The 68294-nt window shown below is 57.0% G+C and overlaps 3 protein-coding genes across 6 annotated transcripts; 2 read left to right on the top strand and 1 right to left on the bottom strand.

Moving 5' to 3' along the window:
• The first annotated feature begins 16181 nt into the window (after positions 1-16181).
• On the top strand, positions 16182-22132 carry ASB6 (ankyrin repeat and SOCS box containing 6). 2 transcript variants are annotated; one of them, XM_012772196.3, is made up of 6 exons: positions 16190-16688; positions 18317-18498; positions 19522-19628; positions 19739-19847; positions 20347-20433; positions 20575-22132. In XM_012772196.3, the coding sequence occupies exons 1-6, from the start codon at positions 16576-16578 to the stop codon at positions 21240-21242; spliced, it is 1266 nt and encodes a 421-aa protein (XP_012627650.1). In that variant the 5' UTR covers positions 16190-16575; the 3' UTR covers positions 21243-22132. The 2 variants fall into 2 exon arrangements, with proteins under 2 accessions (XP_012627651.1, XP_012627650.1); XM_012772197.3 differs by lacking the exon at positions 19739-19847 and having other exon boundaries at positions 16182-16688; positions 20575-20821.
• A 683-nt stretch (positions 22133-22815) lies between these two features.
• On the bottom strand, positions 22816-65616 carry NTMT1 (N-terminal Xaa-Pro-Lys N-methyltransferase 1). 3 transcript variants are annotated; one of them, XM_012772198.3, is made up of 5 exons: positions 32269-32432; positions 31721-32102; positions 25130-25345; positions 24056-24308; positions 22816-23206 (listed from the first exon to the last, which is right to left on the bottom strand). In XM_012772198.3, the coding sequence occupies exons 3-5, from the start codon at positions 25289-25291 to the stop codon at positions 22950-22952; spliced, it is 672 nt and encodes a 223-aa protein (XP_012627652.1). In that variant the 5' UTR covers positions 25292-25345; positions 31721-32102; positions 32269-32432; the 3' UTR covers positions 22816-22949. The 3 variants fall into 3 exon arrangements, with proteins under 3 accessions (XP_012627652.1, XP_075865231.1, XP_012627657.1); XM_076009116.1 differs by lacking the exons at positions 31721-32102; positions 32269-32432 and adding an exon at positions 65593-65616; XM_012772203.3 differs by lacking the exons at positions 31721-32102; positions 32269-32432 and adding an exon at positions 35095-35229.
• C12H9orf50 (chromosome 12 C9orf50 homolog) lies at positions 26853-43233 on the top strand. Its single transcript, XM_076008438.1, has 11 exons — positions 26853-26939; positions 31553-31623; positions 31730-31910; positions 32374-32442; positions 35389-35441; positions 36766-36824; positions 37080-37170; positions 40656-40819; positions 42150-42309; positions 42483-42657; positions 43022-43233. The coding sequence occupies exons 1-11, from the start codon at positions 26853-26855 to the stop codon at positions 43109-43111; spliced, it is 1200 nt and encodes a 399-aa protein (XP_075864553.1). The 3' UTR covers positions 43112-43233.
• Positions 65617-68294: the final 2678 nt, after the last annotated feature.

Raw genomic sequence — 68294 nt, 5'->3', positions numbered from 1 at the left:
TTAAGGAAGGTACAGAAAAGATGTGTGGGGCGTGCGCCCCGGGGCTTTGCCCAGGATAACTGTTTACTGGCTTGTCCCTCTGTCCCCTCCCATCACCGCAGAGGCATAAAGTCATGTCAGCAAAAATATGCCCACAGAGGAGGGCCTTCACTATGTCCTTTCTGGGCTCCCTGGCGGAAAACCCACCCCCCACACACCCCTGAAAACAGCCCAGCAGCCTCAGGTTACGCCTGTGTCATTGGGGTTTCTTTCCCCCTAGAAAGGAATCACCCCTAAAATGAGGCTGAGTGTTCCGCGAGTGACATTAGCCCCAGCAACCCACTGAGGCACATGTGTGGGTGGGTGGAGGGTTTGTGCTTCCTTGGAAATCTGCCCCAAGGAGTGTCCGGCGAGCAAGGCTGGCAAAGCTGTGGCAGCCTCCCTCCTCCCGGGGACCCCAGCCCGCCCGCAGCGTGTGTGGCTGAGTAACTTCCCGAGGGACTCGGCAGGGTGGGGCACCGCTTGGCTCTGGAAGTATCTGGGAGGGCCCTGCCCCTGCTGGAGCACCCAGCAAGCCCACGGGTGGGTCTCAGCCCAGAACAGCCCAGCCCACCGCGCGGGGCTTCTCCCCAGGGTTCGGGACTGCCTTGTGTCAGAGACCAGGCTCCAGGCCCAGCTGTGCCATATACTGCCATGTGGCCTCAAGCGTGGCAACTCGCCACTCTGAGCCCCAACTCCTCCTCTGCAGAAGAGCCCTAATGAAGTACCCGAACTCAGGCACTGTGGGGACTCTGTGGCAGGTGCAGCCCTGGGCCCGTGGTGGGTGCTGTCTGTATCGGCCTGTGGAGCTGGAAAGGGCCTAAGAGATCATCTGGGTCCTACTCCCTTGGATGACAGATGGGGAAACTGAGGTGACAAAGGCAAAAAAGCTCCTGCAGAGCTGGAGAACCACTGGGATTGTTTGGTACGAGCCCTTTTGTGTTACAGATCAAGGATGTGAGGCCCAGAGCTGGGCCATGCCATATTAAGGTCTCTCGGTGTGGGACTGGCAGTCACAGTGGCTTCTTCCATCCACTCAAACACTCATGCACCCTGCACGTTGAGATGTGACACTCTGCAGGACGGTGGCTCTCTGGCCAGCCTCCTGGGTTCAGATCAAACCTCGCTGTGGGCCTTGAGCAGTCTACTAGCCTCTTTCTCTTGGGTCCCTCAACAGTGACAGGAGCTGCTCGGGGGATTCAATAAGCTGACGTATGAATAAGGGACACCTGGCACCTAGTGAACACCCGGGGGCAGGACAGCGAAGGCAAACTCGGATTCAGGCTGGGGGTGAAGGGGTCGAGTGTGTTCACTGCCATTCACTAGCTGTGTGGCCTCGAGTAGTTGCTCCTCGCTGAGTCTGTCCCATCAGCTGTGAAACAGGGATAACCAGGAGCCAATCCAAAAGGGTGCTTGGGAATTTAGCTTTACTGTTGTCACTGTGACTGAGTTGTCACTGCCCTTGCCAGTCCTGGGGGGAGGGGTGGGGTGGCACGAGGATGGCAGAGTGGCCCAAAGGGCATGGACTGCTGCACCAAAGCTCAGCCTTGAGCAAGAGCTTCAGCCCCAAGCCAGCCTGAAAATGTACCCGAGGATAATCCCGTTAACCCAGGAAGGACAGAACTCAGGGACTTGTTACCCCAAAGGGATATGGCTAAAAATAAGCAATTTCCATGATGATTTAGATAAATTCGAGATGCTAACCCAGAGTGGGGGATGAAAGGCAAATATTAATAGGATCCTGGTTTGGAACCTCTCAGTTCAACTGGTGGTTATTGAACTTGGCAGTGCTCTAAGCAGTGGGGTTGGGGAAGAAGAGAGGGGAAGCTGAGAATGTCCCGGCTCTCCAGAGAGGAATTCTGCAGAGAAGGAGCCCAGTGTTAATTGGTGGCTCTGTGGGAGGCTGGGCCTTGAGTCTGACCTTCCGTGAAAATGCATATTTGCCCCAGTCTTAAAAGCTCACATGTCTTTTTAAAAAAAGTTAACTTTTCTTATTACAGAAGTAATTTGCTTATTGTTGAGATTTTAGAAGGCCTAAGTAGAATTGAGAGAATGAAAATCACCTATATCCCAATCCTAAAGGGCCCTACCACACCGTACACATTCAATACATCAAAAAAAAAAAAAAAAGAAAGAAAGAAAGAAAGTTTAATGAAAGAGGTTGGAGATAATCATCCTATTTATTCAATAGTGAATGGAAGGCCTTGAAAAAGTAATAAGACAAGAAAAAGGAAGGAGCTAAAATAATTGTAGAGTCTATCTTTCTAGCTTATTTGTCCATATCTAGATAGATGGAGACAGGTGTTTGTATTATAAAAGTGGAAGCACCTTGTACCTACTATTTTCTAACCTGCTTTCTGTCATTAGATAGTCTGTCTACCACTATTTTTAATGAAAGCCTAGCAATACATTACTCCTTATTGCTATACACCCATATTTATTTTCTTAAGAATAACTACCTAGGAAATAGGATGTCTGGGTGTGTGGGCAAGGACAGTAATGGCCTCCCCAGGATGGTCACGTCACAATCCCTGGAACCTGTGAATGTGTCGAAGCGGAGTTAGATGGAATCAAGGTTGTTCATCAGCTGATTTTATTTCTTTCTTCTTTTATTTTTTTAGAAACCAGGGCTGCTGCTACAACAGCTGACTTTAAGATGGGGAGATTGTTCCGGATATCTGGCCGAGCCCGGTGTGGTAGTCACAGGGTCCTAACCGTGGACGACAGAGGCAGGAGGGCCAGGGCCAGAGCGACGGGGCGCGAGAGAGACCCCACTGGCCACGGCTGGCCTCGAAGGCGGAGGAGGCAGCGGAAAAGGCTGGAAACAGGACTCTCCCCTGGAGCCTCGGGAAAGAAAGGCAGCCCTGCGGGCACCTTGGTCTTGGTCCAGGACTTCTGACCTCCAGAACTGTAAGGTAACAAACTTGTGTTGTTTGAAAACATAGTTTTATGATAAGTTGTTACAGCGACAAATAGAAAACTAACACACTGTGTCAAAGATTCTGCAGGCATTTTAGACTTTTGATAATATGGCCGTACTGTCTTCAGAATGGCGGCGTCAACGTCCGCTCCCGGCCGCCTCTCTGTCTCCTTGCTAGCGTGAGCTACTGTGACAACTCACTTCACGTTTCAGAAGGCATCTTCTTGTTTGAATCTGTGTATCTTGCATTTTTGCCAAAGATAAATATCTTTGGGTTTCAATGGCCACTTGCGTTTCTTCTTTGCAAAATGTCTGTTTATTTTCAGTGCCCATTTTCCCACTGGAACAGTTTTTTTTTTTATTTCTTATTGAGTTATACGAGCATCATTTTTCAGGCTTCACAACCTCTGCAAGACACTTGACCGTTGTCAATCACCCAGGGACTAGGCCCATTTCACAGATGGGGAAACAGAGATCAAGGACGAGTTGGGATCCCGCAGCCCCTCTGGTTCACCTCACCAGCCCCTGCCGCCACACGCGCGGGAGCCTGTCCCGAAGTCAGCTGAGCAGGGATGGCAGGCCGAGCCGTGCTCGCTGCTGCACGTCTGGGGGAATCATACACACGCAGGCTGAGGTGACCCAGACGTGACCAGGCGTGACCGTGACAGATCACAGCATTCTGCAAATATTGCGTCAGGCCGTGATATTGCATCACAAACCTATTCGTCCTGCTCATCCCAGAGCCTGGTCCCCTCTGCGGGTAGGGGGCTGAGCCCAGGGGGCAGGACGCCTGGGTCTCTCCCTCAGCTGCCCGGAGCTTTGCTAGCCTCAGTTTCCTTCCTGAGGACCCCCTGGCTGGTATACCTGCCCACTGGCTGGCTCTTAGTTCTGGGCGAGGCTTGAAATATTATGCCCCTTTGAAAAATGTTTCTGACCTACCTGCACATCCGAAGGCAAAGACGTGCTCTATGGCAGCAGGGGCTCCCGTCTCATGAGCCTCCTTGCCTGGTAAGCCAGGCAATGTACCAAACCGCATTATCTCGAAGCCTCCTCACAACCCTTACTCAAGGAGGGGAAACTGAGGCTCAGAGAGAGTAAGCTCTGTGTACCAGTGAATTTGTCAGGCTCCTAACCATTGTGCCAAGAATTAAGGGCTAGGAAGTTACTTTTTCTCTTGAAGAATTATAGTCTTTCTTTTCTCTCTTTCTTTTTTTTAAGAGACAGAGTCTTGCTCTGTTGCCCAGGCTGGAGTACAGTGGTGCAATCATAGCTCACTGCAACCTTGGCCTCCTGGGCTCAAGTGATCCTCCTGCCTCAGCCTCCTGAGTAGCTGGGACTACAGGTGCATACTACCACAGCTGGCTCATTTTACTATTTTATTTTGTAGAGATGAGGTCTTGCTATATTGCCCAGGCTGGTCTCAAACTCCGGGCTCAAGTGATCTTCTCATCTTGGCCTTCTAGTGCTGGAATTACATGCATAAGCCAAGGTGCCCAGCCTATAGTCTCTCATTTTAAAAATAAGAGAACCAAATAATGAGACCTGGGCAACCTGTTGCATTTCCCTTTTTGCCTTGGCTACCAGGAAACCCTGAGCTAATGTTAAGACATAATCACAGTAACTCTATCTGTCCTGGTGGCAAGTCAGTGTACTAGCTTCCCTTTTCTCCTTCCACATGGTTCTTTGTTTTCCTGTTTTTGTTCTAAATCTTTTGTATGTACTGGGCATGCACTCAGCGTGACCCAGCTGCCTGACATTGATTGGGTCACCTAGCCTCTCTGGGTTTCAGTTTTCTCTTCTGCAGGGAGTAGGTAACAATGGCCCCTACCTCACAGGGTTATTGTGAAAATCAAGTTAAATGATCCATGTAAATAAAAAGCCTAGCACGAGCCCAGTATGTGGAAAATATACAGTACTCATCACCTACGGATGTGAAAAAGGCTTTGAGAAAGCCAACGTAGAGAGGGGCCCTGCCCGAAGAGGGAAGACCTGGCTGGGTTCAAGGCCGGCTGCACTGTGGACCTGCTGTGTGACCTCGGGCCATGTGCTTCCCTCTCTGAGCCTCGACTTCCCGTCTGTAAGCTGCGTACTGTGCCCTCTCGACACTGTAGGGGTGAGCCCAGGGCCTTTGTCTCTCCTTTATGCCACTGTGTCCCCAGAGCCTTATGCATGATGAGCTGTCACAGGAGAAAGGAGAACAAGCACATAGTAGGGCTGCACACACGGTCATCCCAACAGTGACTGTGTGGTCAGATGGCTGGTGGCCGAAATCTCCATTGCCCACCTGGCAGGAAACGTCTGGCCAGTGTGGACTGTGCCCAGCCAGCGCCAGGGTGGCGTTAAGGTGGGTCCCTGGGACAGGCCCGGATGTGGGTGGGGTCCAAGCGACAGCTGCTGTGGAGTGAGCACTCCCTGGTCAGGGCTCCGGGCGGCGGCGCTGCGGGCTTCACAGGCCAATGCAACGATCCCGGATCACTCAACCACGGCGATTTACTGAGCACCTACTGCAGACTGAGCGCCCAGCTGAGCGCCGGCCAGGACCCTGGCGGGACTCGCAAGGACGCGCCGTGGTCCGGCTGTGGTCCGGCCGTGGTGGTCTGAGTGCTGCAGACGGAACTCGGGTGGGCTCGGCCACTCTGTTCCAACGAAGACACCTTCCAGGCGGTGGGCTCTGGGCTCCCGGGACAGACTCAGCTCCCAGGACGACCCTTGTTGGAGAACTCCCTCCTGTTACAGGGGGGAAACTGAGGCTCAGAGGAGAAAGGACCAACCGCAAACCTGGGACCCACCCCGCACTGCAGCTCTCCACAGTCGCTCCTGGCAAACTGCCCCCACGCCCCGGCCTTCCCTTCCCCGGAGTCGGGGGAGGACGCCCGAGGCGGGGGGCACAGGCCGGGGCCTAGCGGAGCCCGGGCCTCCGCCGGCCTTCCAGGGCCTCGGGCCTGCCCGCGCCCTCCCGGCCTGCCCGCGCCCTCCCGGCCTGCCCGCGCCCTCCCGGCCTGCCCGCGCCCTCCCGGCCTGCAACATCTTGCTGTGATTACTGTGCGGCGAGGCGCAGCCATGCGGCTCTGCCCTGCACACGGCATGGGGGCACGTGCGGTGACGGCCGCGCCAGGGCTGAGGGCGGGCGGGGCCTGGGACAAGGCTCTCAGCTCACGGGCTTAATTGGGGATATAATCGTTATTATTATTTATAACTTACTCTTGAACCCCCGCCAGGAGGGTGTGTTCGCAGCCTGCGCGATCCAGGCAGGCGTTAAATAATTAAACCAAGGGCCTAATCGGCGGCGAAACTCCCCGCGGGCTGCCACTTCCTTAGCTCGCTGATTGCTGATATTTTGGGGGTGAAATATGACCATTTTTACGATCAAAGAGATCAGAGTTCCAAAGGAAAGAAACGGAAAAAAGGAGGGGGGTGGGCCCTTCCAGTTTTCTTTTCCTGCGACTTAGTGGTCTGGTAAAGTTTCTTTAGACACGCAAAGATTTACACACCTTTCTGCAGGGAGCCTTAAATCACCCGCCCGCGCGGCCCGCAGGAACAGTAAGTCATTGAGGAATGAGCAGGCCTCCCTGTAATCGCCCGGCGGCCTTTGGGAAGGAGAATGTCTAATGACTTTTTTTGAAGTTGAGGTCAAGGTTTTTTAAATAAAACGATCTGTATTAATGCAATTTCCTTTTGAGCTGTATCATTGAATTTTTTTTTTTCCTTTTCTTTTTTTTGGAAGCGGGAGGCAGGCTGGGGAGGGACACCATTTTTCTCCCACCAGACAACGCGTCCCTAATGAGATACATTTATTTAAAAATCTGTATATCATCACCCTGTCAGGCCTCCAAGCGGGCCTCGCGTCTCCCTGTTCGTTTGTTTCGGATTAGCGGGCGCGTGGACCGCCCTGCAGCCCGGCTGGCCCGCCCTGCCACAGGCGTTCCCTCTCCTTTCCTGGGGGCCTGGGGGCAGCATTTGCACCCCTGCCGCTCCCGCCCCATCTGATCACCCAGATCTTGCTGCCACTCCTTTGGCCTCGGGTCCTCACCCGCCACCTGCCTCCCGCCGCTCAGCCCTGGAGCCTCAGACCAGGAGGACACACTGTGGGGGCCGTGCCAGCGACTCTGCCCTGCGCAGCTCTGAGTGCCTGTCCCAGCTCTGCCTCTCGCCAGACTGTGGCCAGCTACCGAGCTGCCCCCAACTTCACCTCGTGATTGTAAGGGCAGGGTCACTGTGAGGCTGCACGAGGCCTGCCGTGCCTTCCTGCCATCCGCCTGCTCTGCAGCCACTAAACGACACGCACCCACGACACAGCGGCGGCCACCGTAGCCACCATTAGTGCCCCCCGGACCTGGGGCAGAGCTTGAGGGCAGGACCCGGCCTGCTTCTGCCTCTAAGCTCCCAAGCAGACTGCACCCAAGCTCAGGGCGTGGTGAGTTTCTCAACACGTTTTAATTGAGCTGAACCTTCGCAGAGTGGGGACCGGGCCGGGGCGCAGAGGACAGAGCAGCGCCCTGACGGCCCAGACCTGCAGAGGAGGCGCCGAGCCCATGTTGGCAGAGAATGAAGCAGGGCGAGGAGGCCGAGGGAGCCGGGGCAGAGGGAGGCCCTCCCGGGAGAGGCGCTCAGCCCAGCCTGGGTGCGCTCAGCAGGTGAAAGGGGCCGGTCCCGGGGTGGCCAGGCGGCAGTCCCAGCACGTGCAAAGCCCCCCAGGCACCTGCCTTGCCTGTTCCCAGGGGCTGGGGGCCTGCCACGGGACTTTTTCTTTTATTATGTTTTATTTTTGTCTCTCTGTGCCTCACTTTCCCTCCCATGCCAAAGAGCTCGAATTCCATTTCTAGACTGCTCTGCATGTGCCACAGTCACAGGACATCCATTCCACCCACACCTACCAAGCGCCCTCCTCTACCCGCCCCGGCTGGGCCTGCGGCCATGGTGGGGACCAGGTGGAGCAGCCCCTGCCCTCAGGGCCACAGCCGAGAGGGGCAGAGCGAAGATGGCCCGTCCACCGCAAGTGGCAGGGCCGAAGCAGGGCAGGACTTCTGTCGCCCTGGCGGGGTGGGGCCGGGGACGGACCCCCCTCCCCCCCCAGCTGTCCTGGGTTAAGCACTCATCCGGAGGAAGTCTCTGCAGGGGCTGCGGCCAGCTTGGCAGCAGGTAGTAGGAGGTTGGAGCTGGGACATAGGAGCTAGTGTTGGAACTCAGGGACTTAGGGGGAAAGAGAATTGCCCCAGAGCCTGCCTGACCAGGCCAGAGACCACGTTCTCCCCCCACCGCTCTGGCTTGATGGGAGCTTGGGAGCCGCGGGCTCGGGGCTCTGGGACCTGAGATGGACACGTGAAGCTTGGAGACCAGGGGCACGATGGCTCTTGTGCTAGAAACTGGCCAACAGAAGGGACTGGGTCAGTGGCAGATGGCTCAGCCTTGGGAGTCAAGGCCGGAAAGCTTCCAGCCATCCCCAGGCCCGTGGACACCTGAGGGCTGGAGCCAGGGCCTGGGGCCTAGCAGGTCCCTGCTCCACAGGAGCAGAGAGAGCCGCCATGCTCTGCCCCCACCCTCCCTCTCAACTCCTGCCTGGGCAAGGGCGCACTGCAAGCCCTGCCGACTGCCCAGGTCAGCTCGTCCCCACTCGCGCCCGCACCCGGCACTCAGCACACCCCGGACTCGCCGAAAGCCTCTGGCTCGACGTCTACACGGCTGCCTCCCTAGAGCCTAGCCCAGTGCCTGGCACCACCAAGCACGAAATAAACAGCTGCCAAATGAAGTCACTGTAATCCAAGTGACCCCCACAGCAAGTCTAGACAGTATCCAGACAGGCCCAGGGCCAGACCCACGCTGCCACTCCTGCATCCCCTCTCATCTGTGAACGGGGTAACGCTGGCGTCTACACCCAGGGGTGTCAGGTGGATTCACTCCATGGGCCAGAAGCTTGACAAGCGCTGGCTACGCAAGGGACACCTGGCCGGGCATGCTGATTTCTGAAGTCCTCTGGGACTTACTCTGTAACGTGGACATTTGCCCCCCGATGCTGACACCCCCACAGCCGAACCCAGAGCCAGGCTGGCCACCCCGTTCCCTGCCCCTGCCCCGCTGGGTCTCTCCTGGTCTCCGTTCTCTGCCTCTGTGTCTCCACCGCCGTCTCCCCGCCCTTGGGTTTGGTCTTCGTCCGCCTCGTCTCTCTCGCTCTGCTAGGAATTCTGTCCCAGAGGGGCCGGCATCCAAGGCTCTGCCGCGTTCCCTCTTACGGCACTGGGATGGGAAGAGGGAGAAAAAGAGAAGGAAAAAAAATCAAAGCCCACATATTGGTTCCAGATGTGGCCCCTCTCGCAGCCCTCTCCAGCAATTTAATTAAATTCCCCCAGACAGCCAGGAGGGTTTCTTAATGATCAAATTTCCCCGGCTCCCTCCTCGAGCAGCCCTCGCTCGGGCCCACTCTGTCTCCCTGACGGATGGCGGTGAGAGGGGTGGGATTCCTCTCGCCGGCAGCTCTGCCAAGCAGGGCTGGTGGGGGGGAGCGAGGCTTCCCAGGGAGCACAAGGGCCCTGCCCCCCAATCTTCCTCCCTTCCCAAGGGGCCCGAGCCCTCCTGAGCCTGCCCTGGGCAGAGCCTGCCGGGGCTGGGCTGCAGTGGCCACTGGGGCCCGGCGGTCCCCTCCCTGGATCTCAGTCCTTGAGGCTGGCCTGCCAGGGGCTGGTACCAGGCGAGCACCAGAGGCCAGATGCGGGATATCCGGGCTCAGGACTCCGGGCCCACGTACCAGCCAGAGGTGGGGCCGGCTCGGACCTGCCGGCACTCTCCCCACCCCACTGGTGGGCTGGGCGAGCTCAAGGCCTGAGCTGGCACCACACAGATCCCCTCACCGGCTCAGGAGAGGTGGAGCCGGGCCAACCGGCAGTTAAGAGGCAAGGGTCACCCCGCACCCGGACAGGCTGGGGTGCTGGGTTCCGGGACGTGTCCCCCATGGGAGGCTAAGGGGCATGGGTGGCACCCTCGCCCACTACAGACTGTCGGGAGGACCCTGGCTTTGGGTGTAGGAGGACCTTAGCGGGGCCCTGAGCCCACCTGGGTGTGTGCAAATGCACAGTGAGGCTGGAGAGTCCAGGCCCCGGCCCAGACTCCCTCCTGTCTCGGGACGAGGGGCCTGGGCACCTCCTACCCTCTTCTCTCGGACTTCCGGGGCCCATTGGACTCAGCTCACCTGGGAGAGGCTGGGGGCCTGGTGGGCCTTTGAGGTGGGCACACAGGGACGGCAGAGAAAGGGGGTCCCACAGCATCCTGTCCAGGCTCTGGGCTGCCCGCCTAGGGGCTTTGCCAGGGCCTGCGCAGCCGGGCCCTGCTCGCACAGGCCCCACGGTCAGACCTGGCACCGGAACCGCCTCGTGGTGTCAGGGCCAGGAGTCGGGGCGGGGGCTCCCCTCGGAGCAGGCCCTGGCCACCAGGATGGGTCTCCTAGTCATGGTCGGGGGGGGCAGAGCAGAAACTCCACTGGGGCACAGAGGTCCCTGGGGCTTGTCTCCCCTAGGGGTTGGGGTCCCCAAAATGCCCTTCGGTGCGCCTTAGGCTAACAGAATAAGGGAGGGGGCAGAAGGCCCTTCGCCAGCCTGGCCACTGTCCTGCCACTCAGCTCCTGACCCAGCTCCTGGAACCTCAGAACCCCACTGCCCCAAACCGACAGAGCCGGGCCTCGGGAGCCCCTGAGTCCAGGCCCTGCCCCTTCAGCATGAGGCTGTGGCCCAACAGGCCCGGGCAGCCCGGGCCTCCTGGCCAGCGACACCCTCGGGTCTCAAGGGTCGGGGGTCGGGGTGGGGCCAGGGTGTGGGGGGAGGAGGACAGGAAGGGAAGCGGCCGGGGCAGGAGGGGACGTGCAGACGGGGAAGCCGGAGGGCGGCGGCTCCATGACCGCACGTCAGAAGTATGCCCAGCGCCTGTCTCCGCGCCGCGGTGCCCCTGGGACCTGCTCGGGGCTAGAGCTGGAGCCGCGCCAGGGAGGAGAGAGGAGCAGTCCCTGTGGTGGATGGCAAGGCCGCCAAACAGCCTGCGTTATGGAAACGCCGCCAGATTGGAAAAAAGAAAACAGAGGAAATAAAAGGGGGCCTCTCCCCAATTCTCCTCCTCAAGGGCCTTCCAAGGGTGAGCCCCTCCCGGGCAGGGAGCAGGCAGGGGGTGAAGGTGAGGCTGCCGGGATGGGGCCAGGCCCCCCGCCCTAGAGCCAACCGCCGGGCACAGACACATGCACAGACACACACATACACACACACACACACACACACACACACGCATGCACAGACACACACATGCACAGACACACACGCACACACATGCACAGACACACAGACACACGCACATGCATGCACACACAGACAAATGGACAGACATGCACACACACACAGACAGACACGCCCACGCACACACACAGACACACGGACACATGCACATGCATGCACACATAGACACATGGACAGACACAGACATGCCCATGCACACACACAGACACACAGACACATGCACATGCAGGCACACACAGACAAATGGACAGACATGCACACACACACAGACACAGACACGCCCACGCACACACACAGACACACAGACACATGCACATGCATGCACACATAGACACATGGACAGACACAGACATGCCCATGCACACACACAGACACACAGACACATGCACATGCAGGCACACACAGACAAATGGACACAGACATGCACACAGACACAGACACGCCCACGCACAGACACACACATGCCCACACACACAGAGACACACGCAAATGCATACACACACAGACACATGGACAGACATGCACACGCACACAGACACAGACACGCCCACACACACACACAGACACATAGACACATGCACATGCATGCACACGCACACAGACACAGACACGCCCCCCCCCACACACAGACACACAGACACATGCACATGCATGCACACATAGACACATGGACAGACACAGACATGCCCATGCACACACACAGACACACAGACACACGCACATGCATGCACACACAGACAAATGGACACAGACATGCACACACACACAGACACAGACACACACATGCACAGACACACACATGCCCACACACAGACACACGCACATGCATGCACACACAGACACATGGACAGACACAGACATGCACACACACACACAGGCACAGACACACAGACATATGCACACACATGCACACACAGACACTGACACACACAGAGACACACAGACATATGCACACACAGATGCACACACATGCAAGCACACAGACACCCACAGGCACACACATGCATGCACACACACGCACACACACACACATGCATGCACACACACAAGGGCTAGGCAGGTTGCGGGTCCCTGCGCAGGCTCCAGCAGCGGCAGAGAGCCAGGCTGTGGGCTGAATCCCCTCCCCTGGGCCCCTCGCTCACTGACCTCGACTTGGTCAGCTTGTCCCAGACTCGATCTCCTGGGCTGTGACACGGGAGCCCCGATATGGGGAGGTGACGTATGTTGAGCTTCCATGCGATGTGTGGGACGAGGACACAGTCAGGCCAAGGCTGCTGTCACTGTCAACTGACCGCGGGGGAGGGAAGTGACCTCGGTGGGGCGATGTCGCCTGCTGGGGCGGGTGGGGCTGGGGAGGGAGGTCAGGGCCTGCCTTCAGCCCGCAGTGCGAGGCGCGGGCCTGGGCTCTGCGCGGCTTATGCAGCGTCTGCAGCGTCAGGTAAGACACACTTGTGGGAGAAAAGGCAGAAAATACACAGAAGCACAAAGATGATCAAAGTTCCTGGATCCCAGCACCAAATGCCGCCATTAACGTCTCAGCATCGGGCCTTCAAGAATGATCCTGGCCACGCACACATGCGCGCACACACTTTCCACGTGGGATTGTACGCTGTCTGCTATTCTGGGATTTGCTGTGTTGAATGCTGGGGAACAGGGTCCCGTGGGTGGTGACCGCCTGCTCCCCACCAGCATTGCTGCGGGATGACTGGAGAGGCTAAGCACCCCCCTTACGTGTGCTGACAGTTTTTCATCCTCTGTGACTCGCCGCTGCCTGTCCTTTGCCCTTGTTTCTATTGGTATTTTTGCCTTCTTGTTGATTTTCTTTTTTTTTTTTGAGACAGAGTCTCACTTTGTTGCCCAGGCTAGAGTGAGTGCCGTGGCGTCAGCCTAACTCACAGCAACCTCAAACTCCTGGGCTCAAGCAATCCTCCTGCCTCAGCCTCCCGAGTAGCTGGGACTACAGGCATGCACCACCATGCCCGGCTAATTTTTTCTATATATATTAGTTGACCAATTAATTTCTTTCTATTTTTATAGTAGAGACGGGGTCTCACTCAGGCTGGTTTCGAACTCCTGAGCTCAAACGATCCGCCCACCTCGGCCTCCCAGAGAGCTAGGATTATAGGCGTGAGCCACCGCGCCCGGCCCTTCTTGTTGATTTTTAACAGTTCTTTATATATTAAGGTTCTACTCCTCTGTGCCTTGGAGAGTGAGCATGACTCCTAAACTCTTAGGATCTAGGAGGCAGGGACAGACCCTGCCAGGGCCCGAGCTCTGTGTGCTTGTCCCCCAGACCCCCACTGTGCTGAGGAACCCTGGAGCTGGCCAGGCAGTGAGGGACGGTGACAAGGAAAGGAGAGAGAAGGGTCAGAGCTGAAACCAGGGCTCTGAGTGACATACCCCTAATGGGAGGCAGATGGAGGAAACAAGGCTGGCCTTGCTGACAGCAGAGAGGTCAGGGGTCACTGAGCTTTCAAAGATAGGAGCCCGGGTGCCGGGCAGGCAGCGGGGCCTGGCTCCACGGTGCGGTGCCGGAGGGCTATGAGAGGGCAGGGGTCAGTGCCTCCCGCCTGCCTGTCCACACCCTCTCGGGCCCAGAGGAGCTGAGAGGGCGCTCGAGCCACAGAGGCCAGATGTGTGCAAAGGCCGCACAGACCTGGGCTGGAGTCCCAACCTAGCAGTGCCATAGCGACAGGCACCCTGGGTCTCAGTTACCTTGTTTGTAAAGTGGTGTCATATTACCTACTTCATAGGCTTTAATGAGATCGGTACATCAAGCATTTAGCACGGTGCCTGGCATGGAGAAATGACTCCATAAATACGACTCTTATTATTGTCACTATAACTATCAGCCCAAGACTGTCAGAGCTGGAAGGGCCCTCAGGTTATAGGTGAGGAAACTGAGGCCCAGAGACCAGAAGGGCCATGTGTGGGGTCACTCTTTATAGTGGGTTTAATTGTATCATCCAAAAAAAAAGATACGTTCAAGTCCTAGCCCTGGTACCACCTGGAATGTGACCTTATTTGGAAAAAGGGTTTTTGCGAATGTGTTCGTACTAGATTAGGGTGGGCCCTCAATCCGATGACTGGTGTCTTTTAGAAAGAAGAGGGCAATGGGGACAGAGGCACAGACATGGGAAGAAGGCCGTGTGAAGGCAGAGGTAGGCAGAGACTGGAGTGATGCCGCCCCAAGTGGAGGGATGCCTGGGGTCACCAGAGTTGGAAGGGGCAGGAGAGGAACCCTCTTTAGGGTCTTGAGCAAGTGTGGCCCTGCCCACAACTTGAGTTTGACCTTCTAGGCCCCAGAACTGTGGAAGTATAAATTTCTGTTGTTTTAAGCCATCAAATTCGTGGTACTTTGTTGGGGTGTTGCTCCGACACTGATGACACCAGGGTAGCACTGGGCTCAGACCAAGTGGCCCCAGGCTCTGCCTCGGACCGCAAGCTAGACGCGCCTCGCCCCGGTTACTGTGCGCCCTGGGCAAGTCAGGCCTCGGTCTCCTCACCCGCGTGGTGGAGCCGGCAGCCCGGATCCAACGAGAGAAGGGCTGTGAAGCCCCTGGGTCACCTGAGAGCGGCTGCACCGTCCGGGCCTTGCACCCACCTACGGGGCTGAGGGACACGGATCCTCAAAGCAGGGGCAGACGTGCCCACGCCCCCGAGGCGATGCCCGCGCAAGGGGAGGAGCGAGGGCCCCATCCAGAAGCTCATCCCTGCCAGGTGGGAATTCGGGCCTTTCAGATCGCACAAGACAAGCTGGAGACCTCCATTTCCGCGTGAGCAAAGCTCCTGATTTCACTCTAGGAGGAGAGACTTCTTTCCTGGTGGGAGAACCAAGGCAGATGTGTGCTGGGAGCCGCAGACCCTGTGGTCCAGAGCCGCTTGCGGGAAGCCCAGGCTGGCGCTGCTCTGAAGGGCTTAAATACAGCCGCCCGCCCCTGCCGGCCTTCCTGCTCCTTCAGGCAATGGAGGGGGAAGCAAAATACGGCATTTGGAGTGCCTGGCGGGGACTTTGATAGCTTGTCATTTGGTCTGCACTACAATGTTAACTTAATAATAGCCAGCGGTTATCCAGCCCTACCTGCATCTTCTACCCTGCCGGGTCCCCATGGCTGGATCTGGCAGGCTTTGGACTGGTTTTTCTGTGTTGTTGTGTTTCTGTTTTCTGTGTTGTCAAGTCTGTGTTGTTCATGGTGGAGGGCCTTTACTCTGCCCATTTTTAAAATGTTTAGTTATAAGACACATCAGGTTATCTTGAAATGAGCCTTTATTTACTTACTTAATTTATTTCTGTTTTAGATAGAGGGTCTTGCTCTGTCACTCAGGCTGGAGTGCAGTGGCCCGATCCTAACTCACTGCAGCCTCGAACTTCTGGGCTCAAGGGATCCTCCTGCCTCAGCCTCCCGAGTAGTTGGGACAACTGCTACTGTGCCAAGAGTTTGAGAGTAGCCTGGGCAACACAGCAAGACCCGTATCTACAAAACTTTAAAAAATCAGCCTTGCATGGTCGCACACGCCTGCAGTTCCAGCTGCTCGGGAGACTAAGGCAGGAGGATCACTTGAGTCCAAGAGTTCGAGGCCGCAGTGAGCTAGGGTGGGGCCATTGCACTCTAGCCTGGGCGACAGAGTGAGACCCTGTATCAATCAATCAATCAATCCAAATAAAGTTCATTGAGTCCATCAAGGCAGAAAGTGGAAAGAGCTGGCAGCCCGCCGGCCAGGTGCTCGCAGGAACAGAGAATAAGGAACTGTCCCATCGCCGTGGGGACGTGACGTGCGGGGGCCGGGGTCCTGTCATTGCAGTCAGCGTGCCCAGGTGGTGACAGAGGTGGCCAGAGCCCCTCCTCGCGGGGAGGCGAGAGCCAGGCCCAGCGCGGCGGAGCGGGGGACACGCCGAGCACTGCAGGGCTGGGGCGCAATGGGCGGAGCTCGGACGGCGCCCAGCGGCCGGGGGCGGGATCGCAGGGCGATGCGGGGCCGGGCCGGACGTTGGCAGGAAGGGGTGGCCCGCCTGGGCATCGGATCGGGCTTGGCTCGGGTCTACGCCCCGACTCCGCTGGAGCCGCCCCTCTGGAATCCCCTGGAAAATACTCCCCTGGCTCCGTCCCCTAGTCGCCGTCCTGGCCGCGCCGGGGTCCTCCGAGCCCGCAGGGGGCGCTGTCGCCAGGCGCGCACTTCCCGGGCTCGCGCGGACCGGAAGTAGTGCGAGCCACTTCCGGCGCGGAGCAGCGGCTTGGGCGGTGAACCGAGCAGGGCCCAGGGGCTGGAGCAGCAGAGCCGAGCCAGGTCCGGGGTCGTCGGAACGCATCCAGTTGGCGTCTCGGCCTCGCGGAAAGCGCGGCCGCCCTGCCGCGCCCGGGGGCCGCCACGATGCCGTTTCTGCATGGCTTCCGGAGGATCATCTTCGAGTACCAGCCGCTGGTGGATGCGATTCTGGGCTCCTTGGGGATCCAGGACCCCGAGCGGCAGGAGCCCCTGGACCAGTAAGTCGCTCTCTCCTGTCGGCGGGCCGAGGCCTCACCGACCCGGCGCTACTTCCCGCTTTAATTGTCACGACAAGCTTGGCGGGGTGGGGTGGTTGTCTATTTCTTTTAGTGATGGGGAGACGGGCGGAAGCCGGAGTTGCGTGCTCCCTACGCGAGCTCCTTCGCGCTGGCCCCTGTCCTGCGCCTTGCAGGGTGGAGCGTGCTCGAGACCAGCGCTGGCAAAGGGCAAGGAGGATCCAAGGGTGGAGTGTCGGCAGGGCCTGCGCCTCAGGGCCCCACCCTGTGCCCTGCCTGTCTTGTGCCCTACCCCCCGGAGTTGGAGGGCAGCAGGGTGGAATCTGTGAAGGCTTCAGTTCTTACCCCAGAGTGGTGCAGAAATGAGCTTTTTGTAGTTGGGCTCACATTTGTAAAGACAAAAGCAGGTCCGTCCGTGACCCTGTAGGATACGTGTTGGAAAGTCAGTATTCGCTGCCCATTTTGCTGAGCACTTGGGGGACATCAGTGGGCTAAACATATCCCTGGCCTTCATGGTGCTTATGCTCCATAGAGACTGACACTTTGATCAGTAATCAGTACATCGGGTGTAACGGAGGAAAGGGGGCTGGGGGGACGTTATCAGTTGGAATTTCAAACACCGGGGTGTCAGGAGTCTCTCCAGGGACTTTGATGAAGAACCCAGGCATTCTTCATCACTATATCAACTCTGTTCACTTTGAGGCTTGCTCTGACAATGCAGTGCTAGGTGTTTCTTTAACTGAGGCTGTGCAAGATGAGTGAGAGTAGGCAGCCAAGGGGGACTGCATGGCCTTTGTGGTAGCCCCAGACATCGTGCAGGAACTGTCCCCGGTGCTTTCTTTGCATCCATGGTGCGCTGGGCGCTCTCCAGCTCTAGGGTTGGTGCAGGGGAATGAGATTGAACCCTGCCCAACCAGCCAACTGAAGGGGCATAGATGAGGGAGACTAAGGGAGACCGGTGGGGAGCACCCATGGTGGAGAAGGGAAACCTCACCAACAGGCAGAAATGGGACGGTTGTCTGCATCCAAGGGCATGCAGCTGTGCTTGGGCCTGAGCTTTGGGGAAAGCCTCAGCAACTCTTAGTGCTGGCCAGGGAGGCCAGAGAGGGCTCCAAGTGAGTCTGGGGACCAAGTGGGTTGGCGCCGGATGAGAGGGGCCTTTGTGCACCCGTCCTTGGGAAGGCTGGGAGCGAGGAGGCTCTGTTGGCTGTCCTGGCGCCCTGCAGCTCAGGGAGAGCTGGGGTCTTTGAATGTGAAGGGCTTTCTGAGGAAGGAGCCTCAGAGACTGGTTCTGGCTCCTGGCCTCAGGGATTCCCTTCAGTCTCAACAGCCAAGCCAGAGACCAGATTCTTTGGGCACCTTGGGATAAGACTGCAGCCAGCCAGTCCTTTCACAGCAAACCTAGGAATCTGCTCCAGTTTAAAAGACCCAGCGTGGCCCTGTCTCCACTTTAGACTTTCTCCCAAGAGAGATTTTCTGCCCCCACAAAGCCAGGGCCCTGCCTTGGTGGGTGACTACAGCAGGACACTAAAGGTTGCCCACCCACAGCGTGCCTGGGTCAGCTGGTGCTACAGCTGTGCCTAGCCTCAACCATCTCTCTCCTGCTCCAGGCCCAGTTATGTTGCCAACGAGGAGAGCCGACTCCTTGTTCTCACTGAGCTGTTGGAGAGGAAGGCCCACTCTCCATTTTACCAGGAAGGTGTGAGCAATGCCCTGCTCAAGATGGCTGAGCTGGGGCTGACACGTGCAGCAGACGTCCTTCTGCGGAATGGGGCCAATCTCAACTTTGAAGGTCAGCTGGAGCCCAGAGGGCCTGGGGGTGAGCAGGCAGGCAGCTTAAGTGTGGCCCTGCTCTAAGTGGGTGAACAGGCCTTTGGCCCTTGCTTGTATTGTCCTCTTAGGAGTGACTTCCCTCATTTACTTCCTGGGTGGTAACCACCAAAGAAACCCCCATTGGCTGGTCTCCCAACCCCCTGTGGGCTTTCAAATGACTCTTACCTCTTCTGTTCCAAGAGCCACTGTGTTGCTGTCTCTCCCATGTGATTGATTTAGCAAACTTTCCCTAGCTCCCAGATTAATCCTCACTTCCATTAATGTGAAAATGCGGCTGCTGGCACTGTGCCCAGAGCTAAGGGAAGGTAATTTTCTGCCACTTACTCCGAGCCAATTTGCATTTCTGCTCATGCCATAGGGAGAGGAGAAAACAGATAAGCCACATTAGGCATAAATCACAGCAGGACCGTGTTGGCTGCTGGCTTGTGAGTGCCGAAGACGTGAAGGAGCTGTCCTCCTTTCCTCTCTGGCTCTCACCGGTGGAGGGCAGGGCCACTGGGGAGACAGACTGCCTTGCGACTGAAGGGGGCCTTTGCTGACCCAGGAGACCGCCAGGCATGTCTGTCTTCCCACTAAGGATAGGCTCAGAGGCTGCTGGGCTCCTGGAAGCTCAAGGAGCTGAGGAGGGAGGGCCCATCGGAATTCTGGCTGTTGGTGCCAGGTTCAAGGAGCAGAGCAGCCAGGAGCTGCCACCCAGAGTGTCCCAACAGTCCTGAGAGGAGATGCCCCATTTTATGACCCCGTTTTACAGAAGAGGAAACCAAAGCCCAAACAGATTTAGTAGTATGCTCACCAGAACACCCTCAGGATCCTATAGCATCTGGTGAGGACAGCTCTGTCCCAACCCCAATGGTGACAGGAGCCTGGGCCTGCAGCTTCTGGACATTTCCGGTGAGAGCTGGGGCTGGGCCGAGGCCAGGCCCAGACACGTTGTGAGAATGCCGATAGGCAGGACTGACACAAGCTGTGTCTGTGCCCTCAGACCCAGTCACCTACTACACGGCCCTGCACATCGCTGTCCTGCGGAATCAGCCGGACATGGTGGAGCTGCTGGTGCAGCACGGGGCCGACATCAATCGAAGGGACCGGGTGAGTGCCAGGTCCCGCCTGCTTTGAAAGGGGATGTGTAGGGGCCCAAGCTGCCTCGCAGTTCCCCCAGATCCCCCCAGGCTAACCTGGCTTGTGCTCCCTCGGCTCAGATCCATGAGAGCAGCCCCTTGGACCTGGCCAGTGAGGAGCCGGAGCGCCTGCCCTGCCTGCAACGCCTCCTGGACCTTGGCGCCGACGTCAATGCAGCAGACAAGCACGGTGGGTGCCTCCTGTGGGACAGCCTGGGCCCTGGGCACCTTGTAAGGGACACCCAGCGTACTCCAGGACAGCAACTAGGGCAGGCTGGTACTGGCCGTGTCTGATGGCACAGCATGGCTGGGTGCACAGGTGGATTTTGCTGAGTTCAGAGGCTTTCGAGAGGCAGTGCATTGTACCCAGGCTGGCCCTCGGCTGTCTATAGGAAGAAAAGGGGTATGTGTGCGCTCAGCTTCTAAGGGAACAATGGCTTCCTGTTGGGAGACCCAGCCTGGGTCTCCGGTAGCATCTCAGGGTCCAGAAAAATCCTACCTCCACTGGCCCTTTTACTCTAAGTTTTGTGGGGGTGGAAAGAGAATGCCAGAAGCCTGTCACCCTCAGAGCTCACTTTGAGCTCAGTCCTTTTGAAGTTCATTTTCTGACCCTGAGTGTCTGCTTTCCACCCCATCTCTGGGTTGCCCTGACCTGGCTCCCGCTCCTTTCTCCCTCCCCCGCTCCCTAGGAAAGACTGCTCTGTTGCACGCTCTGGCCAGCAGCGACGGCGTGCAGATCCACAATACTGAGAACATCCGGCTCCTGCTGGAAGGAGGTAAGGCTTGTCCCCCAGCCTCGCCCTTTCTCACCACTTCACTCTCTGCAGGCTCGCCCGCCGGCTCCCTTAACCGTGTAGCGTTGCTGTGCAAGGCCAAAGGCCTTCTCCCACATTCTGTTGTTCTAATGGCTCCTCTAGGGGCAGATGTCAAGGCTACCACCAAAGATGGGGACACCGTGTTCACCTGCATCATCTTCCTGCTTGGTGAGACTGTGGGAGGGGACAAAGAGGAGGCCCAGATGATAAACCGCTTCTGCTTCCAAGTAACGCAATTGCTGCTGGCTCATGGGGCAGACCCCAGCGAATGCCCAGCCCACGAATCCCTCACCCATATTTGCCTCAAGAGTTTTAAACTGCATTTCCCTCTCCTGCGCTTCCTGCTGGAGTCTGGCGCTGCCTACAACTGTTCCCTCCATGGTGCATCCTGCTGGTCTGGCTTTCACATCATCTTTGAGAGGCTCTGTTCCCACCCAGGATGCGCCGAAGATGAGAGCCACGTGGACCTCCTGCGCAAAGCCGAGACTGTCCTGGACCTCATGGTGACTAACTCCCAGAAACTCCAACTGCCTGAAAACTTCAGTATCCACCCGGTAGGCAGCCTGGCAGACAAGATCCAGGCCCTCCACTTCTCCTTGCGGCAGCTGGAGAGCTATCCCCCACCCCTTAAGCACCTGTGTCGTGTGTATATCCGGCTCTACCTTCAGCCGTGGCCTGTGGATGTGAAGGTCAAAGCCCTGCCTCTGCCTGACCAGCTGAAGTGGTACCTTCTCAGCGAGCACAGTGGCACCCTTGAAGATGACATCTGACAGGGCCGGACTAAAGGGAACAGGGTCTGGGCAGCTTAAGTCAACCCGTGATGGACTGGAATACCTGTGACAGCCTTGGGGTGGGGTCTTTTGACCTGGGAGATGAAATGTACCCTTCATGAGTACCAAGCCAGCCAGGCAGAAGCCACAGCTATAATCGTCCTAGTGGTAGAAGGTATGGCTCTATCTATGTCTTAAGGAAAACTATCCCCTTCTCCAAGTCTCAGCCTACAGTGGAAATGTGGGACAGGGTATAGATGTCGGACCAGTACCCTCTGAATTTGAGGCAGTGCCAAGTCTAAGCATCCCCAAGAGCTGCAGGAATCTGGTTTGTCCTGCAGGGAGGCGCAGCTGGAGCCAGAAGGAAGCCAGGGGTGTGCCCTGTGGGTGCCACCGGTTGAGGGCCCCCCTTTGTCTCTTTTCACTCCAGATTCTGTCACTCACAGAAGTGCTTTTGGTGAACTGGGGGAGAAGGCGCTGTGGGCCACCACAGGCCCATCTTCCTGGTGTTGAAAGTGGAGCTGACCCTGTCACCACTCATGGTCTGGGGCTGGGTCACCTGTGGCCCCGCCTACCATTGCTGTGCCCTACTGGCAGCTCTGCTCAGGACAAACCCAGGGCCTTGGGGACCATGTCTTCTGCTAAAAAGCAATCATGAGTGCATAACCAGGGATAGCCCTTTCAGAAGTGTCTCGTTTTGTGAGGGGCTTCACCTGACAAAGCGAGCCACCCAGACAGAGCTGACTGCACCGCCCTGTGTGGAGGCCTCACAGGCTCGCGTCCAAGTCCCATTGGTCGTCACGGATTGTGTAAATGCCTTTGAGAATAAGCTAAGGTAACTAAATGATATATTTATATTATAAAATTAAACTGATTCTCTTGGTCTTAAAGGTCCTTGTATGACATTTCTGCCCCCCCTCTCCCAGTTTAAAGGATCTCATGGCAGCCAGTAAAGGAAGAAGAGGTGGTAGGCAGGAGCAGATGCAGCATTTGGGGGCATGCGTGACATTGGTCCCTATAAAGAAGCACCACTCCAGACCAGCTGGGGCCTTCACAGTACGAGGGCTCACCCCTTTTATTTCTGACTGAAAATGCCCGCCAAGGAGCCCCAAGCCCAGTGAAGAGTAAGGCCACAGACCTCTCCCCTTGCTGCAGGCTGTTGTGACCATCACTTTAAGGCCACCAGAACCCCATCACTGAACAGGGCTTGGCACGTGAACACTCCCACAAGCAGCAATTGGACAGCCGCCCACGAGTCCCACCAGCCCAGCTCTGTTCCTCCCCCTAAGAAAAGACCACAGTCCAAGCCCTCCACCACCAAGTTAGGGCTCATTCCCCTCCCCTTACGGCAGCCAGGCCTGTGGCTACAAGGAGACTGGAGACCCAGGGAACCAGTTCCTGGTGCGATCACTGTATTCCCACTTATGGGGCATCTGGAGCACCCTGGGCTGCATCCCAGCCCCTACCGCCCAGTCCCCACCTCAGCACAGCAAGGCCAGGCTCTCGCCTCACTGTGGACTCAGTAGCACCCCTCCCAATAGGCCCCACCTTGCCTTTTTAAGAAGAGTCTGTATAGAGTGGACGGCAGACAGGTATATTTAGCGGCCTCTCAACATTCCGAACTATCAACGTGGAGCCTGGATATCACCCACTGCCAGCAACCCCCATCTGGGCTGCAGTTCCTCAGTTTCTCCTGCCAGCCCAGGCTTATCTCAGGGCAAAGCTGTAGACATGGTAGATCTCATCTGGGAGGTTCTCCTGCTTCTCCTCGGCCAGGAGGCTGAGGCCTGCGCTGCGGATGATCCTGCGCACCACCTCAAGGTCCCGGCACACGCTGCTGTCCACATCATCTAGGATCACGCCCTCCTGGGCCATGTTGTCTTTGATGACAATGATGCCATTGCGGCGGAGGCCCCCCTTGCAGCGCCGTAGGAACTCGGCCAGGTGCTGATCTGTTAGGTGGCCTGGGGAGGGCAGAGGCGAGGTTACCAGGGGAAAGATGCAAACGTACACAGGCCATGGGATGGAATGCATTTTCCAGCCACTGCTCACTGAGTCCTTCATCTGTGCCTGGCATTTGGTGCACACACACGGCCTCTCTGGCTCCCAACAGTCCCGAAGAGTTTACTAAACTGGCTCACAAGTCACCTACCCAAAGGCACATTAAGTATGAAGCTGACCTTGCCCACTACCTACCCACTATGCCACCCACCTCTCCTAGGCCTGGATCAGGGGAGCGTATGTGGGCTATGGCTGCAGCACTGCCGGAGTTCCTAAAGCAGGTTTCCTCCCCGACATTAACAGTCCACACACAGGCTTCTTAGGGCCAGACCCAGAATGTCCACAGCAGAGCTGTGCTGCCCGCCTTAGAGGTGGCGGCTGACTACTAGTGCAGTGGACTGCCACCAGGGCACAGCATTCTAGGTGTGCTCTTAGGCTAAGTAGACACAGGACAAGGTATCAAAGCAGGGATTGCTCACTGCAAACAGCATGGCTTACATTTTTCATTAAAAAAAATTCCTTATACAACTTGTTTTCCCCTCTTTGAATGCGGTAAGTTATTGGCCATTTAAAATGTTTCAACAGAAAACTGCCCCCAAATGGATGGTAGCAGGTATTCAGTTGAAACAAAACCTAGGAGGAGAGCCACCTTTCAGGCAGAGTCTCCTCACAGTCCTGGAAAGCACAGGGGCTCAGGGGATCCCTGTGGCCCGCCTGCTGCTGGAGCATAAAGCCCTGCTCCCAAGGCCGTGTGGGGAACCCAAGTGGCAGGAGACGTGCAGGTGGGTGGGGAAGGGCAGCAGGACCCTCACCTATCACCCACTGGATCCAGATCACGTCGTAAGAGTCCGGCTCCGGGCTGAAGTCCTGGAGCCCACAACAGAAGTAGTTCCTCACCCTCTTGCCTTCCTCCCCCAGGTAGGTCTTGGCTTTAACCAGAAAGTCCTCTGTCAGGTCAACCATATCCACCTCCCTGAACAGTGGCAAGAGTAGCCGCTTGGTGATCCTTCCAATGCCAGCACCGCAGTCCAGGGCACACGAAGTTCCTGTCTTGTTCGGGCCTTCCTAAAAGGCAGAGAAGACATATGACCTATCAAAGGGACCCCTTCCTCACCAGCCCTGGGAACAAGACTCCAATCAGGCCTCAGTACAAGCAGGCGGCCAGCACTGCCGGGGAGGGGAGTAGTGAGCATGGTACATTCTTTTTCTGGGCCATACATTTGTAAAATAAAAGCCACTTCTATCTACTTCAAGGTGATAACTTCAGCAGGTGCACTAATCTCTCCTGAGACCCCAGGAAAACAACAGCACAGAGAAGAATTCCCACAGAAGAATGGAAGAGGGGCCAATTGGTGAACAACGCTGGGGAGAGGGAAAGCAGATAGAGGGGTGGTGTCATAGAGGAGGAAAAGCAGCAGCCACCAGTGCTGCCCAAGGGAGACACGAGAAAGGGGCAGGCCTGGGGACCCCAGCCATGGGGATCCCAGCCTGGTACAGAGGTGGGTGGGTGGTGGGAAAGGTGAGGCAGAAGCCATAGTGAATAACTAGAAGTTTGAGTCCAGCAGAACAGCCAAAGCCCAAACACTCAAGGATATGGCAGGAGAGCAAGGGTTTGTCCCTGGTGAAACACAATAGTTTGAGAGGAGTCTGCCCAATTCTGACACCTCAATTCTGCCATAACAGCCAGCTGCTGTCTGGTAACCCTGAAGCTAAGTCCACAGTCCAGAAGTCACCCCACCACCCCAGCTCAAGGCCCTGGGGTAGGTACCAACAGATAACCAAAGACCCTTGCAGCAGTGTTTCATGTAAAAGGCGGCACCTGACACAGACCCGGCAGTGCCACCGGAGCCACAGCCTCTCCTGGAGAGCACACCAGACCTGCCTACCCTCAAAAACCTCTGCAGGAACTTCCGGGAGCTGTTGATGTCGATGCTGGAGATGTGGCCATACCCCCCAAGCATGCCGTCCACGGTAGGTGGGATCTGTTTCCAGTACGTCTTGGCCTTCAAATAGAATTGTTTCTCATCTTCAATCACCTCACTTGTCATGCTGTCACCAAACAAGGCTCTGCTAAAGCACCACGATCAGCAATGGCACCTCTCCTGCGTAAGGAAAAGAAGATCAGTGAGTCAGCCCAGCTGGGGAGCTGGCAGGAAGGCCCCGCAGGCAGAGGGCCAGTCTGACACCAGGCTTCAAAAGTCACGCAGTCCTGCCTGGCACAGAGGAATGTCTAGTATCCATCCCCAAATCTGCTTCCCCCACTGGGATGACAGCACCTGCTGTCTTTCATGCTCAAAGCATGAGCCCCAGCATCCTGGCTTTGAGTTCTTGACATGCTCTACATGACACCTGATTCTGGCTTCTGGCCTAGGGGACAGAGAACCCCGATCTCTATCCCTAAAGAGAAAGGACCACAGAGCAGGGCGTGATAGCAGACCCCAGAAGGGCCTGAGGAGTTTCCACACCCCCTTCCTCCCACTCAGCACAGGAACAACTCACTGTGGGGTCCAGTCCTTCCTTAACGGGAAGCAGGGACTCTGCCAGGCACCGTGCTGTGAACTGGGGGCACAGCCAGGCAGAAAACTACACAGACACACATGTCCACAACCGCGGTAAGGGCTGCCAAGTGTGAGATGCTAGAAAAGTACCCGCTGCAGGGAGCTGACTCAGCAGGGGTTAAGGAAGGCATCCCCAAAGAAATGACAACAAGCTGGAACTGACAGAGGGAGAGAATACTGCTCCTAGAAGAAAAGGATGTGCACAGCTCTTGCAACTGGAAACTCAAGGTCTTATGGGTCAACTTCAAGAGCAGGAACTTGAACCACCCTAAGGTTAAGCTGGGAGTGGCAGGAGAAAATACGTACTTCTGAAGACTGTTGGCAGCTGTGTAGACCGTAGGAGCCAAGGGCGAAAGCAGACAGCGACAAGGAGACCGTTGCCAGGATGGACAGAGGAAACGACAAAGCATGATAGGCCCAGGAGCAGGGCTAGGGCCTGCCACGCCCTTCAGGAGATGGATGATGGCTTGGTGGCCCCACGCTCCACACAGAGCCAGCCTGGCCATATCGTGTCAGGGAGGGACAGAGGATCACATCCCTTCCCTGAGGAACTGGCACTTATCAACCAGGATTTACCACGCACAGGCACTGTCCTAGATGTTGTGAGGCTTCCCAATAAAGCCCTGACCCCCCGAAAGCTCAGAGTCCACTATGAGACAGGAAAGAAAATGGCACCAACTAAAATACTCAGCAGAAAAATGAGGACTGTGAGTGATAAAGTGGAGGGAAAACTCAAGGGGTAGAGAAATCCTTTTTAAAAGGCAGACAAGGGCAGCAGCCCAGAGGTAGCTGTCCCTGGCTGGACCTTGAAGGGCAAGGAATGATGAATGGGGGGTACAGGCAGAGTTAGGGGTGATGTAATAGTGTGCCATCAGAGGATGAGAAGGGGACAGAGGAAGAGGACATTGCGGAAGATGAGCCTGGGTTATGGCGGGCGCTGAGTGCAAGGCGCCATGGGTCCAGTCTGTCCATAGCAGCAAACTAGCCCACTGAGAACTTCTGAAGGGCAAGTGGGTGTGCTCGGCCCTAACCTGAGGGAGGCACAGTGGGAATGGCAGTGGCCAGCCAGTGGACGACAAGTAGCAGCAGTAGTGAGAATGATGATGACAGCAGCTGCTACGTGTCAGTTGGAAACACTGTAAATCGCAAACATGTGGCTGACTGGGAGCCATAGCTTGTTGCTGCCGTCAGGCCTCAGGACGCCTGCACGCTGCTCCTGCATGCTGTGAAGTTGAACCCCTGGAAGTCCAGGACAGTGTACTTAACTGGGCTGTAGTAAGTCACGGATCCCCATGAGGACCTCTGGTATAGTCCTTAAAAACAACTAAAAGTTGGCCGGGCGCTGTGGCTCACGCCTGTAATCCTAGCTCTTGGGAGGCCGAGGCGGGCGAATTGCTCAAGGTCAGGAGTTCAAAACCAGCCTGAGCAAGAGCGAGACCCCGTCTCTACTATAAATAGAAAGAAATTAATTGGCCAACTGATATATATATGTAAAAAAAAAAAATTAGCCGGGCATGGTGGCGCATGCCTGTAGTCCCAGCTACTCGGGAGGCTGAGGCAGAAGGATCACTCAAGCCCAGGAGTTTGAGGTTGCTGTGAGCTAGGCTGACGCCACGGCACTCACTCTAGCCTGGGCAACAAAGTGAGACTCTGTCTCAAAAAAAAAAAAAAAAAAAAAAAAAAAAACAACTAAAAGTTTAAAAACCCTAAGATCAAGGAATGCTTTAAGGCTGTGGTTCCCAACTCCCAGGCAAGCAGCCCGCTAGGAAATGGGCCACACATCACCTGAGCTCCGCACCACCTCCCCGCACGACACCCCACTCCCTGACCCTTGGTCCGTGGAAAAACCGTCTTCCATGCAACTGGTCCCTGGTGCCAAAAGGTTGGGGACTGCTGCTTTGAGGGCTTCAGGGGTAGTCAGAGAGAAAACAGAAAAGTACCTCTCAGGAGCAGCATAAGGCCATGGAAACATAACTGACAGACTATACAGAGAGGAGGGGAATAAAATAGGAGAAAATCTGAAGAATTTTCATTGATCACATTTTTTAGCCCCCAGCGCACAACTGTACTCCAAACTTGTCCTGAGAAGGAAACTTCCAGAAACAGGAGGCCCAGCCCAGCAGTTCAAGAATACTAGCTGATGGGATTCTGCTTCTGTCACTGGTCAGCCTTTTCCAGATACCCTGCCAGCTGGTGGGGCACAAGGGAAGGGCCCACCATGGCTGCTGAGAGCAGATGGGACAGTCCCCTCCTCTTCACCCCCAGACCTGGCTCCTTCAGCACCTTCAGGCATTCTTCACAGACACAGTCACACAATGGCCTTCTGAGGGACCAGAAGAAAGCTGACGACATCCATGTGCCCACCAGAGTCTGGCTCTCCTCAGGTCTGTGATTGTCACTGTTTCCACCCTTAACAGAACACTTTCACTGTGGTCAGAGAGAAGCCTGCTGAGATCCCACTTCAGACTCTTGAGGCAACTCCCAGACTGATCCCCTCACTTCGCTGTTGGGGCACAAGGGTTTGGGGCCAGGAGGAAGTCAAGCTGCAATCACTGCACCAATAGAGAAGTCCTGTGGGGTAACAGGCCTGGGGAGGAACTGCATTCTAAATACTGCAGGCTCATCACAGTGCCCCCACACCAGCGTCCCAGTACTTGAAACTACACCCTTGGAAAGAGAAAGTGGCACACTGCTTACAAGAATGAACGCTCGCTTCAACCAGATCTGCCAATCCCTAAGGCTGCCAGCTGTGCCAGGGCAGACCTTGAGAGCTGATAGGACAGGGGCCACTAGCCCGAATGTCGCCATGTAGCTGGGTCTGGGGGCTACTTATGTCATGGGGTCAAGAGGATTAAGGACCCAGGCCAAGTGGGCTCCTGTCCTCTGCCCACAGGCACCATGGCTACCATGTCACAGGTCCTCCATCCATCAAGCAGAGGACAGCATCAAAACCAACTCTTCAGCCGGGCGCGGTGGCTCACGCCTATAATCCTAGCTCTCTGGGAGGCCAAGGCGGGTGGATTGCTCGAGGTTAGGAGTTCGAAACCAGCCTGAGCAAGAGTGAGACCTCGTCTCTACTATAAATAGAAAGAAATTGATTGGCCAAATAATATATATAGAAAAAATTAGCCAGGCATGGTGGCCCATGCCTGTAGTCCCAGCCACTTGGGAGGCTGAGGCAGAAGGATTGCTTGAGCCCAGGAGTTTGAGGTTGCTGTGAGCTAGGCTGACGCCACAGCACTCATTCTAGCCTAGGCAACAAAGCGAGACTCTGTCTCAAAAAAAAAAAAAAAAAAAAAACAACCCTTCCACACCACACCAGCAGAACTCCCAGTCGAGCTCAACCCTCCCTCTCTCTTACCGCCCACCAGTCTTGGCAAACTGAAGGTTTTATATTCAAATCTATCTCCCCACAGGACTGGGAGCGCCTTAGAGGGCAATGGCAACATCCAAGATTTATCACTGTATTTTCTTGCATCCCATGTAGCACATAGGTATTCAACAAAAAGTTCACTTCTAACTAAATGAATCAAGTAAATTTGGGGTCCAGCATTTACTGGGCTGTACTCTTCTCTGCCTGTCTGCCCCCCCAAGATGCAAGCTTCCCAGAGGCAGGGACATTACTTTGTACACCATTATTCCACCACCTGATAAAAGGTGGGCATTTACTAATTGGTTGTCGAATGAAAGAATGGACTTTGTGCAACTATAGCCATCTTCCACTTTTAAGAAAATCCTACAAAGTCCAACCATTCAAAACTGATAACACTGAGGGCTGTTACTGACAATATAATTTTTTGTTTTACCAAAAGCCTTACAACATGATTCCTATAAATGTCAAGGTCCCCTGAATAATCCAATTTACAAGAATTCCACTTACACACAGATTCTAGGAACAAGCCAGGGGAGGCACAGCTAGGTCGGGAAACAGCAAGTATAGCTGACATTTGTTCTAACAGCTGATTCATTAATAAACATGATTCCTGGGGTCCTGTCTATGCTTTGCCTCTGGGTGTCCAGATTGGAGTAGGGCAGGAGGCTGCTAGGAGTCAGAAGGAACAGCAAGGTCGGTCAGCCACACAGCAGGATGTGCTCCTCCATCCTGCTCCAGAGCACAGTGAGGAGCTACCTGGCTGCAGGGCCTGGGAAGGGGCCAGGGGCACAGCCTGGCTTTGTGTGCACACTGGACTAGCTCAGAGACGAAACAGTCTGCTCATAGTAAATGTCTGCTCAGCAGGTAGAAGGTGATCCTGCATCCTTCACGGTCACCTGACCTCTTCCTCCTCCCCCTCCAAGCAGTTTAGGGCAACACCCAGGCAGCTGCCCCAGCCACTGCTCCCCTTCCCCAGGATCCACAGTAGAGGATGGTGCTTGAACTCACTGGCTGACATTTGCACAGTCATGTCATCCTCCTCATCTAAGTCTCTAAGAAAAAGCCTAAAAGCAACAGGAGGCAAAAGCCTGCCTAAAGTTACCTCCTCCCTCTTGCAGCCCGCTTATTCTCCCTGGATCCATGTGGACAGCAGCTGAACATAGGAGAATGGCAGAGTGCTCTATGAAAAAGAAGTGGAGGAAGAGAGGGAGATAGGCCCCCCCCCCAAAAAAAAATGTAGGGAAAAAATTTTAAACTAACAGACTCTGATGGAGTCGGATGAACAAGGTGTGAGTCTCAGCTCTGATCAACAGCCATGTAGGCTCAGACGAGACAACCTCAGCATTCTCAGTTTATCTACACAACAGGAACAGTAACACTGGCTGTATGTAAAGGCTGTGATGATTAAATGTGCATATGAAAAGCTTACAGTGCCCAACACAGTGCCAGGCAGACTGTCTCTTGAGCTTTAGAAGTCTCTATCAAAGGAGATTCTTGTCAACTCTGCCAACTGTGAAGATCAAGTGAGAAAAATGCATTAAAATGCCATATGAGCAGAGTGTCAGACACACCCAAGGGATTGTTAACTGGTATCCAGCAGACTCAAACAGCCCTGGGAGTGAGCTTCCTCTCCATGTAAGCACTGAACCACTGTAGAGATTTCTAAAATGCTCTCCTTGTTATCCTACAGCTGTGACCTCCACCAAAACGTTCCACCTGTATCTCCAATACTCCCTTAGTCCCCAGTCTAGACAGAAAAGAGAACACACAAAAGGAAGCATATGAAAACATACACAGGAAACCAGGAACAGAATTCAAGAGGGAATCCAGGCTCCTTGTCCCTCCCAGGGGCTCATCCCATTTCCCTGGGCAATCATTCTACACATCACAACCATCTGCTACACTGTCCCACCCCACCTTCAGGGCCTCTGATAACACCTGTTTCAACTCCTTCTCGTACAGATGAAGAACCAAGGTCGAGAGAGAGAAAAGACCACACAGTTGGTGGGCAGCAAAGCCTGGGATTTTTGATATGGCAGCCTTCCGGCAAGCAAGCTGACCTTGGCCCCAAGGGCTCCGGAGCTGCACCTGTGTCAGGCCAGAGCTGGGGCGAGGCCCGCGGGTGAATAGGATACCAACTGCTATGCCACGGACTTTGTGCCAGGCTCCGAGCTGTGCCTTCTACCGATTCCTCACACCCACCCTCCGAGTGGGTGCTCCTCTTATTCCCGTTTCTCAGGAGGGAAACTGAGGATCAGGTAGAGAAAGAAACTTGCTGTGGCCTGGAAACTGGCGTAGGGGAGTGCCGCACTCAGGTTTTGGGTGCCTTGGCTTTCCTCCTCTACCTCAACTAATGGCCCCCCGATGTCCCTACCCAGGTCCGGCCCATGGACTTTCTGGGGACGCGCACGTGGGCCCCCGCCGGCAAGCGCTCACGCGCCCGGGTCACGTGACAAGCCGGGGCCTCCGAGCGCCGAGGCAGTTGGGGGTCGCGGCCTCCCTTCTCCCGGGGCTGCCTCCCCTCCGCGCCGCCTCGCGCTACTCACCCCGGGCAGGGGCTCCCGGGACCCAGAAGAAGAGGACGGGGAAGAGGAAGGGAGAGTGCCGGAGGCGGCGGCAGCGGCGACCCCACAAGCCACAGCAACTACGCCAAACAGCAACCAGACGCCACAGCTCGCGGCGCGCGCTGCCTTTGTGCGCTCGCGTCACTTCCGGGCGCCTGGGGGCGGGACCGCGGTTGGCCCCGCCCCTCCCCCGGCTCGCCCCGCCCCGCGAGCTCCGGACCCACTAGGCTTGTGCGTCTCCGGAAGGGATCTCCCCGACTGACAGAGCCGCGGGGGCGCCCTCTCCCCGCCGCCGCCACGTGCACCAGTTCTTTCGGAGGCTGCAAGGCCGGACTTCTAGAGACGGGTGTTGAGGAGCTTTCCACTGGGTAAAAAAGGAAAAAAACCATTTGTCCTTAAACCGACCCCAAAAAATAAAGAAAAGAAAAAGAAATACCCTTGGCAGGGCCAGGGCATCGCCACCCCAAACAGAACAAATCCAAGAAGTTTCCATTCCAGAAAGGTTGCCCTTCCCTGGGCTCCTCACATACATAGAAAGTCGGGAGCGGTCTCCGGAGCGGCTGTGGTGGAAACGCAAGCTTGCAGGTAGATAGACCCTGTCCACCTCTCTGAGCTTCATGCTCCTCTCCTGCCAGGCCGTTGTAATAATTACTCAGCTTCTGGCGCTCAGAGGGTTAAATTTGTGGGATATTGCACGTCAAACCGTAAGCCCGGTGCTTGCAGTGGATTCTCAGGACATGGAAGCTGTTATAATGAAAATATTAGTCTTAAGTAGGTTCATTTTCCCTAAATTAACATCCTGGTATTAGATTTACAATGCCTTCCTCTGGGCGATGCACACAGGAGGTGCTTAAGATGTGTTTGCTGTAATATAGTGAAAGCTATGGGGGAAGGGAGTGCTGAAAAGCCCCCTTTACAGTTGAGTCCCCAAAATCTGTTTATGTACATGCTATTTGGCATTCCCTCTGGATTATTCTAGGTCATACTTGCCTCCCCTGGTCTGGACTCCTCTCTCAAGCTTCGTTTTCCATGTCTATAAGGAAAGGGGATAGATCCTGGGCAATTCAATTGCTGGGGGTGTCTACAATACTCTTTTGGAGGACAGCTCTGATTCAAGCTCTCATGTACCTAAAAGTCCACCCCTGTCTTAGTTCCAGGCAATGAAAGAGAAAGCCCCTTTCCCCATACCCAGGCTCCAAGGCCTCCGCAGAGTCTGGACAGCTCCCTGACCTCAACGCTTCTCACATCTATAAATCCCCAAGCCTAGCACACAGTATTAGGTTATTAAGTATGAAATGTCCAATTTCCTTAAGTACTAAATTTGACAGTTGATATCTCTGACATTTTACTTTGACATTTCTCGCTTTATTTTTATTGTGAAGGTACATCCTTAGTCTTTCAAATGCACATTATGGCTTATGATTATCTTTCAAAAATTTTTAGAGCAATTTTTGTGAAACCATGTATAAGTCAAAAATTCTTGTTATTCTTTTAATGTGAATTCTGTCATGGAACAAATGCAGCTCAGCTCAAAATATCAACGAAGTGTTTGGGAAGGTTGTGGCTAATGAACACCTAGTACCTCTATGGTTTGAGAAGTTCCATTCTGATGATTTTAATCTTGAAAATGAGCCACTTGGGTAACCTGAGACCAAGGTGGACAATGATGAGCTGAAAGCTGTAGTGGAAGCATGAATTATCAGCAAGTTTTGACATTACTATTTCAATAATATTGGGCCATTGGAAACAAATCAGCAAGATAAAGAAGCTGGATAGATGGGTTACGCATAAATTAACACATTGCCACACTAGAAAAGAAATTTTTTTCCTTGGGGCCACAGTGTTTTATTATGAAAATAGAATAAAAACTTCAAAAAGAAAATGATCCTTCCTAAATTAATGAAAAATTTATTATTTCTTTATTGTTTTCTGTGTGTGAGTTATATGCAACTTGAAAAATAGTTCTCCTGGCTCCCAAGATGAAGAGACATGTGAGTTATATATGCTTCTTGAGGCCCTGGGCTCAAATACAGCTTACGTGGCAGTTTACGTGTTAAACAAGTGTCAGAAGAGAAATCATCTCTAAGCTTGCTTTCATTGTTGTCATGACATAAAAGCAAACAATTTCTACACCATATTGTTACGTGTGATGAAAAATGGATTCCTTTTGACAATGGCAAGCGTTCAGCACAATGGTTGGATAAAGATGAAGTGCCAAAACAATAGTCCAAAACCAAATATTCATCAAAAAAAGCTAATGGTGTCTCTTTGGTGGTCCAATGCTAGTATTATCCACTACAGCTTCATGAAACCCAATCGATGACAGCGGATGTCTACTGCAACCAGCTGGACAAAATGATGAGGAGCTTGTGATGAAGCAGCGGAGGAGATTGGTTGATAGTGACAGGCCAATGCTCTTGCAAGACAGTGCTCCACCACATGTCTTACAAACAATGCTGCTCAAACTACAGAAGCTGGACTTGGAAACTCTCTGTCACCCACTGTACTCATCAGACCTTGCACCAACTGACTACTACTTCGTCCAGGCTTTGGACCACTTCTTGCAAGGAAAACTATTTGATACTGAACAAGCTGTGGGAAACACCTTTCACGGTTTCACCACCACTGGCTCTCCAGGTTTCTTTGCTGCTGGCATAAACAAGCTACTGTTAAGATGGAAAAACTGTGTCAATAGTTTAGGCACATAATTTGATTCATTGTACTGCTTCTTGTTTGAGATATAATAAACTACACTTTTGATTCAAAATCAGACATTTCATATTTTATGACCTAATACTTGCTCAACAAATGTTTGCAGTGTGCAAGGGCCAGAGAGCTCCTTAGAAACCATCTGGTGTTCCTCCACCATTTTTTAAAACTCATATACGCTTTAAATAAATACAAAAATTTCCACCTCCCCCACTCAGTTTTCTAACTTCCCAAGGAAGTATGTCCCTCCATACCTGGTTGAGGAGCATTTACAGAAAATGGAATACATACTTGACGATACCTCTTCCAGTGGTACACTGTGTAATTTGAATTACAAAGTCATTTTTTCATTTTCAATTTATAAGATTATACCATGCCTGTGAAATACTTGTCTAAACTACCTTTGTTCTCCACCTGAGTTTCACAATACTATGAGCTGGCCCCCTCCCAGCCAAGAGTTACAGATCAGGGCCATCAGTCCATTTTACCATGGAGCCCTGAGAAGGAAGGCACTTGTTCAGCATCACACAGCAAAGAGAAGTCGACCATGGACTTGAAATTGGGTCTCTTAGTTTCCAATACTTTTACTGCCCAGTTTGGGGGCAGAAATACTACTTCCCAAAGTCACAGAACCAATCATGACCCACCTGAGCCTCCTGGATCTGGAAGGGGTGAACCATTCTGGGCCCTCTCTCCAGGGCTTAGGCCTGGCTGCCCTGGTCAGGAGTCCCAGTGCCCCTGGTGGCTGTATAGCCATGGCATCCAGGGCACAAGAGCCCCACCCTTGGCCCCCAGGCCTCAGCGCCCACGGCTGCTCAGGTGGCCGTGGGTAAGGGACGGATCACAATGACCCTGAAGAGGCCCTGGACACAGCAGGCAGGGGCTGGCAGAAGGACCAGGTGGGGAAGATGGGCTCTCCCAAGCACTAGCCCACCTGCTAGGGGGCTCTGAACTCTCCGGACCTTCTCTGGCCCCACCCAGAAGCCCTGCAAGGGTGAGTATGACCCCACCCAGGAGCCAGCTCAAATTAGACAACAACCTGGGAGTTAGGTGTGGGGGGAAGGAAGCAGGTTCAGAGACCCTCCCAGCATCAGAACTGGGGGTGGGACTGGGGTTCTGCCTCCCCAAAGGGGAATTTTGTTAAAAGTATATGTGTTGGCGCCCTGCCCCAGACTTGATGAATCAGAATCTGGGGTGGGAGGTGGGGGGAAGTCTTCTGTATTTTCAACCAGCTCCCCACTGGGGGGCTCTGAGGCACCACCTGGATTGGGTGACTGCTGGTCAGGTCCTCCCAGCTGGTTCCCGTCTCCCTGCTCCCAGCAGAAGGCTAACAACCCAAATAGATCTGAAGGCGCCCGCCTGGGCTAAGTGCTCCACCAGCGTGACTCCGCCTCACCCTAACAAAGGAGGCGGGCGCTGGCACTGTCCCCATTCTACAGAGCAGAGCGCTGAGAGGAGGCTGAGAGCAGTTAACTGGCTTGCCCAGGGTTACAGAGCTAGTAAATAGTGGAGCTGAGACTGAATCCTAAATAATAATTTTAAAACAATAAGAATGGCAGCCAGTCTCTAAGCATGTACAACGCGCCTGGCCCTATTCTAAGCGACTGACACATGCTCGCTCATTTAAACGTCACAGCCACCCAAAAAGGTAGGTACTCCTGCCGTCACCATTTTTCAGGTGAGGGAACAGAGGCTCAGGGAGCTCTGGCCAGAGCCTCTCAGTGCCTGCCGGCCAGCGGCGCGAGCCCCCGCACCGCGCTATCCCCGCTCTGAGCACGATGGCCCGGGCCTGGCCTGCGCCCTCCCCGCCACCCCACATGGCGCCCCCCGCCCCCGCCGGCGTGAGGGTGCCCTGAGCTGAGCGCGGGGCACACCATGTTCCGGCGTCCGCTCTACCCGGGGGCCCGGGAGGCGCGCAAGGAGTTCCCCGGCGACGGCGACTTCCGACGGAGAGAGCCGCTGCTGCCCAGGCTGACCTCGCCCGAGCTGCGAGCGGTTCGCCTCGCGCGGAGCGCAGCGGGCTCCAGAGTCGCGGGGGGCGGCGCCGCGTGGTGGCAGGACTCGGATGCCAAGTCCCGGGGATACCTTGGGGGCCCCCAGAGGCGCCTGCCCGACCTGTCCCCGGAGCCCCCGCGGGCAGCTCAGAAGCGCAACGTGCTGAGTTCCGTGCTGCTGCCACCCTTGCACTCGACCAGCGCGCCCCGAGGACCGGCACCCCGGTGCCCAGGGCCCGGAGAGTGCGAGCACTCTCGGGGGGGCGCGGCCAGGAGGCGCCCCGGCTCCTTGGGCGCCCTCATAGAAGAGTTCCTCCCTAGCAGGTTCCGGGAGTTCCTGCAACAGCTCCAACAGAAGTGCGCAGAGCCACCTGAGCCACTGAGTGAGGCCCCGCCAGGCCCCAGGGGGCGGGGCGGGGCAGAGACATTTCCGGTGGGGGTGGGCCCTGGGGTTCCCGTCCTCCCCGCCTCGGTGCTCAGAGAGATGCTAATGTTAGCTGAGTATCTCTCACGGAGTCCTCCCAGCCACTCCCAAGGGCTGGTCCACCACCGCCCCAAGGCCATATAACCAGGAGGGACCTACTCAGGCCTGTTCCCCAGCGAAGGCTCACAACTATTCCACCTCTTTCTGGCTCCAGCATCCTCAGCTTCACGACATCAAAGGGCCGTGCCACAGCACTGCCGAGGGTCTCATCAGTGTCCCCACTGCTCTTTCCTCCCAGACCTGTGGTAAGTCTCAGTCCCCTTCTTGGTCGGAACAGGGTGGCCATCCATGCTTACGGGGTGAGGGGCCCTGGCCACTCGTGGCAGGTGTGGCCCAGGTGTCTTTAAGGGGCCAGTCTTCCTACTTCCAGGATAGTCTTAAGAAGATTTTGCTCCATCAGATCCTACCCTGGGCCTCTGAAAGATGATCACTCATCACTCACCATGGCCAGCTCATGGGTGATGGGAGTGTATGGGTGGGGGTGGGGGAGAAAGGGTATTTCTTTGCTTCCCTTCTTTTGTCTTTCACCCATGGATTTATTGATTTATTCACCTGTCCATTGGTCAATCCAGCCATTCATGTGTCCATCCATGAGTTAGGTCTTCTGCTGAAGCTTTCAAAACCACTTATCTGTCCTTACATAGATTATCCAAGAGTCAAGTCTTCTACTAACCCATTCAGAATTCATTCATCAGTTCATCTATGAATCCATCCATCCGTTAATCAGGTCTTCTGCCAACACATTCATAATTCATCCATGAATCTATTCATATATCCATTCTCCTATTCACCCATCCATCCTTGCATACATCTTATCCATGAACCGTGTCTTCTATAACCTGTTTATGAATCTCTCCATTCATCCATCCATTCATCTATCTATCATGAACCCATGACTCCATCCATCCACCCACCGACCCATGAATCAGGTCGGCTGTCGATCCATTAATCCAGCCAGCCAGCCAGTCATTTATCTAGTCACAAACTCCCACACTTCTGTCCACCCATCTGCGCATCCAGTGATCAACTATCTTCAAATCCTTCCATCTACTTGTAAATCCAGGATCCTGTCCATCCCTAATGTAGTCATAAAGCCGTCCACAGATCTACATACCCATCCACGTCCATCTGCCCGTCCACCCACGATTCAGTCCTATTCAGACCCTTTCATAACTCACCCATTAGTTCATCCATCCATCAGCCCACCCACCCAGTCTTCCATCCTTTTACCCATCCCACCAACATCTGTCCATTTCTTTCTCTTTTATTAGGTTTTATTATATGTCAAATGTTGGGGAAAATAAAATAAGGGTTTGAGGTAAGAGAAGAGCCTGGGCACAAGAGCTTACCTGGGGCTAGATGCTGTAGCTCTAACAGAGGGGGAAAGAAAGCAGAAAAATCCCTCCGGGTTAAACAGGCTAAAGCAGGGGTAACAGGTGCGGAGCACTGCCTGTGAGTTTAAAGACCAGGGAGACTGCACACATGGCGTACATATCCCGCCTCATCTTGTACCCATGCCAGACACTGGATCACACACATTTCCCCACTGAGTCTCAGAACCTTTCCGTACACAGAACTCCAGGCAGACACCGCGGATCAATCAGAGTAGGAACCAGAAATGAAACACATTTACCAGCCTAGGAACTTGAAACCAATCAGGCCAAATAAGCACACAACAGCTCACAAGATATAATAAAAACTATGGGCTGGGCATGGTGGCTCGCACCTGTAATTCTAGCACTCTGGGAGACCGAGGTGGGAAGATCGCTTGAGTTCAGGAGTTTGAGACCAGCCTGAGCAAGAGCGAGACCCCATCTCTACTAAAAATAGAAAAACTAGCTGGGCATGGTGGCAAGCATTTATAGTCCCAGCTACTCGGGAGGCTGAGGCAGGAAAATAAATAGCTTGAGCCCAGGAGTTTGAGGTTGCTGTGAGCTGGGCTGACGCCACGGCACTCACTCTAGCCAGGGCAACAGAGCAAGACTCTGTCTCAAAAAAAAATAAATAAAACAAAAGCCTGTGAAGTTCATTCCTTAAATGTGAGCCAAAGCAGAGACAGACAGATTCACAGATTTTCAGATTCAAGAGCGAGCGCTTGAGCAGCTTACCATGTGTGACCTTCCCTGGTAGGTCCGCCGGGGACACCAGGCTGCGTTAGAACAGGCTCCATCGGCCCTCAAGTGGAGAAGCCAAGGTTTCAGACTGACGGGCAGGGCCAGGACAGGCCTTTGTGTGGCCCTGCGGCCAGCAGAGAGCAGGCGCTCATAAACAGACACTGTTGGACACCTGGGTCCCAATGCCTGTGGCCAGGCACTGTCCTAGACATCTCACAGCTGCTTGGCTCTTTGGTGGGCTGATGAAAAGCACACTTGGGGCAGGGCGTGGTGGCTCACGCCTGTAATCCTAGCACTCTGGGAGGCCGAGGCGGGATTGCTCAAGGTCAGGAGTTCGAAACCAGCCTGAACAAGACCCCGTCTCTGCTATAAATAGAAAGAAATTAATTGGCCAACTAATATATATAGAAAAAAATTAGCCGGGCATGGTGGTGCATGCCTGTAGTCCCAGCTACTCGGGAGGCTGAGGCAGGAGGATCGCTTGAGCCCAGGAGTTTGAGGTTGCTGTGAGCTAGGCTGACGCCACGGCACTCACTCTAGCCTGGGCAACAGAGTGAGACTCTGTCTCAAAAAAAAAAAAAAAAAAAGACAAGACAAGAAAAGCACGCTTGGCATCTACACAGACATGAAGATATGGTTAGATAAATGGATGCAGATAGATAAATGTGTGTGTACTTAAGGTCAGATGTGGCATTTCTGAATAATAGAACATAGGTGGATCGAGCAGGCCCTCTGGTAGTCTTGACCTTGATGCTGAAATTAATAACAATAAATGGAACAATTTTATCTATTCCATATAAATATAACAGATATCCTTTATTAAGCACAAACCTTTTGCCAGGCTCTGTACTAGCTGCCTCATCTAAGTCATTTGTCACTTACCAGACCCATGTGAGGATGGTATTATTGTGCCTAGGATAAATAACTTAAAGGAGAAAACTGCAAAATGCAGGCTTGGGAGTGTTCTGCCAGAGGTCACACGGCTGACACGGGGCATAATTGATACTGACGATTGCAACAGGAACCGCTCTGTTAGAGGTGTTTACTCTCGGCCCTGCAGACCCTGGCTGGGTGCTTCTGCAGGGCATCTCGTGTCTGCACAACCCGCGCAGTGGGCACCGTGCTCACCCCATTTTACAGAGAGGAAAACAGGCTCACAGAGTCAGGATTGACACCCAGGACTGCATAGCTCCCGAGTTGGCATTCCTGTTCCCTCTGGTAACTCGCCTGGTGTATAAGGGTGCTGACTTTGGAACCAGAATGCAAATCTTGGCTCCATCTTGGTCACCGTGTGACCTTGGGCAAGTTGCAAAAGTCTCTGTGCCTCAGTTTCCTCACCTATAAAATGGGCATAATGATGGTGTTTCACGGGGGCTGTCTGGTTTGGTGGGATGGTGCACGTTACGCGCGCGGTCTGGTGGGAGGCAGGTGGGAGGTGCTCAGTGGAGGCCAGCTGCTGTGGCTGGCGTTATGTCATGGCCTCAGCCGACAGACCCGACGAGGTCACGCGTACAGGCTCACACCTCGCGTCTGGGTCTAGTGGCTGTGGTGTCGGGGTGGCATGGGGGGCTTCGGGCTCGGGCCATGGCCACCCCTGCCCCTCTCACCTCTCTCAGCAGGCCCCACGGTGCACAGGTCCCCAAGGTTAAGGCTGTGCCCACTCGAAGCTCCTCAGGGGAGGCCTCCGGGCCCCGCAGGCGGTGTTGCCCTTTCCGGGTTCGATTCGCTGACGAGACCCTACAGGACACTGCACTCCGCTACTGGGAGCGCAACTGTGCAGGTAGGCAGACAGGATGGGGAGCCTCGGGACTCCAGAAAGTTCCAGCCCGCAGCTGGGAAAGCAGAGGCTCTGGGCCTGGGCCCCCAGAGTGAGGAGCTGGCCTGCAAAGGCCAAAAGATCACTGACCCTGCAGAGGAAGGACCTGAACTGGCCTCCCTAGAGGATGTCGGGGTGACCTAGTAGGGGGCCTGGGGTCCAGCAGAGGTATCCCAGGGTGGGTGGCACCAGGGAGCAGCTGAAGTGGTGGCCCAGGACACAACGGCCATCCAGTCTGGCCACTAAAGAACTTCTTGCTCCAAGGGGTCGCTACGCACTGTATCTGCCCACCTTGGAACCAGCACCCACGGCATCCCAAGCCCACGTCTGTGCCCCCCGCCACACAGCCTAGAGGGGCTCCTCCAGAAGCGCAAGAAGCCACTGGAAGCACCTTCCTCCCATACCCATGAAGGCACCCCTCAGAAGCGTGGCTGAGGAGGTACCCAGGAAGGTTGAGAAGAGGAATCTTCTTTCTTCTGGGGACAGCCGCCACTGCCTAGCCCAGCAAAGAAGCTAAAAGCCACCAGGCCTGGGAGCAATGGCCTCTGTTCTGCATCCTCTCCAGCCAGCTTTCGCAGTGGGTGTTGAGAGGCAGACAGAAGAGCACGTCCTTGCCCTGAGCTCCACCTTTCTCCGTGTGCCCAGCCTCCTCTCTTCTCCACACCCAGGAGCCCCCAGGCCTTCCAACAGGCAATACCCTGCAGCTATTTATTGAGCACCTACTATGTGCAGTTTCAAGCAATGGGTGCCGCAAAGCCTAGCCGTGGGTAAAGCCCTACAAATCCAGGACCTCCACTGATTCAGGAGGGATCCTGGCCAGCCGGCTTAGAGTCGCAGGAAGCTGGAGAGGGAAGCTGTCATTTTTGCCCAACTTCCATCCTGAGACGGCTGTTGGGGAATTTGGGGTTCCTGACCACTGAATTCAGGGTTCCTGAGGCGGCCCTTTCTCCAGCCCTCAGCAATCTCAGCATCCTCTCTGGGATCTCCACGGGGGCGGGGGCGGGGGGGAGGGTGACTGGTCTTCCCACTGCGGGAAACCGGGCCTGTTGGGGGCTGGAGCCGGAGTGCGTTAGTGGGGGGTGGGCCCAGTCCGGGTAACAGCAGCACAAGAGTCACGCAGGATAGTTTTAAAACCCGAGCCTTCTCTGGAGGCAGCCAGAAGGCACTGGGGAGCCTAGGGTTGCCATGGAGACAGGGCTCTGCCTGGCCTTGCCTGCCAGAGGGAGGAGCGAGGAGTGGGGGCGCCGGGGTCCCCCTCCTGGCTTGGGATCTCACCTTGCCCTCTCTCCTGCAGTCCGGCAGCACATCACTGAGAACCGGACGTCCACCCTCCCGGCGGTGTCGGAGCGGCTGTTGGGGAGTGTTGGGAGATGGCTGGAGAGTCTGCCCAAAACCCTGAACCCCAGGGCCAAGGAGGAGGCCCTGACCAGCTCCTGCTGGAACTTCCCCAGTCCGTGAGCTCTGGGGACGGGACAGGACTCGAGAGCATCGCCAGGGCTCCCCCTTGCCCTCAGACTTCCCATCCGGCAGCGGGCAGGTTGCCAGTCTGGGCCCTCAAGGGCCCTGCCAGCCCAGGGTGGGCCTGGGACTCGGATCCACAAAGCTCACGGGCTCCTGTCTTCCCCAGGCCCACCCAGGAGCCGCAGGGCCACTTTTCTGAGGACACCCCCATGAACAACCGCCTGCCCTACATCCCCAGGGCCACCACCCAGAGGCAGCGGGGGGACCTCCGAAGCCTGCTGAACACCCACAACATCCTGGAGCAGGTGGGCAAATCGCCCAGCTCCTTGGGTCCTAAGCTGGTGAGCACCGACTAGCAGCCCTGCTCGGTGGGGTGGCCGGGGCCGGGCATGCCCTCCCTGCACACTCAGTCACCTGGCTTGCGGTGGCCAGGCCTGCGTACCTGCATCTCCCTCAAGGTGCAGCAGTCAAGGGGGCGGTCCCTAAGCTGGGCCTGCTGGGTTCAGATCCCAGCGCCACACCTGCAGGCGGCGGGGCCTTTCTGCATCTTAGTTTCCTCATCTGTAAAATGGGGCTGACAGTTACGCCTGTCCCCCAGCACTGTGGGGGAGAGTCTGCTGGGCCAGGGAGCCCTGTCCCCTGCCCTGAGGTCCCAGCAGCACCCAGCTGGTGGTCCTCCTCACTCTAGGAGTCTTTCCTGCCCAGCTTGGTGCTGCAGTCAGTTCTGAGGCGAAGCCACCCCAAGGGGTTCCAGCCCTCCTGCCGTCCATGACACTGCGGCAGGCTCAAAGGTGAACGCCCGTGAACCCATGCCCGGCAGCCCACAAGAGCCAGGCAATGAGCAGGGCCCTCCCTTGCCCCACGAATAAACGCACACCCCAGGTGGCTGGGACCTGCCACTAGGTCTCAAGGTACAAGCCTCTCCGGGTACCTGACTGCTCGTCTTGGGTTCCTGGGCCAGGGGAAGAGACAGGCGGAATCACAGCTGGGATGAGGCTGAGGGCTGGGCAAGGCATCGGCAGGGTTCAGGGCTGGGCCTGGTTCAATCCATTGAACCCCACTTCTGGAAGGTGGGGGACCCTGCAACACACCTCAAACCTGGGACGAAGCCTCTGTGGACCTAGATCAGCCCACACCTGAAGCAGGCCCCTCTGGTGACCTGAGTCTCCCACGCCCCTCCCCTGCCGGCCTCCATGTTGGACTGGCACCAGACGCTACACTGCTGACCTCAGACTGTTGGGTGGGGGCCTCCAGACGCCAGCCCAGGGAAAAGAGCCCTGTGTGTGGACAAACGTTAGTCGTCTGCGTTTTTCTGGCCACCTTCCCGCCCTCTGGGCCCTGGAGGGCAAGCCCCTGGGTGGGCTGGGGACAGGGTGGGGGGCAATGTTCAAATCCGCAGCAGGAGAGCTGCCTGCGCCTGGAGTCCCAGCTACTGTGGAGGCTGCGGCAGGAGTGTCCCTTGAGCCCAGGAGCTCAAGATAAATGACAAACCTTAAATCTGCACCAGCAGGTGGCAGACAAGGCCGCAGGCACTGACCCAGCACCCCCAGAGCCCTGCCACCCCTGTCTTCCTGGATGAAGTTTGAGCCCACTCCTCTCCTCGCAGCTGCCCTTTGCCCTCCTGCCCTCTGCCGTTGCCCGGGATCGCAGTCTTTATCCACAGCTCCTGGCTGGGCTGGAAAAAGCCGTGGAGCCCACGCGGGCGCCCCATTTTCATGGCAGGGATGGGCGGGTGGTGGTGGGCCTGGTGGGTTGTGGCTGGGCGAGGCCTTTTGTGAGCTGGCCCCCTGGCTCCAGAAGAAAGGCGACAGATCTGGAACGAGCCCTGCGGGGCAGGATGGCGGCCAGGCTACAACCGCCCCTCCCCTCCGCGGGGACTGGAGTGGGATGCAGCCCATGGGGTGTCCTCTCCCCATGTCTCCCGGTCGGTCCGGACATTTTCCGCCTGGCCCTCCGACCCAGCCTCCTTCCTGGAGAGCCTGCGGTCCCAGAGGAGGCTTGATTCTGGCACCTGCAGAGGGCCAGCGGGGAGTCCCAAGGGCACCTCCTCCCGGTGGCCTTGCGCAGCCCCCTCTGCCTCAGTTTCCCCCACGAACCGCGCCGGGGCCCCGCCCGCAGCCGGCTGCCGCGCCGCGCCGCGCCCACGCGGGGGCAGTGTTGGCCTGGCTTTGGCGCCGCCCGGCGCGGCCGAAACTTCTCAGCCTCTCGCGCCGGGGTCGGAAACTTTTCCCTGCGCGCTCGCGCCCGCCCGCGCTCGCGGCCCGGCCTGGGGGAGGCGCGCCACCCCAGCCCCAGCTTCTCTCTTTCTCGCTCGGTTGTTAACCCAGAACCGCTGAGCTTGCAGCCGCGCGCAGCACGGAGCACTGGAGGCCGAGTCCGCGAGGACAGCTCGGCGCGCGGGGAGGCGGCCGCGGAAATCCCGGGCGGCGTCTCGGCCCGCCCTCGGGCCCGCGCTCTCCCAGCCCTTCCCAGGACCGGGCCGCGCGCGGGGCGCTGCGGGAGGGCGGGGGGCGCCACGCGGGACCCCTGGGGGAGGGTCCCGGGCAGCCTCCGTCCTCCGTCCTGCTCCCCGCGCCCGCCCCGGCCCGCAGCGCCCTTGCCCGGTCCCCGCTCCGCCCGCCCGCGCTCCGCAGACCACAAACCGCAGACTCGGAGTCTGTGTCCACAGGACGCAGAGCCCCGTCCCGCACTCCCGGCTGTCATACACGGAGACACGCGTGCCTCTGTGTGGGGACCTGCACACACACACACACACACACACACACACAGCACGCCCGGCGCACCACGCGGACACCCCCACACACACACACCACACATTTCAAAACACAGGCCATGCACACGCACACAGATACTGCACCAGAAACACGCACACAGCACAAACAGCACAGACGCGGACGCCACCCAAGCACGCCCTTTCACAGTTGGGGTTGCCCAGGGACCCCAGCCTCCACATTCTGCACTCACCTGACTTGGAGGCCACAGATGCCTCCCCACTGGGCCTCCTTAGGTCCCTGTCTGTCCACCAACATGCTCCCCTCCCACCTTGAACTTGGGCTGACCAAGAAGGGGGGTGAGGAGGAAGAGCAGGAGTGCTGCAGGAGGGAGGGACCCCTGCCCAGCTCTTTCCGGTCCTCTGTCGCTCACCCCTGCCTGGCAGGTACGCCCACCCCCTCCCTGGGAGTCCCAGCAGGGCCCTTTTCCCTGGTACATTTCCACTCAGGGCTGGCAGGTGGCTGGCAGTCCCTCATGGGCTCCAGGGGGCAGCACGGCTGGAAGGCCAGGAAAACACCTGCTCTCCCAACCTCAGCCCCACCTGAGCTGCTGGGGGACAAGGCAGGTGTACTGCCCCCACCCCCAAGCCACCTCGGCTCAGTGAGGCCTCGCCTGCCCTTCTCACTCTGAGCAACCGCAGCCCTCCCCACCCCGCCCCTCCCCTGCCCTTGGCCATGGGCAGACGCTGTGCCCAACCAGGGCAAGGGGCAGTGGGAGCTGGGTCCAGTTGGGGGTGGAGGGGAGGAACAAAGGCAGCGACCACCGGAGAGGCAGGACCATCACTGCTTTCTCCAGGTGTTCCTGCCTCACCTGGCCTCTGCCTCCTGCAAGTGAGGTTCCCCAGCCTGGTTTGCTGACGCCGAGGCCCGGGAGCCTAGGGGGCCTCACCAGGCTGAGCTGGAGCTGGGCTGGCCCCACGAGTGACCCGCACTGGCAGAGCCCTCAGCCGCACACACAGCGGTCTCTCAGCAGCCGCGGTCAGTACAGGAGAACGAGGCCCAGGGAGGTTCCATGCTTTCTCAAGGTCACAGTTATCCGGAGCGGGAGGCAGGATGCAAACTCAGGGCCCGTGCAGAGACACCAACACGCTTCTCTGGCCGAAGCCAGTCCTCTGGGGAATCCCTCCTCCCAAGGTGAGGGCGGATGTGTGGGGCACCTTGGAGGCAGGAAGAATCAGGGCAAGGCCAGGGAGAAAGGGCGTTTATTTGGAGAAGCTGGAATTTGGCAGAAGCAAAGGGCCTGTGGGCACAGAAGTCTCTCGGTATCCTGGGAGGGCAGGTGGGACCCTGACAGGGAGCGGGAGGGGCAGGGCCGACTCCAGGCCTGCTCCGGGAGGGGCAGTGGGGGCCACTGCAGACATGGACCTTGGGTGCAGCCAGCCCCAAGCGGGGCTCCAGGGGCGTGAGCTGGCCCGGTGGCTCACTGACCGTCACCCTGCGGGCAGTTCATTGATGACTCCTATGGACTGAATCTTTGTGTCTCCCCAAAATTCATGTTGGGACCCTAATCCCAATGTGATGGCATTGGGAGGTGGGCCTTTGGGAGGTGACCAGGTCATGAGGGTGGCCCTCCTGAGTGGGACCAGTGCCTTTATCAGAGAGACCCCAGAGGGCTGCCTCCCGTTGCCCTGTGCCAGGTCACGGTGAGGAGTCAGTGGTCTGCAGGCTGGAGGGGGTCCCCAGACCCCAGCGGTGCTGGCACCCTGACCCCAGACTTTCAGCCTCCAGCCCGTGAGGACAAAGTTTCTGTTGCTGATACACTGCCCAGTCTGTGGTCATTTGTCACGGCGGCCGGAACAGACTCAGACAAGCACCTACTGGGTGCCGCCGCCATGCTGGGCTCTGAGCACACAGCAGACAGAATGACCAGCCCTGCCCTTGGAGCCTACAGTCGCTGCGGACGTGGGCTCCAATGGGCAATTCCAGGACACAGTGACAAGTGCCACCACGGACCCGCCCCCCCGTACAGGGTACGGGTGGCCACCTGGGCTTTCGGACAGCTCGGGGTGGAGGTGTGCTCACAGCTGCTCAGAGGAACGAAGGGGAAGGGAGGTGACCGCCACAGTCCCCGCAAGGCTGGTGCTGCCGTCCTCAGCAGGGGCTGGGAGGCAGGGGCACAGGGGGCTGTTGGCCAGGCAGAGGGAAACGTCGGTGTCCCCTCAGCCAAGACAGACACACACCCTGGGCCCAGCCACACGGGGCTGCCCGTCGCCCATTCCAGCTGCTCTGCGCTGTCCGCGCCCCTGCCAACTCGCTCCCCCCGCCCCTGCCCTCCCTCTCCCCTCATTTCTGCCTCTCTGGGTCCTTCTGTCTTCCCTCCCAGTATGCCCTAAGTGATAGATGGTCTGCACCTTCTAGGGGCTCCTGTTGGAGGCAGTCAAACCCCTCCATGAAGACATGTGCCACCACCTCCAGGCAGCCCCACAAGCCTCAACACTCCCCTATAAACAGCTCCAGGAAAGCAGGAGACAAATGACATTCACTGTGCCATTTGGGCCCATCACAGCCAGCTTTGGGCACTAGGTGGAGTCTGAGCCAGAAGCAGGGACTGGACTCGCCAGGCTGGGCCAGGTATCTCCAGGGCTCTGGAACTCTCCTCAACAGTGAGGCCTGGACCCTGAGAGCAGCAGCCAGGAGCAGCTCCTCTGCCCCTCCCATCATGGAGCCTGGGGACCTTTAGGGACCCACCCACCAGGGTTTCCCTGGTTTACTGTTTGCACTTGGCAGCTGTGGGGCTTCAGTGATGCCCCCAAACTCCCAGGGAGCCCCCTGCCAGGCTCCGGGCAGACTGCCAGCTCTCGTGGCTACAGAGACCAGCAAGCCGCAAAAGAATCTTCCTTTAGGAACCTGCTGGCCCAGACACTTCCCAGCCATCTTGACCCAAAGCATGTTCTTCAGGGGAAGCCACCTCCCCAGGCCAGGCAGCCGTCCTGGCAGTATTAGAGCCGCCAGAGCCCTCACGGAGGTCAGAGAGCAGCGGGAGATCCCAGCGGAATCACCGTGAGTGCTGCTGAGCGAGTGCCACGTGCAGACACTGACCCGAGCACTCGTGCTTAGCGCTTCCTTGCCCTTGAAGGAGGGCCCAGCTCTGGGAAGTAGGCACTGCCCCTACAGATGAAGAAACCAGGGCACAGAGAGGCTTAGTAACTTGACCAGGGGCACACAGCTGAGCTCCAGATAAATCATGGCAAAAGTTGTTATTCGGGAGGCACAGGCACCTGTGGAAGGGAACATGGAGCAGCTGCCTCCTCTGAGGCTGAGGCGCCTTCCTCCAGGAAGCCAACCTGGATTTCCTCCAGCCTGGCCACAGAGGGCCGCAGCCTGGGTGTCCAGGCTGGCAATCCTAGCAGACGCTGCCCACTTCTTGGTTCCACTCCTCACTCCTTCATTCCTTCACGGAACACGGTGGTTGAGCAGCTACGGGGGTGTTGGGCCCTGTGGATGAGACAGGCGGGGTGCTGCCTCGAGAGCCCAGGTCTTGGTGGGGGAGACATGGCTGGGGCTGGTCGCGCACAGGGCCTGTGCTCAGAAGGGGCCTGCGCTGGTTTCACGCTCTGCTCTTGGCATCTTGAAATCCGAAACACACGCTGAACAAGGGGCCCGCACATCGCGTGGCTGCCCGGCACAGACGCTAAACTGGGGCACGCTGCGCCGGGGCCGCACGGAGGCTAGCGCGAGGGGCCCTGAGGGTTTCTCAGAAGAACTGGCCGGGCAGAGAGGCTGAAGGGCCGGGGTGAGGCTCAGGGCATGGCAGCTCCCTGGAGATGACATCGAGGAGCAGGCTTTGTCCTGCCTGACCCCAAACCTCCTGTCCTAACTGTCCCCGGATCCTCGGGGCAGCTCCTCTGGGCCCGCTAAGCTCCCAAAGGGCCTTAAAAATACCCTCCACCTGTGTATGGGCTAGACACAGCGCCACCCGGGGCAGCGTCTGGAGGGCACAATCAATCGAGAAACCAGAGAGAAGAAAGCCCCTCCCAGCCCCCCCACCGGCTCTGGTCCCTCCCACTAGGTAACCCAGTTTCCTCTGCGCCTTCCAGAGATATTCTGTGCACATACAAGGAAGTATGTGCATGCGTGGGCTTTTTACATTTTAGTGTCGATTTTACACGAGTCCTGTATCGTACACGCTCTCCTGCACTTGGCTTCTCACTTCCCAGTCCAACTCGGGGATCCTAACAGGCTCTTTCAAGGTCACTGCATTGCGTAGATGGAGAAACCGGGGCCCAGGGTGTCACATGGCCAGTGTGGGTGTTCTGGTGGCCCAGGCATAGAGCCCGGCCTTAGCATGGGGTGGTCTGTGCTCCTCGCTGTGCCCGCCAAACGCCCAGGCCTCCCCACGGCCTCTTTCCTGTCCTCACCACACGGGCTGCCAAAGAGGGATTGTGTGATCTCCATTTCCACCTGCGGCTCAGAGACGCACAGCCACTGTCCCGGGGCCACACAGCTGAACCAGGGTTGGAACCCACAAAGCCAGATGCGGAAGCCCCGACTTCAGCAGGTGACATTTGGGCAGTGGATCCTCCCAGCCTGAGGAAGCCCCTAGAATGGAGCTGGCAGGGGGCCCAGCCAGGCCTGGGGGGTGGGGCGGGGCCATGTGGCTGGCGGGGGACAGGGCAGGTGTGTGGGTGCCTGGTCTCCTAGGCCCCAGCTGCACCAAGAGGCTCCTGGAACGCCCCCAAGCCTGTCTGGTCGCCAGGGAGGGCTGGCATCAGCTGGCTGAACGTGCCTGGGGCTGCCATCCGATTCAGCATTTGGGTTCGAAGCATCATTTTTATTGTGTTTTGTTTATCCAAAGCTCAGCCTGGAAATCCGCTTTCGTGCCTCCCCACCCTAGCGGGTTTGGATGCAGCATCCGCTGTTATCTCAGCCTTGAAGACGATTCCCCGAGCCAGGGGCTCCTTCCCTGAGCGCGCCTGGCCCCTCATGTGTGGGCGTTCGGGTCTGCAGGACAGCGCAGCACGCACCTGTCCTGGCAGCCTGGGGCAGGGGGACGGCAGCCCCACAGGAGCTGTGCCATGAAACCTCCAGAGTGCCCGGGGCGCGGCCGTGCTGGTGCAGGGAGGTCTTGTCACGAGGGAGGTCTTGTCACGAGACCCTGTGCCGAAAGCTAAGAGCTGCCTGCGCCAGAAAAACGTCCCTATGTACACTTTTCAATCAATTCAAGGAACTTCTAGGGCCTTCTGAGGCCCATCCGTGGACCCCTCCCTCCAGTTTAAAGCCTGTTCTAAAGGAATCCCACAGTCGGCCTTTTGGTATAATAATCAGAGCAGCGAGAATTGAACACAGACGGTTTCAGGCACTGTGCTCTGGGATTTCTCTGATCAGTTCATTGACTCCTCACAACTGAGGCACAGAGAGGTTGGGTCACTCATCCAAGGTCACACAGCTGGGAAGTGGCGAAGTTAGGATCCTAAGCCCAGCCAGTCTGGCCCAGGACTGCACTCCTAACCACGCACGCACGCACGCACGCACGCACGCACGCACGCACGCCCCCAGCACGGCGCCTGGCTCCTGAGCGAAGCTGTGGGTGAGGCCCGGGACAGCCCGTGGTGGAAGGCCCCAGGTTAAGCGCCCAGGCTTGGGCCTGGCTGAGCTGGCCGACTGAGGTCCAGTCCTCTGTGAGGGTCAGGTGAGGCCCCCTGGCCCAGGGCCAGAGAGCGGGCAGGAGCTGATGTTATAGTGAGGGAGTGACACACAGTGGGACAACCCTCACCAGGGACTGCCACCCAGCACAGACAGCCTCCACCCCTCCTCCTCCCTCTCCCCTCCCTCTTTCCCCCTTCATGTCTCCCCTCTCTCCCCATCCCACCCCTCCCTCCTACCTCTAGTTCCCTTCCTCCTTCCCCCTCCCATCTTCTCTCTCCCTACCTTCTTCCCCTCCTCTCTTCCCCTCTTCTTCCTCTTCTCTCCCTTATCTCTCCCTCTCTCTTCCCTCCTCTCTCCCTCTTTCTTCCCTTCTCACTTGCCCCTCCCTGCCTTCCTCCCCCCCCCAGAGGTAGGACTTACTCACCCCTACATGCAGTCCTCTATCCTGGGGACAACAGCACACCTCTGTAAACAGCACGCTTCTGGGAAGCGCCGACCCGTGTGGGGGAGCCGCTGCTTCCACCTGGGGGGCTGTGTTTGCCCACAGAGGATGGGGAGGGCCACGCTGGCTGAGCCCGCAGACCAGGCCAGGCCACCCCGATGGATCCGGGTCCGGGACCTCTTGCCCCCAGTCCCCTGCGCTGGGAGGACAGGGAATGGCCTGCTTGGGCCTTCCAGGCTGGGATTTCCAGCATTTGTGGAGTTAAGACCCTAATATTATTTTCCAACAGCTTTTGGTGGTTTAATAGAATTGAGGGTAAATCTAACTTGCAAATTTTCCCTTTTGATCTCTCTCTCTCCTTCTCTTTTTTTTTTTTTTAGTAGCTCAACAGAATAGGGTTTAGAATAAAACTAGAGACTGCTCCCTCCTTTCTCCTGCTCCTCATCAGGGCTCTCCGGAGGTTTGGAGTCCTGGGGTATCCCTGAGCATGGTCACCACAGCCTGGATTCCTGGTCTGCAGCCTGACTTGCCCTGCTGCAGCCCCCAGCCAGCCCTGACTGCACAGGCTCCTCCAAGCCTGAGGTCCTGCCCCTCTGCCTTCTCCCTCCGCCCTTCTTCTCTCCCCCTATACTCCCCCCCTGCAGTGGGCCTTGGGCTTCTGCTTCCTCTCCTGAGCCACACCCCCCTTCATGCCCCAGGGCCTTTGCATGTGCTTTTCTCAATACCTGGAATGCTCCTCCTACAGCTTCCCTGGCTCCTACTTAGCATCAGTCTCAGATGCCACCTCCTCAGGAAGCCCTCCCAAATGAAGCCAGGTCCCCAGGGTTCTCCTAGCCGTCCGATTTACCGCAATCGGACGTGAACAGTGGCAGCATTCATTACCTGTACACAGAGGCCCATGCTTGGCAGACCCTGGGCTCCCGAGTGCAGGGTCTGGGCGGGCCCCTAACCCAGAGCCTGCCATGTAGAAGGCCTGGGTAAAAGCTGGGCAAAGGGTGGGATCCTACCTGTGGGCATCTCCCTGCTGCATTCTCTGCCTCAGTTTCCCTGCATATAAGACAAGGGGGAGGGTCCCTTGCCTGCCGGCCATGTGATGACTCTCTGATGCTCCCTCTGGGCTTCCTGCAAGGATCACACTCATTTCACGGTGTCTGACTTCTCTGATTACCTGATTTTCCAGGGAGGAATTCCGGGCTGGGGTGGCATCTGCTGGGTATCTGGGCACCTGTCCCATCCTACCAGCCTAGGCACACCCAGCATCCTTGGGGAGGCCTGCTAAAACTGCCCGCCCTTGGCAGGTAAGGTCCCACACAGAAACCCTCCCAGGGTCCTATAACCGCGTGTTGTCTGGCCCGTGACGAGGGACACACTGCTCTCTCTGGCCACAGCTATAAAACCAGTCAAGCATGAGGGCCCAGGAGCCAGACGGGCTGGGTTCAAATTCTGACTCAGTTGTTACAGTGCGACTGGGGCTCACCGCTCATTTCTCTGTGCCTCAGTCCCTGGTCTGTATAATGGGCATAATCCCAGCACCTCCCCGCTGGGGTTCTTGTGTTGACCAGATGGTTTCCTGCCTGGGCCTGACACACAGCAAGCACCTGGGGGTCAGGAGCCCTGCCTCCTCCACTCCAGGGGCAGTGGCTAGGCCTCAAGTCTCTGGGGCCAAAGAGACCAGGTCAACACCCAGCTCTGCTACTTAGCTGGCTGTGTGACCACTCAGTGCCTCAGTTTCCCCATCTGTAAAGTGGGGATAATATGTACACCTGCCTCTTAGGTTGGCTGCCTGCATTCTGTGTTACATCATCATCTGGTTTCATTATTCCCAGCCTGGTCTCACCTCCCCCCATGAAGGTCTTGCGGTGAACTGAAAGTCCAAAGAGCACTGCCAGGTGCCACTTCCCCTGCTGGCTGTGTGACCTGGGGCAAGCCCCATCCCTTCTCTGAGCCCCAGGATGTGCACCTGAGAAAGGATGCCCTTCATCTACGGGGAGGGCGAGGGCAAGGGCTGGAAGGTCTGCAAGGGACCGCGCAGGGAGAGAGGCTACCGACAGGCAGGCAGCATCCATTGTCCCTTTCACTGCTGTAGTGACTCCAGACAGGCAGGGCTCCGCGCCTGGATTACCGGTGGGGAAACAGGACAAGAAGGAACATGTTGCACCTCGACAGGGAGGGAGGGCATTCCACGCCCACCCCTCAACACTCCAGGAGGCTAAGCCCCAGAGGGGGGAGATGGGACCATGGGTCACAGAGGCTTGCCTGATACAGGAAGTGGATCCTCGCGGTGGGGGGAGGTGCAGGTACCCCAAATGGAGCCCGGCTCCCTGCTTGCATCCCTAAGGTCCAAAGGCCACAGAATGTTCCCCAATGGTCCTCCCTGAAAGGCCCCTCCCCAAGAAGGTCTCAAGCCAGGGCTTCCTGGGCAGGGAGGAGGGCAGCTGGGGAAGCCGAGGCAGGGGCTGGCCTGGGGTCGCACAGCCCAGGCGGGGTCCGGAAGCCCGGTCGCCCGCTTCCCAAGTCGGGGCTCAGTCCTCGCCCAGCCCGGCGGCGCCGCCTGCGGCCCCGCCCGCCGCGGGCCCTGCAGGGACCTGCCCAGCCGGGACGAGCGGGGCCTCCGGAGGTCCGCGCGGGGCCCCAGCCGGGGATGAAAGGGGAATCCGCCGAAACCTGCCTCCCTCCCGGCTCGCCCGCCCCTTCCGCAACCGGATCTGGCTGGGGGCGCCGGGCTTTGATGTCCGCGCCGCGGCCCCCGCGCTCGGACCGCTCGGGAGACTCCGGGAGGCCGACTTGAAAGGGCGCCGCGGCCGGTCCGGGACTGGGCGGGCGGCGGGGGGGGGGAGGGGTGGGCTGGGGGAGGAGGGAGGCCGAAAAGGGGTCGGCTCGACGCCCAGCCCCGGGCCCCGCCCGAGGAATGACTTGCCCCGGCATTCAAGGCCCTGTGGGGCGCCCTCCCTGCGCCGCCCGTTCCCACGCTCGCACTCTGCCCCTTGGCCCGACAGGTTACTGCCCCATCTCGAGCCCTAGTGCACGCAGTTCCCTCTGCTAGAAGTGCACGTCCCATCTTTTCCGCCCAGGCCTCGGCTCGGCTCGGCTCCTTGCGGGTGGGGCTGGGGGCTGGGGTGGGCGTCGTCTTTTCCCGCGGGGCCTCGCGAGGCCGCAGTGCTCCCTCCCGCCCACTGCCTGGGTGCCCTGGGCTGCAAGCCACGCCTTGCCCAGGACGCGGCCGTGGGCGCCTGGAGGGCGTCCTTGCAGCCCCCGGTCTGCACAGCCGTGGGGGCGCTCCCGAGACAGGGAGAAGGGGTCGACCTTCTCCCCACCTCCCGCCTCTGCATCCTTGGGCTCAACCCTTGGCAGTGCCGGGGAAGTCCTGGCCCCGTGTTCTCTGCCCCCAGAGTCCCATGACGCTTTGTAGCTGCCTCCTTGGTCCCTCTCTTCTGTCCCATCCCGCTGGTTTACTGGCGACTCCCAGGCCCAGAGCTGCAGGCTGAGGGCGAGTTTTAGTTCCAAGTTGCAGATGAGGACACTGAGGCCCACAGCGATCATGGCAGCGTAGCTGGTCAGGCTGAGGCGGCAGTGCTGGGCATGAGGCCCCTGGGGAGCAGGGGGGGGGGCCAGCTAGGTTCAAACCTAGGACTCTTCCACCAGAGCCTCCTGGGACGGTGAGAGGGCCCAAGCTCTGTCCGTGTGCCCATGGAGGGACGAGGCTCGGCAGAATGTTAAGCACAAGCAAACCGGCCTGGGCGCGGCGTGCGCGCAGGAATGGCTGTTCCGGTGCGCACAGCGTCCTGAGCATCCCGCGTCTGGGCCGCACGTGCCGCGGGAACACACACAAGTCCGGCTAAATCTGCAGCCCCGACAGGGGCCCTCCCGAGCCCCCCAGGAGGGGAGAGTGGGCGGAGGAGGGTGGAAGGGGCAGCGGAGACGCAGGATGCCTGTGCTGCCCGCGGGAGCTGCAGCCTGGGTGGGCGAGACCAGATGTGAGCGGCGGCCTCCCTGCCCGCCGGCTCCTGCTTTTCTCGGATCTCAGAGCTCAGCTTTCTCAGCTCTGCCTCCCTGGGGTATTCTCTCTGCAGCTCCCAGCACCGCTCACACTGCCTCCACCCCACCCACTCCACCGCCAGGCTCAGCAGGCACGGGAGGGGGAGGGGCGTGGGGGCTCACTCAGGGGCAGCAGCGGGAGGCCTGACCCCCTGGGCCCAGCTTCTCAGCCTGGTGTCTCATTTTTCCTGAAGGGCGAGACTGACTCTCCTCCTTCCTTCCTTTAACAAGTGTTTACTGAGCACCTACCATGTGCCAGCCCCGCACTAAATGCTGGGGACACCTCTGTGGACAGGACAGACTCACTGGATCACGGGGAAAAGAGACACAAATCAAAGAGATCCGTAAATCTGTGCTATGATGGTGAGACCACTGGCAGCTCGGAAAAAAAGCCTGAACCCAGCCATAGGCATGGGGGAAGTGACACAGATGAGTTGAAAGCAAAGGCCAGGACCAAGGAGAGTGAGTGGCGGGAGGGGAAGGGCGCGGGGCAGGGCAAGGGGTCGGAGTAGGGCCCTTGTGGGATCCAGGCACCCACAGAATCCAGCCCAGGATGTCCCCATCCCTCAGTTGAGAGATCTCAAAGAAAGAGACCCAAAGAAGGAGGGCTTGGGTTGGGGTTAGAAGACAATCCCAGCCTGGATTTCAGACCCCACTTGGCATGGACCGGCGGGAGCCTGACCTGGAGAGACAGAAGCTGGGCTCTGAGGAGGGGTGGTAGGTGGGGCTGTTCCCAAAGTGGGTGGGGAGTAGAAAGGGCTGTGACCCACTCTCCTAGAATGCCCTTCTTCTCACTAGCTTGGTCAAAGCCCTGTACAACCCTCAGGACCCAATCTAAATGTTCCCTCTGCTGTGAAGACGTCCCAGACCCCCCCCCCAGGAAATGTGAGTCCGCTCACATTTCACTTATGCTTTTTAAAACAGTGGTCTTCCATTGGACACCTACTGTGTGTCAGGGACGTGCTGAGCACTTTGCTCCAGAGAGGGGAGAGGGGAGTGGCTTGCCCAGGTCCCACTGTGGGTAAGAGGCAGGGCCAGGCTTGGGGCCCAGGACCCCCGACTCTAGCGCCTGTGCTCTGAATCGGAGCTGGGCTGCCTCCCCCTGTGCTCCCCGTTGCCTTTGCAGAGACCCTCTCTGCTCCTCCCACCCGCTGGATCTCAGCTGTTTCCTCCAGGAGGCCCTTCCAGGCACTGTCCTCCCAGGGAGGGTGGGTGCCTCTCCGCTTCTCGTCATCTATCCCATAGTTTCATTCTCCTCCAGCTCTTTTCGCAACTGCAATTATTTCCTTCTTTGTTTACATGGTTATTGTGTCTCCCCAACTAGACTGAGATTCCCAGAAGGCAGGGACTGTGTATCTTACGGTACCACTGGGCTCGTGTTAAAAACGATTCGGTTGTGCTTCAAATAGGGCAGACTTCAAACAACAGTGGTTTAAACAATAAAGGGTTCATTTGTTGCTCAAGTAAATATAAGCAGGGCTGTATGGGGCTACCGTCCTGTTGCTCTGCCATCCTCGACACACAGCTTCAACCTCACAGTGCACAATAGCTGCTCCCGCTCCAGCCTCCACGCCCACACTCTGGTCAGCAGAAAGGAGGAAAAAAGGAGAAGGTGTCGCCCTGTGCTTTAAAGAAAACTCCCAAGAAGTGGGCCAAACCACTTCTACCAGCATCCTATTGGCCAGACCTTGATCACATGGCCATATCTGGCTACAAAGGAAGCTGGGAAATGTAGTCCTAGGCCAGGTGGCCATCTGCCCAGCTAAGGATAGGGTTCTGTTCTTATGGAAGAGGAGAGAAGAGAACCCACAGCTTATGACATAGTCTCCACCTCTTGGCTCATAGTAATAATAATAGCTGACATATAATTAGTACTTTATCTTGTAGTCATTCATTTAATCCTCAAGGTAGGGAAACTAGGGAACAGAATTGGTCAAATCACCTGCCCAAGGCCACCCAGCTGCTAAATAGCCCAGCTGAGGATTTGAACTTAGGACCACCTGGTTCCAGGGCTGATACTTCCCTCCTCTGCCAAGCCAGCTCATTTGCTGTGGAAGGAATGACTTAACCTACTGATTTGCTCTTGTCTGCATGTGGCCCGTGAATAGACTGGGCCTCGGACAATGTGGCTTCCTCCCCCTGCCCCTTGGGCTGGCTCGGGGCCTGGGCTATGCCTTCCAGGACTGAGCTGGCCTGATCCACGAGGACTCGGAGAGGCCAGTTCCTGGATGGGGCAGGGGCTTTTGCTACAGGGAGGGGAAGCAGGGGCAGGGACAGCTGTGAGGGAGGGTTCCAGAGAAGCAGGGGCGAGGGGCACGGAGACAGCCTTTTCCAAAACGGGGACTGAGTCAGAAAGACCTTTTCAGGGCACAGCAGAGCCTAGGGTGTTCCCGCCAAGACTCCTGGGGTGACCCGACCGTGGGGTGGGGAGTGGGCTCTTGCTGAGTACTTGGGTCCCAGAGGAGCCAGGGTGTTGCCCGGCCAGCGTTTCTCCAGCCCTCTCCTTTGAGCGGTGGCTGCCTCCCCCGGGGTTGTCTCTGCCAAGGGGCCTTTCCTGGGGACACTTTCCTACTTAGCCTGGGTTTGGTGCAGAGAGAGGAGGCCACAGGGGCCCTGGCAAGACCCAGCCTGCAGCATGTGGCAGCATCCTCCAGGGAGAGAGACCCCCGACAATCAGAGGATGCCACTCTCTTCCCGCTCCAGCCCCGGCTCGGGCTGCCAGCCTCAACACGCAGCGTCAACCTCACAGCGCACAGGGGCTGCTCCCTGCCGGGGCCCTGCAGTCTGCGGGCCTCCCAGCTGTGCCCGGGGAGCCCGAGGGCCCTGCTTCTTGTCCATGTAGCCAAGATCCCCGGTGCCTTTCTTTGCAGTGCGGGGTGGTGACCTTCTCTGTGCCGTGGACCAACGTGGCATCTGGTGACACCTTCTTACCCTGTCTTGTTTGTAAATGCATGAGAAATACATAGGATTACACGGGAAACCAAGTATTTGAAATATACCTAGCAAGATATTTTTAAAAAATCACATTTGTGATGTAATTACTAAATGTGCCTTTTGATTAAGCATTAACAAGGTCCAACAGCGGGTCTAAAATGAAGGAGCGATGAGTGAGCTTTTGAGAAATCTGCACCAACTTTGATGTAATCCGAAGATATCAGTGGTTTCTGTTGGGAACAAAGCCGCAGGTACTGCTGACTCCTGGCTCTGTCGCAGGTGATCGTCATGAAGGAAACGCTAAGCTGTGGTTGGAGGTTAGTGAAAACGGAGATGGAATTCTTTTCCCACCCAAGTTCACGAATGCCCTGAATTCTTTGCATGGCACACCCCAGGTTAAGGACCTCTGCTCTAATTGGGGTGCGGAGATGATGTTAGCCGAGCAGGGAGTTCCGGGAGGGCAGGGCAGGGAGGCTGGGGAGGAGCTGGGGAGGAGCCCATAGCTAAGGGGGAGGAGTCCTGGACGGGCAGAGTCACCTGGCCCCCAAACCAAGGAATTCCGGACATTAAGGGGGAAGAAGAAGCCAACTTGCTTGCTGATTTCTTCAGCCTGGGGTCCTGGACACAAGGGTCCCCAAAAGCAGAGGGAGGCGAGGAGGGCAGACGAGGAGAGTACCAGCTGGAACTGGATTCAGCGGGGAGAGAGTGGGTGTGCCACTCTCACTGGGGTGAGGAGCAGGCCCGGGCTGGATGTCAGCTGACCTGCGGGAGGCAGCAGCTCTGCCCTGTGTCACCCTCTGTCTGCGGTCGGGCGGGACAGGGCTGTTTTCATGCAGAGTGGGAAGCCCCTTCCAGGCCCACGTCTGCCGAGGGCACAGTGCGTCCCCACACCCCTAACTGTTCTTGACACGCGGGACGTGCCCAACAAGCTGCCCCGAATCCCTGGCTGCACAACCACTGAGGAAGGTTTCTGGTCATGCCCGTCTGCCACACAGCCCCTGAGGCTCAGAGAGGGAGCGAAGCCTTCATGCACGGCCCAGGGGTACATGGCAGAGAGGGATTCCCCGCTCCGAGATCCCCGGACACCGCCCTGGTCCTCTCTCTCTTCTCCCTCCAGGAGAGAGGTCCAGAGCCTGGCAGGCCCCAGCGAATCAGCTCCTGGCAGCGTTCCCCAAAGGCCGGAGGCACTGAACGGCCTAGGGGTCCCCACCAGAGCAAGCTTCCACTCCCCCTCTCGCAAGGGAGCAGGGCCCTCAGATCTGGGGAGCATCTTGATGCCTTTCCAGGAAGCCCGAGCGGGGTCTCCCTGTCCTCGGGGCAGTGGTGATGGGCCCCATCCCTGTCCTGGACAGTGTGCGGAGGCCGGGGGAGGGGGATGTGGGACAGCAGCCTCCCCCCCCCCCCGGAGGTCACAGTCAGGCTGGGGAGGGTGGACTTATTTTAATCACATGGGTCCTTGTAAGAGAGAGACAGGAAGGCGGGAGACAGGAAGACAGGAAGATGCTACACTGCTGGCTTTGGAGAAGGAGGATGGAGCCACAAGCCAAGGAATGTGGGCAGCCTCTAGAAGCTAGAAAAGGGGAGGAAACAGATTCTCCAAGGCCTCTGGAAGCCACTTTGACTTTGTCTGGCACTTTCTATCTGTAGTTTCTCCAGGACAGTAAACTGGCCTGTTCGAGGGGCTGGGCCAGCAGGGAGAGAGGGAGGCTCAAGATTCTGAAATAAATGGAAAAATATCCTTAAAAAGCAGAATCGCTGGGTTTCCCTGGGCCAGGCTGCTCTCTGCCACCACCGTCTTCACCAGGAGGCCTTAGATCCCACCCGACACAAGCCCAGGCCTGAGACCTGCCCTGGGTGCCAACTGTCAGCTCTGCTGAGTCCTCACTGTGTGTCTTTGGGCAAGTCCTTCCACCTCTCTCAGCCTCAGTTTCCTCCTCTGTAAAATGCAGAGAATAAAATTAACTTATCTATTGCGTGCCATGTTTGTGAAGAGGTTAGCTCAGTGCCAGGCACGCAGGTGCACCCCTGTGGGGGTCTGGGTGTGCAGGTACTCATGTGCAGGTATGGGTGGAAAGGTGCATATATGTAGGTGTGCTTGCACAGGTATGTGTACAGGTACAAATGTGCAGGTATGCATTGCAGGCATGCGTGTGCAGGTATGCTTGTACAGGCATGTGTGTATAGGTACACATGTGCAGTATGTATTGCAGGCATGTATGTGTAGGTATGCTTGTACAGGCACGTGTGGACAGGTACACATGTGCAGTATGCACTGCAGGCATGTATGTGTAGGTATGCTTGTACAGGCATGTGTGTACAGGTACAAATGTGCAGTGTGCATTGCAGGCATGCATGTGCAGGTATATATGCAGCCCAATGAGCATTCTGAAATTCACCTTTGACTTGTCACTCCCCTATACCCAGCCACCCCATCCCCTAGGGAGCAGTTCGCATCTTCAGCAAGGCCCACAAGACCCTGCCAGTCCCTCAGCTGCCAGCCTCTCGGCCTCATGCCCTGCCTCCCCAGCTGCACCTGAGAGCCGGGCCTGCCTCCTCCTCCTCATCCCTCAGGTGCGTGTGTTCCTTGGGAGTCCAGGCCTTTGTCTGTGCTAGTCCTCTGGAACATTTTCCCCTTCTCCTCCTCACTGACTAGCTCCTACTCAGTCTTTGGGTCCATCACCTCCTCCAGGTAGCCTTCCCTGACTGCCAACCCACAGGGGCTGCCTCTCCCCCTTGACCCCGTGGGACCTCCCTCCTGCGTGCTCCCATGGCCTCAGCACTGACCACATCTGCGATAATCACTCCTGAGCACCCCTCTTCACTCTGAGGCCATGCACCCACTGAGGGCAGGAGCGAGAAGGCCTGGCCTCTCCCCTGGTCCCTGTGCCCAGCACGGGCCCGGCCCAGAGTAGGGCTCAGCACCTCTGCTGCACGAGTAAGCGAATGGACGCACGCGTCTGGCGCGGGCAAGGCGGCCACTCGCTGCGGATGGGCAGCAGCACGTGTGTGCAAAGGTGTGTTCCTGTTTTGTTGACGGGAGACTTGGGCCCAGACTGTGCCCTGGAGGGGGGCTGGAGGGAGGGCAGACAGAGTGCCCACTCCTCCCCACTTCCCACCAGTCCCCACCCCCATGCAGACTGTGGCCTATTGAGGGAGGGGGAGGGGTGGGAGGGAGGTGGACACCTGCCGTCAGCAGCCTCTTCCTCCCTCCCTGACCTCCTGGTGACCTCCATCCCCAGAGCCTGGGCCCCTCCACTGAATGGAGGAGGGGCAGAGACTTCCCAGGGTCACCAGGGGACACTCAGGCCAGCAGCCCTTCTGGTGGCCCTGCCCCCCACCCAGCTCTTGCTCAGGCCAGAAGGAGGTCAGAGCAGAGGCTCTGGGGGAAGGGGACAGAGGGCGGGCCTGGCCTGGCCCCGAAGCCTGGACAGCTGGCCCAGCCCCTCCCCCATGCCTGGGGTGGGGCAGCCCAAGGCTGTGTGGCCTGGAATGATCACTCTCCCTCTCTGATCCTAATCATCTGTAAAATGGCCGGCAGCCCTTCTTTGCAGCCCTGCAGCAATTAATGAGCTTATGTTTACAGAGGGCTCGCACAATGCCTGGCATTGGAAAATGCTCAGTAAGTATAATTTTGTCATCATCATTAGTGTTTCCTCCCTCCCTTCCTCCCACGCTCTTCCCTCCCTTCCTTCCTTCCCTCCTTCCTGCAGGGAGACCTTGTGCTTGTTCCCAGAAGGCCCTGCGAGGGCGGGACAGGTCTGTCTGCTCATCTCCACCTCCCCAGCCCCAGCACTGTGCCAGGTACCTAGCGGGTCTCAATACACGTGTGCCCAGTGAATGCCCTGGTGGCATCGGGGACAAAGCCCTTCCTCTCTCTGGGCCTCAGTTTCTTCATCTGTAAAAATGGGCCCCAAAACTAGGACGCTCCAAGATCCCTCCGGCTTTGAAATAAGGCCTGGATGTTATTGTCACTGCTGTGCTTGAGTCTTGGGTGTTGGGGTTTGGGGGTTTTTGGATATTAATGCCAACTAATCACACACCAGGCCTCCCGCCTGGGCACTGTGTGCACCAGCCTCTCCATTGCCCGCCTGCTTCTGTGCTCCGATGCCTGTCCTCAGCACCCCAGCCGGTGCAGGGGTCTGCAAAACAAAGCTGTGCTGGATAAGGACAAGAGTTTGGTTTTTTTTTTTTTTTTAATTTTTCTAGAGACAAGGTCTGGCTCTGTCACCCAGGCTGGAGTGCAGTGGCGTAATCATAGTTCACAGCAGCCTTGAACTCCTGGGCTCAAGCAATCCTCCTGCCTCAGCCTCCCCGAGTAGCTGGGACTACAGGCGTGTCTGGGATTATAGGATGAGCCCCTGCGCCCCAGCAAGACAGGAGTTTAACACGGCCATAGGACCCTGCAGGGCCAGCCCTTGGGAGCCTGTGCAGCCTCATCTCAGCCCTGTACTTTCCATGTCCCGCCTGTGCGGCCTTTGCACATGCTGTTCCACTCAAGCTGCAATGCTGTTCCTTTCTTCACCACTCATTCTCCAGATCTAGGCTCTAGGGCCACTCCCTCTAGGAAGCCTTCGAATCACGCCATTATTGACTGCCTCAGCCCCATGCCTCTCCCCCCCACGGTGCCTGTCACGCTCAGAAAGTCACATCTGCTTGTAGAATAATTACATTTCCTCCACTGGACACGCGCTCGGGCCGTGTTCGGCTCTGGTCCGTTGCTACGCCCAGCCAGGAGCCTGGCACGTATCAGATGCTGCTGCCACATCCCCTCCCCACGCAGTGGGCGTCTTCAAGGGTCTCTGCAGAACACCCTGACACCTGAGGAGCCAGGCAGCCACGCGGCACCCGCGTGGCAAGGATCAGGGCAGTGGCGGAGGGGTGACCTCTGCGTGCACACGCCCAGCTCCCGCCATCTGCCCAGGGCCTGCCTTAGCCACGACAGACATTTCGGAATAAACCCCATTCTCTGAGTCTGGCTGCTCCTGGAGAGGGACTGGTCCTGATCCCAGGCGGCAGCCCAGCCCCGCCACTCACTGCAGTGCCTCTCCAGGCCCCGGTTCCTCACTGTGGAATGCAGACAGTGCTGGTCCCCGCTTCGGGGCGAGAGTCAGTGAGACTGTCTGTGTGCTCCCTGCACCGTGCTCAGCACAGGCAGGGGGGAGCTCACCTGGGCGCCAGGGTCAGATGGAGGCTGGGGGCATGGTCTCCAGGGGGGGCCCCCAAGGCCACTCCACTGCGGGGTTTGCAGCAGGCATAAGGAGGGCGGTAGAAAGAACTCTGAGAGAGAGAGAGAGAGAGTGTGAGAGAGAGAGAGAGAGAAAGTGTGTGTGTGTGTGTGTGTGTGTGTGTGTAGCTGGCAGAAGAGCCTTCATCCAGGGGAGGGAGGGAATGAGCTGGAAAAACCCAGCACTGCAGTAGCAGCTAAGCCAGCAGCCCAGAGGCAGGGAGGGGGGTGGGCGGGCTCCAAGAAGGCCCAGTGAGGGAGGGTGGGCCCTGGGGGAAGGAGGAAGCTGCCAAAGTCCAGGAGAGGAGACTGTGGGAGAATTCTGGACCAGAGGGCCCGAAGACCTGCTTGGCCCCCTGGCATCCCTGGTGCCAAGAACTTGCACTTGCTGTCCACAGACTCGGGTCTGAGTTTGGGCTCTGCCACTTACGTAGCTGCGTGACCCTTGGTGAATCCTTTGCCTCTCAGAGCCTCAGCTTCTTCACTTGTAAAATGGAGATGGTAACACAACATACCTGTGGATTCGTTTCCCAAAGTACCAGGGACAGAGTGTCTTAAACGACGGACATTTATTTGCTCAAAGTTCTGGCTAGAAGTCCAAGGTCAAGGCGTTAGCAAGTTGGTTTCTTCCGAGGCTGCTCTCCTCGGCTTGTAGATGGGCTGCCTTCTCCCTGTGTCTCCACGTGGTCGTCCCTCTTACGTGTCTGTGGCCTAGTTTCCTCCTTATGAGGACGCCAGTCACATTGGACCAGGGCCCACCCTAATGGCCTCATTTTAACTTAATCATCTCTTTAAAGACCCTATGTCTTATTTCGTCTGTTTGGGCTGCTATAAAAAAAATGCCATAGACTGAGTAGCTTATAAAGAACAGAATTTTCCACAAAGGACTGATATCCAGAATCCATAAGGAACTCAAACAACTCAACAACAACAACAACAAATAACCCCATCAGAAAGTGGGCACAAGACACAAACAGGCATTTTTCAAAAGAAGACATACAGATGGACAACAGGCAGTTGAAAAAAATGCTCAACATCACTAATCATCTGAGAAATACAAATTAAAGCCACAGTGAGATATCATATGTTACACCAATCAGAATGGCTACTACTACTACTATTATTATTATTACTAGTTTCGAGACAGGATCTGGCTGTGTTGTCCCGGCTAGAGTGTGGTGCTGTCATCTAGCTCACTGCAACCTCAAACTCCTGGGCTCTAATGAAAGTCAGAATGGCTGTTATTAAAAAGTTAAAACACAATAGATATTAGTGAGGATGTGGAGAAAAGGGAACAGTTATATGCTGCTGGTGGGAATGTAAATTAGTACAACCTTTATGGAAAACAGTATGGAGATTTCTCAACAAACTAAAAATGGAGCTACCATTAGATCCAGCCATCCTCTTCTGGATGTCTGCCCAAATGAAAAGAAATCGTTGTATAAAAGAGATACCTAGGGGCCGGGCGTGGTGGCTCACGCCTGTAATCCTAGCACTCTGGGGAGGCCGAGGTGGGAGGATCACTCAAGGTCAGGAGTTCAAAACCAGCCTGAGCAAGAGCGAAACCTCATCTCTACTAAAAATAGAAGAAATTAATTGACCAACTGAAAATATATAGAAAAAATTAGCCGGGCATGGTAGCACGTGCCTGTAGTCCCAGCTACTCGGGAGGCTGAGGCAGAAGGATAGATTGAGCCCAGGAGTTTGAGGTTGCTGTGATCTAGGCTGACGCCACGGCACTCTAGCCTGGGCAACAGATTGTGATTCTGACTCAAAAAAAAAAAAAAAAAAAAAAGAGAAAGAGAGAGATACCTACACTCTCGTGTGTTTATTGTAGCACTATTCACGATAGCTAAGTCATGGAATCAACCTAAGTGTCTAAAAATGGATGATTGGACAAAGAAAATGGGATGTACCATGGACTACTACTCAGCCACAAAAGAGGAATGAAATCATGTCTTTTGCAGCAACATGGACTGAGCTGGAGGCCATTATCTTAAGTGAAATCACTCAGAAGCAGTCAATTACCACACACCCTCACCAGCAGGAGCTAAATAATGTGCACACGCGGACACGAAGAACGGAATAGTAGACACTGGAGACTCAAGGGGGTGTGGGGAGGGAAGTTTCCTGACGGGTAGCATGCATTCTACTCAGGCGATGATTATACAAAAAGCCCAGACTTCGCCACCGTGCAATATATCCATGTAACAAAGTAATTGTACTTGTGCCCCTAAATCTATAAAAATAAAAAGTAAATAAAGAACGGAAATTTATAACTCACATTCTTGGAGGCTGGGAAGTCCCACATCTGGACACCAGCAGATTTGGTGTCTGGTGAGAGCCACTTCCTGGTTCATAGATGACGCTTTCTCGCCTTGTCCCCACACAGCGGAAGAAAGGGGCACACAAGCTCCCTGGGGCCTCTTTGATGAGGGCCCGGATCCCACTGTTGACAGTGGGGCCTCCCACCTCCCCACGGCCACGGCCCCTTAATACCATCGCACTGGAGGGTAGGTTTCAATGTGTGAGTTCCAGGGGCACACAAACGTTCGGACCACAGCCACCCGTCTCCAAATACAGTCCCATTCTGGAGTGCCGGGGGTTAGACTTCAACATACAGATTTAGGGGAACACGATTTAGCCCATAACACCTGTTTGGGTCTGGGTTCCCCTGAAAGCAGGCCGGAAACAAAGGCTGGTGTGCCTGCGTTTTGTCCGGGAGTGTGCTCCCAGGGCGAGAGTGAGGCCGGGAGGGAGAGCAGTGGAGGACAGGAGAGAGCCAACGCAACATGCGACGCTGAGCTCACTTTTGTTCAGTCTGGTGCCCAAGCCCACGGGATCGTCGGAGCTGCCTTACGAAATGCAGCTCAGAAGCATCTGCCCCTGGGAGGAAGGGAGGAAGCGTGGGTCCCAGGGCTCCCTTGCCCTTGAAGAAGGGTTGGCCTGTAGGGTGTTACTGCCTGCCCGTGCAGTTGGGCATGGGTGACTGCTGAGCGGGTTATTGCGGGGGGTTGGGGGGGGGTGGATCCCGCTCCGTGGCATCAGCAAAGCCCCAGGCAGGAAGCAAGAGGCAAGTGTGTGGCCCAGGGTGAGCCTTTGTCAGGCTGCAGCTGCACGAAGCCCGTCAAAGCCTGCAAGGGCTGTTTACCGCAGCTGGGCCTGGATTAACAGGCAAAGCCGAGAGGTTTGAAGTAGACAGGAGGGCTGCTCAACACAGCCCGCCCCTCGCAGCACCCAGCTCTGCCCCACCCTCCACGGGGTCCACCCGCCAGAGTCGCCTTCAAGCTGCTGGCCATCTGCAGTCCCTGCAAATGCTTCATGCAAGAGGGTGACTGAGATGAGCTAGAAGCCACACCTGGATGGTAACCCCTTTCTTTGCATGTTGGTCCTGGTCCCTGGCACAAAGACCCCAGTGTGACCAGATGCAGTCACAGCTTTGAGTTCAGGGGACCCATACTGTGCCTGGTGGAGTCCTCCCCCATTTCCCTTCTCCCCTTCCCTCTCTCCCTTCTCCCCTGGTCCCAGGTAACCAGACCTGTCATCTGACAAGCCTATGGGTGCAGGGATGACAAGTACAAAAGCACATGTGGGTCACTGTGGGGATGGGGGTTGATCCCCTTTCCACAGCTCGCTCCTGGATCACGTGCTCCAGCTACCAGGGTGCAGCACCCGTGGCTGGCTGCTGCCCTGTGCTCAGGGTGTTGCACAAACCGGCTGCCCCAACTTTCAATCAGGCCATGGCTTCAGGGTGAGCCCCGTGGGCATTGGTGCTCACGTACTCACTGGGATCCTCCCTTGCCATAAAATGCGTCCCTTGGTTCAAGGCAGGATCCCATGTCCCCAGATTGGGCATTGGGAACTGCATTCTGGATGCAGCAGTGCTGTGGCATGCTGCCAGGTGGCACAGACCTGCCGCCGTGGCTGGACTCCGAGGCCAGGTCGAGAGGAATGAGAGGTACGTAAGTGGGTCGTGCTGCCTCCTTGCAGGGCTCGGTGGGGAGAGCAAAGAGGGCTCAGCACGGTGCCTGGCATGGTGGGCTGCTATGGAATTGCCACTATGCCCATTTTACAGATCGGGAGCCTGAGACTCAGGGAAGAAAGGCAGCTTGCCCAAGGGCACAGTGCCAGTGGGCAGCAGAAAACCTACGCTGGAACCCCGAGGCTGCCTCGCAGCTGACCAAGTGAGGGCACGTCTCTTCACCAGAGGAGGCCTCTGTCTGCACTGGCCCCAGGAATGTCGAGGAGGCTGAAGTCATCCCAGATGCCCTTCCGGGGGCAGCTGCTATTCTTATCCACAGAGGCCTTCCTGACATGGCTGGCAGCCAAAGCCACCAACTGAGGGGCAGGACAAGGGGACTCGAGCCCTGCCCCCTGCCATGGCCCTCCTTCTGTCCGGGACCCTCCCCTCAGGCTCAGACAAGTGGGCAGCGCTCTGGGGCGGGCCAGCCCTGAGCTCAGTGCACAGCCCAGCCCTTGCTGCGGGATCCCATGAGTCACGGTTCTTTCACCTCACCTCATGGGGACTGAGGGAGATCCTGGGGCGAGGCCCTGGGCCCAGAGCTGCCGTTAATCCAGGGCCAGCCTCTCTCAGGCAGGACCCTGATTCTAACGCTCATTGGTCCACAAGGCACAGACGGGGCAAGGGCCTTCCTGGGTCACCCAGCAGGCCCGAGTCCAGTCCCGACTCCCAATCCAGGGATCCCCTGACATACCCCAAAAGAAAATGAAGGTGGCGATGTGGGGGGGCGTTGAGGGGAGGGGGGCCCTTATGCCCACTTCCCTATGCAACATCTCAAACGTAGTGGCTGTTTACTAAATAGTTGCTGAGTGGCCGAATAAACGTTTAGATGAGTGGATGGACACACAGACCAGGGGTGGGCGGTGTCGCTCCAACCCCAGCCCACCCGGTCCAGCCCACCCGGTCCAGCCCAGCCTCCTCTGCCAACCTCATTTGGTGGCTAACTGCCTTTCTCTTCCATTTTC

This window comes from Microcebus murinus, chromosome 12 (genome assembly GCF_040939455.1).
Source record: "Microcebus murinus isolate Inina chromosome 12, M.murinus_Inina_mat1.0, whole genome shotgun sequence".
Taxonomy (NCBI): domain Eukaryota; kingdom Metazoa; phylum Chordata; class Mammalia; order Primates; family Cheirogaleidae; genus Microcebus; species Microcebus murinus.
Note: the sequence above shows the minus strand (reverse complement) of the source record. Positions and strands in the feature narration are given on the sequence as shown.

What these genes read in the sequence shown, in the direction of transcription:
- ASB6 (XM_012772196.3), top strand. Translation starts at nt 16,576, where the DNA reads ATGCCGTTTCTGCATGGCTTCCGGAGGATCATCTTCGAGTACCAGCCG. An exon ending in ACATCAATCGAAGGGACCGG is followed by an intron (nt 19,629 to 19,738) that starts GTGAGTGCCAGG and finishes CCCTCGGCTCAG; the next exon opens with ATCCATGAGAGCAGCCCCTT. An exon ending in CAATGCAGCAGACAAGCACG is followed by an intron (nt 19,848 to 20,346) that starts GTGGGTGCCTCC and finishes CCCGCTCCCTAG; the next exon opens with GAAAGACTGCTCTGTTGCAC.
- C12H9orf50 (XM_076008438.1), top strand. Translation starts at nt 26,853, where the DNA reads ATGGCAGTGGCCAGCCAGTGGACGACAAGTAGCAGCAGTAGTGAGAAT. An exon ending in CGCTCACGCGCCCGGGTCAC is followed by an intron (nt 31,624 to 31,729) that starts GTGACAAGCCGG and finishes CACCCCGGGCAG; the next exon opens with GGGCTCCCGGGACCCAGAAG. An exon ending in GCTCCTTGGGTCCTAAGCTG is followed by an intron (nt 42,658 to 43,021) that starts GTGAGCACCGAC and finishes TTTCCTGCCCAG; the next exon opens with CTTGGTGCTGCAGTCAGTTC.
- NTMT1 (XM_076009116.1), bottom strand. Translation starts at nt 25,291, where the DNA reads ATGACAAGTGAGGTGATTGAAGATGAGAAACAATTCTATTTGAAGGCC. An exon ending in TCCTGCAGAGGTTTTTGAGG is followed by an intron (nt 24,309 to 25,129) that starts GTAGGCAGGTCT and finishes TCTGCCTTTTAG; the next exon opens with GAAGGCCCGAACAAGACAGG. An exon ending in CTGGATCCAGTGGGTGATAG is followed by an intron (nt 23,207 to 24,055) that starts GTGAGGGTCCTG and finishes TGCCCTCCCCAG; the next exon opens with GCCACCTAACAGATCAGCAC.